Source organism: Chelonoidis abingdonii, chromosome 3 (genome assembly GCF_003597395.2).
Source record: "Chelonoidis abingdonii isolate Lonesome George chromosome 3, CheloAbing_2.0, whole genome shotgun sequence".
Classification (NCBI taxonomy): Eukaryota; Metazoa; Chordata; order Testudines; family Testudinidae; genus Chelonoidis; species Chelonoidis abingdonii.
The window spans coordinates 199,572,153-199,644,020 of record NC_133771.1 but is presented as its reverse complement, the minus strand read 5'-3'; the positions used below and the strand labels follow the sequence as shown (position 1 = coordinate 199,644,020).

The window sequence follows — 71,868 nt, the reverse complement described above, 5'->3', positions numbered from 1 at the left end:
ATAGAAAAAGTCTGTGTCAGAGCAGAGAAGAGAACCCAAGTCAGAAGTCCTAACCTTGTACTTTATTGACAAGATCATATCTTGTGTAGATTCAACGTCATCTGCTTTTATTTAATTGAGATGTAGGGAAACAGTATTGCCAAACCCAAAAGTTTAAAAAGTCATAAATCAGACCCCAAATGCCCAGGATTGGTCCCAAAATTATGATTTTTAGTGAAGAGTTTAAATTGTCATTGAATTTTTAAATTCCCCCAATCAACGTGTGTAAGGATGTGACAATTACAGTCTTGTTAACTCTTGCAAATCTATAACAAGGTGATTTTGGCCCCCAACTGCAGAAGTTCTTGTAAGAGGACCCTGCTGAGATCAAGACTCCATTGTGCTAGTCACTGTACAAACCATAGTAAGAGACAGTCCAGGTCCTGAAGAGCTTCTAATCTAGAGCAAAGCACAGTGGTGAATTTGTGATGTGGGAGCTAGAACTGGAACTCACTAACCTCATCTCATGGATGTTTGATAGCTTCCATATTAGATAGGAACCATTTGTAATCCCTGCTAAGCTGAACAGGATAAACACTGATTGTCAGAATCAGAGCCTGCAACAGAACCAGTCTTCAGGAACCAAACCAGTGCAGCTGGCCTGTAGTAGGCTGAATTGACCACACTGCCTGATTGGCTGGAAGAGGCACCAGACTGGCTCTTAAGCCCAGCAGCAGGTCAGTAGCTGTTCAAAGCATTTGCTGCTGCCTTGTGCCAGGTAACCTGGTTTGGACTCTTGGCTCTGATTATGACCCTGGGCATTGACACTTGATCCAGTCACTAGACATGACTGCCCATGTCTCAATCACTGACATTGATAGGGTGACCAGATGTCCCGATTTTATCAGGACTGTCCTGATATTTACTTGTTTGTCCTGCATCCCAACTGAACATCGGTTGAGATGTGAATTGTTCTGATATTTTGCCCTTGTGGCCCTCCCGCCCTGGCCCCGCCCTGACACCACCCCATCCCTTCCCCATTGGATCCCTCGCCAAATCCCGTCCTTGCCCCGCCCCCAGCCCTGCCTCCTCACTGCCCCATGGAATCCCTCCCAAATCCCTGCCCTGGCCCCGCCTCTTCCCCAAGCACGCTGAATTCTTCCTCCTCCTCACTCCTCCCTCCCAGGCTTGCGCTAATCAGCTGTATGGCGGCGCAAGTGCTGGAGGGAGAGGGGAGAAGTAGGACCTGGCAGCCAGCTCAGGGGAGGTGGAGGTGCAGCAAAGGCGAGCTGGTGCAGGGGGTGGGGTGTGGAGCTGCCGATGGATGCTCAGCCGGTGGCTGCTATGCTCTGCCAGCTCTTGGGTTTTCTGTTTTTTTTTTTGCTCCGCCAGCACCCTGCCCCCCTGCCTGCGTCCTGCTATTTCATGTCTCTCATCTGTTCACCCTAGACACTGATGTCCTGTAGGTGAAAGTCTCTATAGCTCTTTAGCAAAATCCTGAGGCATTTAGTCCTGTAAATAGTAAGAACAAGTCTTGTCTTCTGGAAAGAAAAGTTTATTAAATCAAGTTTGATCTTTCTGGAACTTAAGTTTTCTCCTCTGGAAACAGGGCAAAATCTCCTGCCCATTGCTCTCAAACATGCTTTCAGTCTGCGACCACCTGGTTTTAGAGGTACAGCTCCCATTCAAAATACGAACAGTAACAATGCAAAGATAAGGCATATATTAACACAATACTCAAATTCACTTCTGTAACCCCTTTGGGGTTTAGAGAGCATGGGCCCCTTAAATCTTTTTCTTAGGGGGAGGAGGAGAGTGAGAAAAAAGGAGGGAAGCTCAAGGGGGTGGCTCTGGAGCTGGGAGGGAGAGAGAGGCGGCAGCCCGCAAGCCCTTGCAAAGGAAGTCCTGCCTGAGGCCTGAGAAGGACAGGGCCGATCGGGGCCACCCAGACAGGAGCCCAGAGGAGCCCTGTGCCAGGAAGGAATTGCCTGAGGACAGGCTGGAGCTGGACCCAGTATCACGGCTGCCCAGAGCTGCATGGGGCTGTGAGTACTGGGGCTTGTGACTCTGCACTGAGAACAAGAAGGGAGGCTGTAACTAGTTAAGTGGGGAGGTGGTCGCTCTGTGTGGCTTTGCAGAGAGTGCCAGAAGAGGGCACCAGAGGGGTTTGTTCGGGGAAAGTTCATTGGCACCGAAGATGACCAGGAGCACCCAAGACTCACCACTGGACTGGAACTTTGCTCAGGACTCCCGAACTCTGTGTGCAGACCCATTGCTAGATGTCTGTCCTTCCAGACTGTGCTACCACGGGGCCCGTGGGGTCTTGGTTTGGTTGCAGCCCTGTTCTACTGCTCCCCCTACATTTCCCCTTGTTGTATCTCTCCTCTCATCCCTCTGTAAATAAATATTTCCCTTTCTTCTATCCATTGTACTTTTCCTGTGTGTGTGTGTGTGTTCACTCTGGGGGGGTTGGAACAAGTGCCCCTGGTGTAAAAGGGATTTCTCCTGCTGCATTCCTGTGCGCTGTCTCTTGGCCAGAGCTGCCTGCAGAGCAGACTCCATCTTGGCCACGAGGGTGCTAAAGTTACACTTCTAAATATGATGTTTTGCAATATAGTATTTTCCAACAACTACTCCAGAGTCCTTCCACTAGCTTTCATCCATGCATGTTTCCCCCCCGCTTCTTAGCAGGGTTTGAACTTACACTAGCAGATCCAGAGCCTAGACCTCTTCCAGCTCAGCTATAGGAATAACTAGGAGGGAAGGGGAAAGCATGGTGTTTTTTATCTCTGTGGACCAACTCAAACAAGGAAACACAACACACACAGTGCCAATTATTTTACACAAGTGACATGTTAGATACACTTGTTTTAGATGTATGCATTACACAAGAATTTGTCAGGTAGCAATGGAATGCTGGACATCAGAATTCTTGGTTTTTCTTTCTGGCTCTGGGAGCAAACAGTGGTCTAGGCATAGTCACATATAACAACACGGCTGCTTGGGTCATCAAGCACGTCTGGATGTATAAACATGAACTGCTGCAACTTGAGCAAAGAAATAAGATCTCAGTATCAAAGCAGAATTGGAAATTTCTATGTGCTCTCACTGCTAGAAGGTGACAGAGCCCACACTGTGTTAGCAAGCTCTCACTTATCCATGAAATGGGTGAACGATAGTAACCTCACCTAAAATAGCAGGATGAAGTCTTGTTTAATAATAAGATTTGTGAAGGGAACAGAAATATTAATAGCAGTCAATAGAAAAGCTGGGCTTAGAAGTCATTGAAGTTTAACATATTTCCTTCCACAAGAGATACCCTTGTCCCTCTTCTTTTCTGAAATCATGTGATAGCTGGAAGCCCTACAGCAGAGACTAAAATCATGAGAGTTGGTAGCCCTGGAGAAAGCATTCTGTTAACAAGTTTGTTGATGTGTGAGTTCTGCATAGGGAGCTCTTTCAGTAATTCATTGGTCCTCAAAATGTCCTGCAGGCTGCTTGTGAGCCATGGAGCACTCAGTGATGGTCTGGGGAGAGCTGGCTGGTCACATTGTACTGGCTTCTCCTTTCTGGCTGTTGAGTTGAATTAAAAGAAACTTACAAGGACATCAAACACTTTCTTAATTGCTTTCATGGAAAAGTAATATTACTGTAGCTGCCACAGAGATTTTATGTGATTGTGTGTGGGAGGAGAAGTAGCCCCACAATCCTGAATCAGATAGGTGTTCTGTTCTCTCTATTATTACATGCTCTGCATCCACACTATGAAAAAGTTTGAATAACTCTGGAATAATGTAGAGGGTTCCTATTGGCTTGAGATTTCTCTTCTTCTATTATCGCCACCTAGTGGTGGACCAGAATAAAATCTGATTTTTGTTTCATTGTTTTGAATTGTTCCTTAGCATACTTCCGGTGAAACCTGGATATAACCAAAAGCATGTTCAGAGCTTTCACTTTTTGTTTTTGGAGTACAGATAGCAGCAGGGGCTAGAAAATGGTTGGTGGGGGGTGTAGAAGAGCACTGCTTCTAAAGTTTGTGTAGGAAGTTTTGCTGCTAGAAAAAGTAGTTTTAAACTGGAGCTAGTGAGAACTGAAACAGTGAAAATACAGGGAAAAATGGTCATTGGAGGTGGAAATTAATATTTCATCTCAGAGAATGGTTGCAAATTATTGACCTTCTCCTAAAGTTTTGGAGGAAAGCTAGTTGTTTGGGAATTGTTACAGTCTACAGATGATAAATGTACGATGCAAGTTCCTCCACAAGGAAGTGCTCAGACACCTTTGCAATAATCATTTTATATAAAGCAGCGTGACACTCTTCTCAGGACATCCAGAACGATAAGCCACTATTACTGCTCTACATCAGCAAGAATGAGATTTGCTGGGGCTTAAACTGTGTGTCAGCTGCCTGGCATACCAGTCTGTTCACCACAGCAGCAAATGCTGCCTGTCTTATCTTTGCCTTTCAGATAAGAATCATTGACGGAGACATCCACAGTGTTAAGTCCCTCTCACTGGACACTCACAGAAATTGTTAAGTTTGCTGCCCCCATGTTCTATTTTGTCATCTGAAGCCTCTCTCTAACTTTAATATACAGAATAGAAAGCGTTTTGTAAAACTACGATTATTCACAAAGAACAGAGATTTCAGTGATACTAAGCAAGAAAAAGCAAGAAAAAGAGAGGGGTATGGCTACAAACTACCTGTGACTTGGGTGGCCCAAAGCTTATCTTCCCTCAGTTTGTGGATCACTAGCAGTGCCTCCGTGCAGCCTGGACTTAGGTGCCTATCTCCAAGAAAGGGGGAGGGCTTAGCGCTCATCCATGCGGTTGGCGACTCCCTTTGGCTAGTTTAGGCTGGCCTTGTGGATTGCAGTCTGAGGCCTGGTCTACACTACGCGTTTAAATCGATTTAAACAGCATTAAATCGATTTAACGCTGTACCCGTCCACACTACAACGCTCTTTATATCTATAGAAAGCACTTTATATCGATTTTGTATTCCCCCAGACGAGAGAGTAGTGCTAAAATCGATATAAACATATCGATTTAGGGTAGTGTGATGAAATCGCGTTATGCCTCCCGGCGATCCCACAGGCACCACTGACCGCTGACAGCAGCGAATGGATGCAGCGCAGGTAAAAGAAAAGCCCACTAACTTTTGAATTACATTTCCTGTTTGCCCGCGTGGAGCTTTGATCAGCACGGGTGGCGTGCAGTCCCAAAGATCCAAAAAGAGCTTCAGCATGGACCGTACCGGAGATACTGGATCTGATCGCTTTATGGGGAGACAAATCTGTTGATCAGAGCTGCCTTACAGAAGATCGAAAGCCAAAGCGTTCTTGAAAAAAATCTCCAGTCGCTACACAGTGTGCATGACAAGTGTACGGAAAAGCTCAAAGAATCAAATGGACGCTTCATGGAGGAAGGAGTGAGGTACTGAGACTCCAGCTATCCCATATCACAGCAGTCTCTGAAAAGATTTGCATTCTTGCTGAGCTCCCAATGTCTGTAGTTCAAACAACAGTGTCTGGGTGGTTTGGGGAATAGCTCATCAGTTTCTTTCCCCCACCACCACCACGTGAAAGAAAAGGGGAAAGGAATCTTCTTACTTTCTTTCAATAGTCACCCTTATTGTGTACTGAATGCTGCTGGTAGACGCCGATGCTGCAGCAAGTTGAAGAGCCAGTATCCGCTCCTCTCCCTCCCCAGTGGTAGACAGTACAATATGACGTGATATCCATCGTTCGCCATCAGCCCATGAGTGCTCCTGGCTGGGCTAGGTGAGGCTGGCCGGGGGCGCCTGCGGTAAAAATGGAATGACTCCCAGTATTCCAGTAGATGGCTACAGAACGGCTTGGTAACCTGCTTCTCATAGCAACTGGGGGTGAGCTGTCAACAAGTCCCCCTGCCCTTTCTTGTGTAAAGAAAGATTCTGTACTGCCTGACTGTTCATAGCAGCAGCATGCTGTCTCCTCTCCCCCGCACCGCTTATTGTCCTGCCGGACTGCATAGCCCGCGGAGGCTGCCTCCCACATTTTATCTCTACTACACAGTCTCTGGTTTTCTATTCTCATTCTTTAAACTTCATACACAAATGAGGGCGGACACTGCCACGCGTAGCCCAGGGAAGGTTGAGGGAGGAGGGAAGCGAACGGTGGGTTTTGCAGGAGTACCCCCTGTGAATACTGACATGGAGCAGCTTCTCTGTGATACCTACTGGTCCTTAGTACACTTTGCCCCTTATTCTAGGCAGGACTGACTCTATGTTTTAGAAACCTAAAGGAGGGATTGACTTCAGGGAGCACCCAATTTGCTTTTGCGCCCCCGGCCGATCTTCAGCCAGGGGCACTCATGATACGCAGGGGACAGTACAGAGAGGGGGAGAGATAACCATCTCTCATTGCCAGTTTACTCCGGCAGTTATGGTTACAGAACGACGTACCATCTCGTCTATCATGCAAAAGCAAAATGGATGCTGCTGTTAGGCTGGAGTATCACCTCATGTCCGCGGCATCCAGACACATACTAAGGTGCGTGAAGAGAAGAGCTGAACGGGCTTCCATGGTTGCCGTCTATGGCTCTGCCAGGGACAATCCAAGGGAAAAACGCCCGAAGGATTGTCAGCTGTGTTTTCCTGGAGAAGAGAATGACTGACGACATTTTACCCAGAACCACCTGCGACAATGATTCAACCCAGAATTCCAAGGGGCGGGAGGATGCGGGAACTATGGATAGCTACAAATAGCTACCACAATGCAATGCTTCAAAATTCGACGCTTAGCCTCGGACCATGGACGCACAACGCCGAATTACTGTGCCTAGTGTGGCTGCGTGAAATCGAATTTATAATATCAGTTTTATGAAACCGATTTTAGCTAATTCGACATTATCGCGTAGTGTAGACGTGGCCTAAGGTACCTATCGCATCTCATTCATTGTACAGGAGTCCAAGCATCTAAATCAGGCTTTGTGGATCATAGTGTTGTGCCTGTGATTTTCTAAGGTGCCTAAAAGTTAGGTGCTGTGATGCTCAAGAGTCCCTTCATGGATCTCACCCTTGATCAGACAGATGTTAGCACAATGTTCCTTTCACCCAGGACTTTTAAGCTGTTTCTTGTCTCAGAAATTCTCCAGGGAAGTTAGTTCTTAGTGGGAGTAGAGGTAGTAGCAATTGTATTAATGTACCAAGCACCACTAGTGAGATCAGCCTTGTACAAAACACAGGACGTTCCTGCCCCAAAGAGCTTACATGCTGAGGGACACAAACCAGATCAAAAATCTGTTCTGCCTTAGAATTCTTCCAGTTCTTTTGTCTGGTTGGTGGTTGGCAGCATTTCTTACTTAGGTGTTTGTTAATAGCTTTGTGGAAGAAATGAATGTCAAGAATGGATTTGAATGAAGAGTAGATTGGGTAGTATAGAACAGAGATGCCCTGAATCTTACTTGTAGTGGCCTGTGTGTTTTCTCTGTCTTACTTTATACCACAGATCCACAGGTCCAATACCCTGGAACAGCTCTGGAACAGTCTCTGGGGGGACCCCTTCAGTGTGCCAGACCCTCCTCTTAGGGTCTAATTCTTTTACTAGGGTCAGTCACTTGGCTTCACTGCCTCCTTGGACTGAACCTTGGAGCCTTCAGCACCCCTGCATAAGACTGTGAGCTCCCTTCAGTGAGTTGTTCTGAGCTGGACATCTAAGAGAGACTCGCACAGCCAAATGGAGCAATCCACTCCCACCTTCAGCAGCTGCAGTGACTCTCAACCAGCATTGTGAAAACAGCAGCGTTTATTAGATGTCTGCTCACCTGCCTGGCAGCATCAGTGAGCCCTGCTTAATCGATTTCAGAGTGAGCAAGGCCTCTTTGCAGCCAGCCAGCACCACTGAGGTCTTTGAGACAATTCAAGCTGCAGTGCAGATCAAACAATGATACATATTGTTGAGGAGTGCCTGCTAGTCTAATTCTCCAAGAGCTCCACTTGGCTTATAAAAATGCTATTGCTTGCCTCAGTGAATAAACAAATGCTAAATAAATAAATTAGATGTCTGGAACACAGCATAGAAAGTTCTTGGGTAGCCTGGAGGGGGAAAAAAATGTTACAGCGTGGTCCATTCTGGTTGCCTAGAGTCCCAGCCAACCTGTATCCCCCCCTTGGCTCCTGCTCTGTTCCTCTGTCCTTTTTGTTCAAGTTCCCCGGGCAGTTCCACCTCACCCCTCCTCTGTCCTTTATTGTCCAGCTGGTCAAACTCGTCTGGCTTCCTGTGGAGGGGATGGGCCCTCCACAGTCATGAGTTGCTAGGTAGTAAATGTCACTGGATTTTCCTTTGTCCTCACAGACCCTCCATTGACCTGAGCCCCCAAACCCAAGACAACTGGGTGCCATTCACACCTTTCTCATAGCCTACCTTAGAGTAAAGAGGCTTTGCCCGCCATCTAGTTAAACATGAAGCATATAGAGGAAACTGAGGCACACACAGTATTCATATAAAATATTACAGAAAATTTCCACTCTGACACACTTTGCCTTTGTATATTGATTTGAACTCTGACTTTCTCTTTTCTGGTCAACTGCTTCTGCAGCTGCCTTCCTGTAGCAACAGGATCGGAGACCTCCTGGACTACAACTGGGAGGACTGGGTGGATCTCCTGGTACTCAGCTAGTGCATAGGGCTCTGCAGTCCTGGTGTTCCTGGGGCGTACTCCAGGAGTAGAATTACAGCCCAAATCTTAGGCCATTCTTGAGTGGGCCCTGCGGGAGTGTGCTCCCTCTCCACCCCATACCCCTGGCCCTCTGGACCTCGCCATCAGGACCCTGCCCTGCAAGCCCCCACAGCTACCCCCTCTGCATCATTCAGGCTGGATGCGTGACTTGCAACCAGTTTGTTTATGAGCCACACCTAGGAAACAGCTGTACATGCTCATGCTCCATACTCTTCACTTCCTCATCCTCATGACCCACCCCGACACCAAGTGGTGGGACCTCTGGAGGGTGAGGAGCTTCAGTGGGCCAGTCTATATTCCAGCCTGGTCCTGCAGCCTGCTGGGGATATTAGTTGGTGGCTCCTTCATGGAGCCGTGAGCATGGGTGTGTACTTCACCACCCTCCCTGACACATGCCCCTTTTGTGGCGTGAGAGAGATCCTGGAGCACATTTACACTGAGTGCACCAGGCCACAGCCCCTTTTCCAGCTCGTCCAGAACTTTCTCCTTAGATTCTGGCTTCACTTTTCTGCTCTGCTCCTGATCTACACTCACCCCATCTGTGTCCCCATAAAGTTGTGAGACCTCCTTGTCAACCTTCTCCTGGTGCTGGCCCAGGGGGCCGTCCATCATACCAGGAGGACGATGCTGGGTGGGGAGATACTCTGCAACTGTGGGGCCTATTTCCGCTCTTCCCTGAGGTCACACATCCGGGCAGAGTTCCTCTAGGGTGTGTCCACTGGTTCTCTAGATGACTTCAAGGAGCAGTGGATGCTCTCCAGGGTTCTGTGCTCAGTGTCCCCCTGTGGCTCCCTGCTTTTGACCTTATGACCTCACTCCTGTCCCTGTTTTTCATTAGTTGTTCTCCATACTCGTTTGGGCTCTGGAACCCGTGCTCTGGTGGGCAGAGCCAGGTGGGGCTCCTGCCGGAATCAGAGGAGTGGAACAGGAAGTGTAAAAGGCAGAGCCTCCAGCTCAGTTGGGTTGGAGCCAGAGAAGGAGTCAGGTGCCTCTGCCTTGCTGCTGGGCCCTGGACCAGGGACCCAATGTGCCAATCCCTTCCCCTGGAGGAGGATCTCAGGAGAGGAGAGCTGCTGAGGTTGTCATTGGCTGAATACCCCAAGAAACTGTCAGGGCAGCTGCTAGACGAATACCCCGAGGAGCTGCTGGGGCTGCTGAGTACCCCAAGGAGACTAAGGACCCACGAGCAACAGAGCCCTACAAACAGGTGGGTGTAGGAAGTAGCCCAGGGGAACCAGACATAAATCAGGTTGTGTTGTTGAAACCAGAGTTAGTGGGGATTATCCCCTTTGATCCAGTGGTAGGACCACTCGCCACTGGTAGGGCCCTGGACAGGGACCCAATGGAGTAGGGTGGGCCCGGGTCCCCCTGCTACTGACCCCACTCTTGGGGGCAGCCTTAGTCCAGATGGCCTGTCTGTGTTTGCTGTCTGCCCCAGCCAGAGAAGCTGGGATATAGACTGCTACTGCTCTGCCCTGCCCAGAACACTGGAGCCTGACTATGTTTGCTGTCTTCTTCAGCCAGTTGACCTGCCCCACCCCAATGGGCCAAGGCCCTAGACTTACCATGCTAATCCCCTGTCAATTAGCTATCAGTCATTAGGTGGCGCAGTTAGGCATAGTGGCTTCCCTCTGAGGCTGACAGAGAGGAACCACTGCAAGTCACTACACTTCCCCAGTGGAAGCCCTGGTGAGTATTTCCCCTTTCACTGCATGGCCCCTACACTAATGAGTTTCCTTTCTTCTAAAAGAACAGATTTCCCTAGAGGCCATTTTCCTTTTTCAATAGGAACAAGGAACAAGTGGTTTATCCCCACTTACACCTGGCCTTTTTATAGGGAGTATCCAGGATCCCTCCACCTCCATCCGTTTTCTGAGAAGTAGAATTTCCAGGATCACCACACCAGCCCTAGTTATTGCTTGTTACACTACAAAGTGTTGATTGGAGAGTCCCAAAATTATTGAAATTGCCCATTAGGTGAATTCCCTTCAACATCTTTTGGTTGACGAGATTAATGCATTTTCACCTGCAATACAAGGGAGCAACTGTGACTTCTCAGGAGACCTTAAATTTCATCCCATGTTCTCCCTATTGAGAGATCGGATTATGCATTCAGAACCTGTTACTTGTTCAATTAACCCCTAAAGAAACTGGATTGTCACCCCGTGGCTCTTTTGGGCTGAGGGATCTCCAGTCACCTCATTCCCTAGGAGTTGACACATCTGTTGCTTTTGAAACCTTTTGTTTTATTACTTTTTTCCTTTTTCCTTTTTCTGCTGCTTACTCAGAGGAGCAGGAAGCAAAGTGGATGGTATGTAAATTAGACCTAGAACAAATCAATGTATATTAAAAACTTCATGCTAGACGCTAGCAATGGTCTCATAAATTGCTACTATGTAGAAAGTCATAGGGATCTCCTGTGCTTTGGCGGACTCTGTGCTCTTGCTGGTGAACCCATAATAAAAAAGTCTCTGTATTGATTTATTTTATATATATTTCTATTTTAAAAAGACACATCAATTGCTGAAGCATCTGGGCACATCTGCAACTATCTGAGAGTGACCAGTGCCACATGCTTCAAAGGGAGTGAACAGAACCACGCAATTTGGAGTGATCTGTTCCCTGTTGGCCAGTCCCCGCTTCTGGCAGCTGGAATCTTAGGGACACCTGGAGCATGGGGTTAGATCCCTGATCATCTGGGCTAATAGCCATTGATGGAATAATCTTCCATGAATTTATCTAATTCTTTTTTGAATCAAATTATACTTTTGGCCTTCACCACACCTCCTGGCAATGAATTCTACAAGCTGTGCATTGTGTGAAGAAATACTTCCTTTCATTTATTTAAAACCTTCTGCTATTAATTTCATGGGGTGATCCCTAGTTCTTATGTTTATGTGACGGGGTAAATAACACAACTTCTCTATTTACTTTCTCCACACCATTCATGGCTTTATAGACCTCTATTACATTACCCCTTAATCATGTTTTTTCCCAAGGTGACCCATCCTAGTCTTTTTAACATCTTGTGTAGTGAGGGGGTGTGGTCTCCCTCCAAGACTGATGGGGAAGAACTCCTGCCCAGCCCTTGGCGGGCGGATCCAGGACACCCATACCCGCCGCACCAGAAGCAGAGGGGTGGGACAGGAAGTATAAAAGGCAGGCCCTGCAGCTCAATTGGGCTGGAGCTGCTGGAGGAGACAGATGCCTCCTGCCCACTGCTGGGGATTGAACCTGATGGAGACCTCTACAGTGCTGAGGACCCGAAGGAGCTGCCAGAGTTGCCTGCTGTCAGGGATGCCAAGGAGTTGCTGGGAATCTTGCTCGCCGTGCACCTCGGGGAAACGGAGGACAACCATGAGACATAGGTACACCATGAGGGGAGCGTAGGAAGTAGCTTAGGGACATCAGACTATAGTTCGGTTGTATGGTTACCTGAATCCAGATCAGTGTGTTTTGGCTCGATCCCTGCTGACCCAGTGGTGAAACCATCTAACACTGTGAAGTCCCTGAGCTGGGACCTGGTGGAGCAGGGTGGGCCCGGGTCTCCCTACCACCTGCTGCCAACACCACCCATGGGATGGCAGCCTCCCCACCTTAAGCCAAGAGGCCTGCATTTGTCTGTCATTCGCCAAAGCTAGGATGACAGACCATTTGGTGCTCCACCCTGCCCAAGAGCCTGAGCCCCTAGACCCATGATGTTCTGCCCTGCCTATAGCCAGGCCCCGGACTACCTGCTGCTTGGCCCTGCATAGAAGGCCATGGCCTTAGAGACAGCTAATCTCCTGATAATCCTTGCCTAGAAAGGGACCCGAGAGCGAGAGAGCATGGCCTCCCTCCAAGATTAATAGGAAGGAATGACCACAAATTCCTACATTCCTTGTATGGAAGCTGGTCCGTACTCCTAATCATTTTCATTGCCCTTCTCTGATCTCCGTCCATTTCTAACATATCTTTTTTGAGATGTGGTGACCAGAACTCCATGCAATATGCAAGATGTGTGCGTACCATAGATTTATATAGTGGCATTTTTATGATATTTTCTTGTTTTATTATCTATCACTTTCCTAGTGGTTTGTAACATTTTGTTAGCTTTATTGACTGATGTTGCACATTGAGCAGAGGTTTTCAGATAACTATCCAGGATGACACCAAGATTTTTCTTAAGTGGTAACATTTAATTTTAACCCCATCATTTTATAGGTATAAATGAGATTTTTTTGCAATATGCATTATTTTGCACTTATCAACATTGAATTTCATCTGCCATTTTGTTACCCAGTCACCCAGTTTTATGAGTTCCCTTTATAACTCTTCACAGTAAGCTTTGGACTTAACTATCTTGAGTAACTTATTGTCTGCAAACTCTGCCACCCTGCTTTCCCCTATAGCCGCTCTTTGCTGAGCCATGAAGCATGAGGTGCTCTGCTGACTGGGAGGTAGGTTTCTCTCCTGCAGCTTGCAGTCGGGTTATTATGGGCTCAGGGAGGTGCAGGTGGACTCTACTTCTAGCGATAGCAGGGAGATGAAGGTTACTGAAGCAAGGCGGGAGTAAGCCTTGCGGTTGGAGTGTGTGTCTGAGGGAGGGGATCGGGAGGCATATTCTTGGGTATCTCAAACTGCCAAGGCCTGAATGTGGGATGGCGTGCGTGACAAAGACTCAGAATGAGGGGCACATACAATAATATTCTTGCAGGAGGGATATTATTCATGCAGAATAAATTATTCATGCATGCTGTGGGATTCATCTCTTTAGCATCAGTAACTCTTTCTATAACCCCAGTTTCACGGTCCTTCATATCTGAGGTAAATGATTTTCAGCATTAGAAGGGGCCCCAAGTTTGAGTGAGGTGTAGAAGACCTTGGGTCTAAAAGAGAAGGGTGTCTCTCAAAATGAAAAGACATTTAACAGGCGTGATCTCAGTGCAGAATGCTGATCTTTTGTGGCCTAAGGGTTAATTCTCTACCATAAGCAGCAGTTTTCTCTACAGAGACTACATTAATTTTCTTCTTTCCAGATCAGAAATAGAGGCAGGCATACAGAGAGAGAGAGAGTGTGTGTGTGTGTGTGTGGCTGCCTGGTGGCTATTTATCCTTTGCAAAATGAATTGGTGGTTTTGTGATGAAGACTAGGGATATGTCTACATTACAATTAAAAACCCATACCAGCTGACTCAGGCTCAGAGGTGAGGGGATGAGCTAAGGGGCTGTTTAATTGTGGTGTAGACATTCAGGCTTGGGCTACAGGTAGAGGGGTCCCAAAAATGGGGGTTCCAGTTTTAAACAGACCTTTAGCCTGAGTCTGCTAGCATGGGCCAGCTGGGGGTGTCTAATTATAATGTAGACATACCTATACAGGACTCTAGAAACTGGACAGAAACCTCCAAAACACTCTGCCCTTGAGTTGGGGTGCTCTGCTCTTTCAGGCCCCCTAAGCCTGCTGCACCCCACCCTACTGGTGTCCCTATGACCAGACCCTGATGAGTGACCTGAGACTTCTGACGTTAATTCACAGTCAGGCTTCAGAGGTATCTCCTGCTGGTACTCCCATCTGGGAACTGAACTTATTTAAATTCCACATTTAAAGAGGAGTGGATAAGTCCTTGCAGATGAAGAGGGAAGGGATGGTGCTGTCTGGCTGCCAGTGTAGGGAGTGTTGGGAGATTTAGTTGCTGCCCTGTTTGGGTGGCATTTTGGCTTTTAAGTGGAAGCTGCATGGAAGGAACACAGATCTTTGAGAAGCTGTTCTTGCTGGTGCATGCTGGGCAGTCTCTTGCAACAGAGACACTGTCCGAAAGTAGATCTAATACTTAGATCTAGGTATCAGTGATTTCAGCTCTGTAGTGTGTAAGAAAACTCTAAATTGAGTCTAAACTAGCTCTTTTATAATACCATGGAGAGAGGAAGGGTTAAATGGTGTCTAGGACCCTTAAACAGCAACAGGCCCAGCTCATACAAGTACCTGTCCCCACCCTCTCTACTCATTGGGCTTTGGAACCCATGTCCCCTGCCTAGCAAGTGCCATTCAGTTGAGGGTAAGTCCCTCCATCGGGGTATGCCAGGTACAGTTCTGCTGCCTTCAGATTCACACAACAAGGATAACAACCCTTTATTACTCCTGTCTCAATAACAAGGAGACTGGGGATCCAACACCAGCCACAAGTGATCATTTGGGCAAGCAATCATATCATGCTGAACACTTAAGCAGGTTGGGTGTGTCCATGCAAATGAGATCAGCTCCTGAAGTCCTTTTCCACAGCTCACCACTAGATGTCAGGGGACTGCTGATTCAGACTCTGGTTACACATATTTTCTAGACTTTTAATTATTTTTGTTGCTCTTTTGTGGATTTTCTCCAGTTTGTCCACATCTTTCCCAAAGTATGGTAGCTGGAGTTGGATACAATACTCCGTCTGATGCCTTATCTGTGCAGAGTAGAGTGGGAGAATTACTTCTCATGTCTTCCTTACAACACTCATAATATATCCCAGAATGATGTTTGCTTTTTTTGCAACAGTTGTACATTTCTTTCTCATGGTTAGTTTGTGACCCACTATAACCCTCAGTTCCTTTTCTACAGTACTTCCTAGGTAGTCATTTCCCATTTTGTAGTTGTGCAGCTGATTATTTCTTTATAAGTGTAGTACTTGGCATTTGTCCGTATTGAATTTCATCTTATTTATTTCAGACCCATTTCTCCAGTTTAAGATAATCTTGGATTCAAATTCTGTCCTCTAAAACACTTGCAACCCCTCCCAGCTTGCTATTGTCCACAAACTTTGTAAGTGTACTCTCTGTCATTATATGAATAATTTATGAAGCTATTGAATAGACCTGGACCCACAACAGACCCTTGTAGGACCCCACTTGGTATGCCCTTCCAGCTTGGCCGTGAACCATTGATAACTACTCTGCCTACAGTTTTCCAACCAGTTGTGCACCCATCTAGCAGTAGATTCGCCTAGGCTATATTTCCCTAATTTGTTTACGAGAAGGTCATGTGAGACAGTATCAAAAGCATTTATAAAGTCAAGATATATCACATCTACTGCTTTCCCCTATCCACAAGCCTTGTTACCCTGTCAGAGAAGGATATTAGATTGGTTTGATATGATTATTATTAATCGTTATTCATAATTATCATTAATTATTGTCTGATTTCTCTCAGTTTCCCACGACTGTGAAAATGTAAACTGATAAATATAAAAAAATGCTTAAAAATAAACAACATGATCTGTTGAATATATATATAAAAATTGAATTCTACTGAGCCTCCTTAGAATTTGGCCAAATTTTGTTGGATTCTCATAGGGACAGCAAAACACACATCTGTGACACCAAGGCCACCTCCTCCCAGATTTCATGTCCCTGCTCCAAAGCATTGGGGCAGTGGATTATGTCAAAGAAAAGGTTACCAGAATTTTTTAACATGGCTAAAACAATATATTTCCTCCTATCCATATTATTGGAAATGACTCAACTAGTTTGGCCGACGTTTTCATAAAAGCCTAAACAAACTCAGCCTGAGGCAGACAGCCACTATGGGAAATTTCAACCCAAATGGTTAAAATTTAGCAAGCTATAAATAACTGAAAACAGGCTCTTGTAATGGGATAACATCATACAGGTGATGCTGCCAGCTCCACCCATAAATATAATATTGTTACATAGGTTTTTGCCAGAGGGCAAGTTTTAGGAGAGGCTTGTGGGATCTGTTTGATTGGGGGTGTTGCTTATATATTTTAAAATTAGGGTTGTCAATTCATTGCAGTTAACTCAGGTGATTAACAAAATTAATCGTGATTGATTGCAGTTTTCATTGCACTTTAATTGTAGAATACCAATTGCAAGTTGTTATAAATATTTTGGATGTTTTTCTATTTTCTATATTTTCAAATATACTGATTTCAATTGCAACACAGAATACAAAGTGTACAGTGCTCACTTTACATTATTATTATTTTTCATTACAAATATTTGCACTGTAAAAAAGATGAACAAAAGAAATAGTATTTTTCAATTCATCTCATACAAGTATTGTAGTGCAATGTCTTTATTGTGACAGTGCGACTTACAAACATAGGGTTTTTTGTTACATAACTGCACTCAAAAACAAAACAGTGTAAAACTTTAGAATCTACAAGTCCACTCATTCCTACCTCTTGTTCAGCTAATCCCTAAGAGAAACAAGTTTGTTTATATGTATGGGAAATAATGCTGCCGGCTTATTTCCGATGTAGCTCCCAAAAACTGAAAACGTGACACTTTTGTGGTCTGTGTTGCCAGCTATTTATGTGCCAGATATGCTAAACATTTGTATGCCCCTTCATGCTTCGGCCACCATTCCAGAGGACATGCTTCCTCGCTGATGATGCTCGTTAAAAAAAAAAGTGTAATTAAATTTGAGACTGAACTCCTTGGGAGAATTGAATGTCTCCTGTTCTGTAGTTTTACCCGCATTCTGCCATACATTTCATGTTTCGGCAGTCTTGGATGATGACCCAGCAGATATTGTTCAATTTAGAACGCTGTCACTGCAGATATGATAAAATGCAAAGACAGTACCAATGTGAGATTTCTAAAGTTAGCCACAGCACTCAACGCAAGGTTTAAGAATTTGAAGTGCCTTCAAAAAGTTGAGAGGGACAAGGTGTGGAACATGCTGTCAGAAGTTTTAAAAGAGCAACACTCTGATGCAGAAACTACAGAACCCGAACCACCAAAAAAGAAAATCAGTCTTCTGTTGGTGGCATCTGACTCAGATGATAAAAATAAACATGCGTCAGTCTGCACTGCTTTGGATCATTATAGAGCAGAACCTATCATCCTCAAGGAAGTGTATTCTCTAGAATGGTGATTGAAGCAAATGCTATTTCTTTTGTTTATCTTTTTTACAGAGAGCACATTTGTAATAAAAATAATAGAAAGTGAGCACTGTACACATATTTTGTGTTGTAATTGAAATCAATATATTTGAAAATGTAGAAAACATCCAATAATATTTAAATAAATGGTATTCTATTATTGTTTAACAGCCTCAATGGTAGGTACTGGTAGCACTCTGAAAATTTGGCCCTTATAGTTTTCAAAGTCCTCTACCTACCAAGGTGCAGAGTCTGGACTGAATTCACTCAATTAATGGAATTATCCACTTAGCTTATTAATGGAACAGCACGTACATCCTCCATATAAGCAGGTATAAATGGTCATAGCACCACTGACTTCAAGTTAAAACTTTGAAGTCTATGGAGCTATGACAATTTATACTAGCTAAGGATCTATCCCTGTGAGTAGCCCCATTGACTTCAAGTTCAGCAAGTCATTTCAAACCGACCTAATTTCCTTCTTTGACAGGGTTACTGGCCTAGAATTTGCGGGGAAGTAGACATGATATTACTTGATTTTAGTAAGGCTATTGACATAGTTCCCCATAAAGCAACCAGGGAGATGTGGTCTGGATGAAATGATAGAAGGGTTAGAAAACCTCACTTTGAGGAAAGGTTAAAACAACTGGGCAGATTTTAATCTTGAGAAAAGAAGACTGAGGGTGATAAGTTGTTCTTCATGTCCACTGAAGATAGAAAAAGAAGTAATCAGCTTAATCTGCAGCAAAGGAGATTTAGGTTAAATATTAAGAAAACCTTTCTAACTATAAGAAGAAGGAGGAGGAGGAGGAGGAGGAGGATGGGCAATCACTCATTACTGAGTATGGGTCCTCAGGTGGCTAATAAGGCCAATCCTTGAACCAAAAGTTCTATTCTAATGAGTGCAGATGTTTTCAGGCTCAGCAGGAGGCTGTTGACCATGACTGGAGACCATCTTTCCTTCCTCCTGCACCTCTTGTCCTCTTCAGCTTGTCAGCAAGCAAGTTCAAAATGCTGGGGACCAGCATGTAGGACTTCACTCGATTTTAAGCGATCCTGGGCAAGTGTCTCCCAAGAATCAATGTCAATATTACTTTTTTTTTACGTTGTCCTTCAGCAAGTCCTTATAACGCTTCCGTTGTCCACCCACATTACTGTAAAGATAGTTATACTGAAATAGGTTACCAAGGGAGATTGTGGAATCCCTATCATTGGAGACTTTTAAGAACAGATTAAACAAACACCTGTAAAGGAAGATGTAGGCCCAGTCTCAGTGTGGGAGGAAGGAATAGATGACCTCTTGAGGTCCCTTTTAGCCCTACATTTCTATGATTCTATGTGCATAAGTGTCCACAAGATCAGGGCCTAGATATGACTCTAAAAACTGTCATGCTCATTAAAATTCTCAGTGGGAGACATGAGCATTTACAGCACTAACATTCTTCCCTAATTACAATTTTACAGAGATCCTAGAAGATCAAAATCACTTAGCTTTGAATTGCATACCGTAGCAGCATTTCAACGTACTCAACAACAAGTCACTCAAATGCAATTAACAAAATGCAACAAGCCTCTTCATGTATGTAAAATTTTGAGCCACTTGTGCACAGATAACGTTTTAGTTACAATAAGGATATAGCGATGCCTCATTTATATTCATGATATTGTCTTTCAGGGAAGCAGTCTTTGTTAGAAAGATGTCTTTCTGCCATTCTGTGGGGTTCTGGAATCTCTCAGCTTCCCTTTGCATCCTGTCGTTTTAAAGATGTATGACTATACGTACCTCAGCTGGTGTAAATAAGATTAGTTGCTTTCAAGTCAAAGAAATCAGGATAATTTATACTAGCTGGGGGGTGGAGACTATACTGCTGTTGCCTCTTCTTCTGATATCTGTGTTGGTCCTTTGTCGAGTGGTAAGAGAAGTCCAGGGCCCTGCATGTTGGCTTCCCACTGAAAGAAAAATCACTGACGTTTACACATATGCTCCAGTCCTGAAATGTGATGGTCAAGCAGTATGCTGGTAAATCCCTTCCTCTGGGACTTTCAGCCCAACACTAAACCTTAGCTCCACTGGAGCAACTCTGCCTCTAGAATTGACTCTAATCAGATCCCATGGCAAAGAACAAACTCTCCCATTGTGTGTATAGCTCTCTGTCTCCTGAAGCTCCTTTTACACACAGAACCATGCATGAGCCTTGCAAAACCAACACCACAGCATGTCTTCCCAAGAGTCAAAAACCTGCACCCATGAAAGATCAGGACCACATTACTAATGAACAGAACTTTGCGTTTCTGTAGTATGTTCCACCCACCAATGTCAAAGTGCTTGATAGTATGATCAGGACTAGTGATAAGTCAGTGTGTTATCTGGGGTTATCTGAGCCCAAAGCTATGGTAACTATTTTCCAGGTGGTGTCAGGAAATAAATCAGTGTGGGGACACAGCACCTCCATCTGATAAATGATTGGTATACACAAGAGTGCTTCCACCCAAAAGTCCTTGTTTTAATTGAGTACAAAGCATACACGTAAATTAGCAATAGTCTTAGAGCACCCCAAAAATAGTTACCCAAAGTTTGAGGAGGTATTGAGTGATTCAGCAGCAGGATTCTGGTGGCCAGTCTTTCTCCTAGCTGCTGGGGAGTTCTATGCCAGTCTCCTAGCTCGCAGAAAATCCAAACTTCTTCAAAGTACACTCTCTAACTAATCTTTTCCTAGGTAACTTAAAACAAAGCATAACTGAAAGTAACTGCTAAGAGGCTGGGATTTCCCTAGCAACAGTAAAGAACTCATAATTTCTACTTATCAGCAAAGCAGCTTCCAGCAAGACAATTACAAAACATAGGTACTCAGACCAGAGTCAGCTTTCCACTCCCCGCCCTTCTCATGAATCTGTGCTTGTTAGTAACATGCTTCAGCTGTTTTTTTTCTGTCTGCCTAAGCCAAGGCCAGATTTTTCCTGATTCTGTGGTATCCTTGCTTCCCGTCTATGGTGACTAAGTGCACAAGATGGCTGTGGGTTATGTCACATAAGTAACAGTCAGCATAAGTAACAGTCAGCTTGGATTTGTCAAGAACAAATCATGTCAAACCAATCTAATAGCTGTCTTTGAGAGGGAAACAAGCCTTATGGATAGGGGCCAGGGGAAGCAGTAGATGTGGTCTATCTTGACTTTAGTAAGGCTTTTGATACTGTCTCACCTGACCTTCTCATAAACAAACTAGGGAAATACAACCCAGGTGAACCTACTATAAGGTGGGTGCATAACTGGTTGGAAAACTGTTCCTAGAGAGTAGTTATCAGTGGTTCACAGTCAAGCTGGAAGGACATATCGAGTGAGATCCCATAGGGATCAGGTCTGGATTTGGTTCTGTTCAATATCTTCATCAATTATTTAGATGATGGCATAGAGAGAACACTTATAAGGTTTGCTGATGATATAAAGCTAGGACTGGTTGCAAGTGCTTTAGAGAATAGGATAAATGTTCTGGACAAACCAGAGAAATGGTCTGAAGTAAATCGGATGAAATTCAATAAGGACAAATACTAAGTACTCCATTTAGGAAGGAACAATCAATTGCACACATACAAAATGGGAAATGACTGCCTAGGAAGGAGTACAGCAGTCAGGGGGGCGGGGGTCATAGCGGATCACAAGCTAAATATGAGTGAACAGTGTAACACTTGCAAAAAGAGCAAATATTCTGGGATGTATTAACAGGGGTGTTGTAAGCAAGACTCAAGAAGTATTTATTCCACTCTACTCTGTGCTGACTAGGCCTCAACTGGAGTATTGTGTTCAGTTCTGGGGGGCCACATTTCAGGAAATATGTGGACAAATTGGAGAAAGTCCAGAGAGGAGCAATAAAAATGATTAAAGGTCTAAAAAGCACGACCTATGGGGGAAGATTTAAAAAATCCTTTATCAGAGTTGTCTTGGATGCACTAAATTCATAACCTCAGAGAGGAAGCTGCAGAATTTGTGCATCTACTTCACTAGGAGCAATTTTTCCCCTTGTTAGGTTTTGAGTCATTTTGTAAAGCCAAAGTCAGTGCAGCTGTGTTGATTTACACCAGCTGAGGCTCTGCATCTATTCTGTGTCGACATGAAGGGGTGGCAGGCTCTTCATTTCTACATTCATAAACTAGTCTGCCGTTAGACAGGGATAGGGCAAGGCCATTGGGCCAAATTTCCCCACAGTTAAATGGCAAGCAGCAGAGAGGGAGACAGAGTACAGTGAATCTTATCGGCACCTTCCCAGTCAGAGCCAACCCACTCACCCCTGCCTGTCCAGAGAAGGTCTGTGAGAGGTACTGCAGTCCAAGGGCCTCAGTGCCTTCAGTGCTCCAGAAGCAGATGGGGAGAACATGAGTACCATAGAGGGCTGTTGAAGGGACCAGGAGATTCATTTGCATGAGCTCTCCACTCCTTAATGCAGCTGATATCACCCATTGGCCAAGTGTGAGTGGAGCCCTTTCCCTGACCCCTTGGTGCATTGGACGGTAGCTGAGTATGCTCAGGAGTGGTCAGTGCTGTGTTGAGCCAGAATATATTATGGTAAAGGGCTACTTTGCTGCCATGCACCCAGGATTCTGCCCTGGGAGCACTTCCAGTTATCTAAGGGCAATCTACTCCATGGTAAACTGGAGCTAAAGTTTCTGACCAGTCCCTGGATTCGTTGCCACTAGGGGTGGTAGGTTGTGAATTCCATATCAGCTATTTAAATTTAAGGGGTTTATTGCATGCATTTTAATTCTGCCAGTACAACAGCGTCTTACATTTATTTTGTGCTGCTCTCACACTTCCAATTTTCAGTACATTGCAGATTTTTTGGTACTGACAGAATTACACCATATGAATAGTTTGGGGTGGAGTGGGGTTAAGATGGAGGTTTTAGTTGCATAGGAAGGGGACAGCTGAGGCTTTTGCCACATGGAAGTTAAAGATTATGTGGGGCATGTTAGCTGGAGACTTCTTTTTTAAATGCTGACAGGGATATTGCCATCTAAAATGTAAGTTTCATGGTTAAGCCATTGAGATGAATAGGGCAGTTAGTAGGTCTCAATGCGGTGGGTTGAGGCCCTCTGAAAACTCAGGAAGACACTGAATTGGTGATTTTTAGGTGTTTTTCACAACCCAAAGGACTAAAGATTTTTTAAAAAAATAATGAAAACTTTGATTTTGGGGCACAGTTTTGTGGCATTGGGCGGGCAGATTCTGTGTTAAATTTCATTGCTGCAGACCTATGGAGCACATGAGGTCTTGCCTAAGGGTAGAGGTACAGATTAGTAGCACAATATAGCTCAGTATTCAGACTGTATATTTCTGAGAAGTTGTCTTACAACTATAAATTACCTAACAGAACTTCACTGGAAGAAAGTTTTTTTCATAGAATAGAATAATAGAATATCAGGGTTGGAAGGGACCTCAGGAGGTCAACTAGTCCAACCCCCTGCTCAAAGCAGGACCAATCCCCAACTAAATCATCCCAGCCAGGGCTTCGTCAAGCCAGGCCTTAAAAACCTCTAAGGAAGGAGATTCCACCACCTCCCTAGGTAACCCATTCCAGTGCTTCACCATCCTCCTAGTGAAAAAGTTTTTCCTAATATCCAGCCTAACCCATTACACCTATGAACTTGAGACGGATTACTCCTTGTGCTGTCATCTGCTACACTGAGAACAGTCCCTAGATCCATCCTCTTGGAACCTCCCTTCAGGTAGTGAACAACATGTCTATCAAATCCTTTCATTCTTCTCTTCGCAGACTAAACATTCCCAGACCCGTATCAGCTCTCCTCACAAGTCATGTACCCACCCCTGAATCATTTTTGTTCCTCACGCTGCGAGCTCTCTCACTAATTTATCCAACATACCCTCTTGTTGTGGACCCAAAACGGACCGAGTATCCAGATGACGGCCCACTAAACCTGCCGAAATAGAGGGATATGATGACATCACCTCTGATCGCCTGAAAACTGCCTACTTATACAGCCATCGCCATTAGCCTTCTTACTGCCAACGGCAACACTGTTCTCATATCCGTATGTAGTCACTAGTATCCCCTAGGTCCTTTCTGCAGACTGCTCGCTGGACGCACCCAGTCCTATATCGTAACGTGCATGGATCTTTCCGATCCTATAGTGCAGACTCTGCACTTGTCCTTGTATACCACTCATCAGTTCTTTGGCCCGTCCTCTAATTTTCTAGTCGTCGTAACCTATCCCTACCCTCCGACGACCTACCGACCCTCCCAGTTTAATGTCTCATCAACTTTGCTAAGGTGCAGTCACATCATCCGCTAGATCGATTAATTGAGGTATTAGACAAACCAGCTCAGGACCAACCTTAGAGCACCTACCGCTTGATAATCCTGGCTGCACAACTATACATGAACATTGATACTTACCGTTGGAGCCGATGATCTAGCCAGCTTTCTATCCCCTTATAGTCCAAACATCCAGCCATATTTTTTTAAATTGCCAGCAAGAATAACGGGGCGAGAGCTGTGTTCAAACTTTGGCTAAAGTCCAAGGAATAATGTCCACTGCTTCCTCCTCCACAGAGCAAGTTATCTCATTCATAAAGACAATTATGTTAGTCAGCATGACTTGGCCTTGGTGAAATCCATGTGACTGTCAGGATCACTGTCCCATCTTCTAAGTGCAATCAGAACTATGATTCCTTGAGGACTTGCCCTAGATTCTTTTCCGGATTAGAGATGAGCCTGACTGCCTGTAGTATCAGTCCTACCCTTTTAAGATAGGCAAACACATAGCCTCTTTCCAGTCCATCTGGGACCTCCGCGATCGCCAAATGAGTATTATCCAAAGATAATGGCAGCTCTGCAATCACACCCTAAATCCTTTGAGCCTCGCATGCATGCAGTCTGCGACCATGGACTTGTGCCTGTCCAAGAACATTTCTGAATGGTCCTGAATCACTTCTTTCCCACAGAGGGCTGGTCACTCTCCTCCCCATGCTGTGCTGCCCAGTGCAGTAGTCGGAAGCTGATTCTGTTCATGAAGACAGAGGCAAAAAAATCATTGAGTACATTAGCTTTTTCCACATCCTCTGTCACTAGGGCCACTACTCATCTCAGTAACGCCACGACTCCTTGACTTTCTTCTGTTGTGCTAACAGACCTGAAGAAACCTCTCTTGTTACTCTTAACATCTCTTGCTAGCTGCAACTCCAAGTGTGATTTGCCTTCTGATTTCACTCCGGCATGCCTGAGCAATATTTTATACTTCTCCCTGGTCATTTGTCCAATCTTCCACTTCTTGTAAGCTTCTTTTTGGGTTTAAGATCAGCAAGGATTTCACATGTAGCCAAGCTGGTCGCCTGCACTTATTACTATTCTTCCTACATCGGGATGGTTCCGTCTGCAACCCAATAAGGATCTTTAAAATAGCAGCTCCCTGGACTCCTTTCCCCCTCATTATATCTCTCAGGATCCTGCCCATCAGTTCCCTGAGGGAGTCAAAGTCTGCTTTTCTGAAGTCCAGGGTCTGTATTTTGCTGTCTTCCTTTCTCTCCCGTGTCCAGGATCATCTCCATACGGCTCACTGCCACCATTCCATCACTTTGCTCCTCTAAATTCTTCACGTGTGTGAGCAGTAGGTCAGGAAGAGCTCTGCCCCTAGTGGTTCCTCCAGCACTTGTGCCAGAAATTGTCCCCTGCACTTTCCAAACCTCCTGTATTGTCTGTGCACCACTGTATTGCTCTCAGCAGATACAGGGTGATTAAGTCTCCAATGAGAACCAAAGCCTGTGATCTAGTAACTTCTGTTAGTTGCCGGAAGAAAGCCCAATCCACCTCATCCCCCTGCTCTGGTGGTCTATAGCAACACTCCCACCACGCATCACCCTTGGTGCTCACACTTCTAAACTTAATCCAGAGACTCTCAGTTTTCTGCAGTTTCATACTGGAGCTCTGAGCAGTCATACTGCTCTCTTACAACAAAGCAACTTCCCTACTTTCTTGCCCTGCCTGTCCTCCTGAACAGCTTATATCCATCATGACAGAATCCAGTTATGTGCGTTATTCTACCAATCTCTGTTATTCCAATCACATCATAATCCTTGACTGTGCCAGGACTTCCAGTCTCCTGCTTGTTTCTCAGGCTTCTTGCATTTGTGTATAGCCACTTAAGATAACTCGCTGATCATCCTGCTTTCTCAATATGAGGCAGGAGTCCTCCCTTCTTGCGCTATCCTGCTCGTGCTTCCTCCTGGCATCCCACTTCCCCACTTACCTCAGGGCTTTGGTCTTCTTCCCCAGGTGAACCTAGTTTAAAGCCCTCCTAACTAGGTTAGCCAGCCTGCTTGTGAAGATGCTCTTCCCTCTCTTCATTAGGTGGAGCCCGTCTCTGCCTAGCACTCCTTCTTCTTGGAACATCATCCCATGGTCAAAGAATCCAAAGCCTTCTCTCCTACATGTTTTCCATATCCCTTTTTGATTTGTTCTTAATTTAGGCTTGCCCAAATTATTTGTGTAACAGTCTGTACCCCTATGTTCATCCTTTTTACAGGACTATGATCAATTTTGTACAAAGTATGCCTTGTAAGGTATCATTTAAAAACTCATAATTTGCTGATCATTATTGTCCTGGTGAACTATGTGTTGCAACATTGTATATAAAGTCATAAGATTCTACTGTATGATAGAGCTGGGGGTTCCCACCCACACATATTTTCAGTCTCTTGAACCTCAGCTGGAGATGATTCTCAAAGAAAAGAAAGACCTATAAGAAAGAAGAGCAGATGCCCCAATTGATTCCTCATTTTCTCTCTACCCATGGCATCAACAACACTTGACGAACAAAGGAAGCAACATTGGACTGGGGGAGGGATCCTGACTGAGAGACATTCAGCCAGTAAAACTTCTAAAACGTGGTGAAAGAGACTTTTTCTTTGAACTCAATTAACTTGTTAAGTTAGGCATTAGTTGTATCTTTTATTTTCTTGTAATCAGTTCTGACTTTCATGCCTCGTTACTTGTAGTCACTTAAAATCTATCTTTTGTAGTTAAAAAGCTTGTTTTACTGTTTTATCTAAACCAGTGTGTTTGGATTGAAGTATTTGGGAAACTCCATTTGGGATAACAGGATTTGTTCATATCATTTTCTATTAATAAAATGACAGACTTTATATGAGCTTGTATACTCCAGGAGAGAGCTCGGCACTACAAGACATACATTTCTGGGGGAAAGTATAGGACTGCGAATTTCCTGATGTTGCTTTGCAGTGTAATTCATCAGTGGTTGGCTATAGCACTCATGCTCTGTAACTGGGAATAACTGATATGTTGGAGGCTGTGTGTGAGCTCTCATGAGTGGTAGCTCTCATAGCGAATCAGTGTAAAAAGTACCCCAAGTTGGAGAACTGAGGGGACAAAGCTGTTCATCAGTACAGACTGTACCTTGGGTAATGTCACAACGTGGCAGTGACAAATTCTGTCTTCTGTTTATGAACTTCATATAGAATCTGTATCTGTACATACTACTAAGACAATCCTAGCTGCCTGGGTTCTAGCATTTAGGGTCAGAATTTCTTAGTAGTGACTAGTGATTTTTGGCACTCAACTTGAGACACTTTAAAGGGGCCTGATTTTCAGAACGTGTTAAAACCAACCCTCTAAGTCAGGCCCTTTACAAAGATGTTTCAGGGTGGGTGCCTAAAATCACTAGTCACTTTTGAAAATCTTGGCCTTCATTTTCCTATACTCAACTTTAAAGTCAAAAGTAAGAGAAGCCAGTTAGAGGGCACATGCTCAGAAAAAATATAGATTGTGTCCAAGTCCTTTATTAAAAAGGTCAAAAGTTGTGATTACAATTTACAGACATGACTTAAAAATTATTCACAAAGGTTACAGGAACAACTAATATACCAGAGAGAGAACTTAACCCAGCAGAGACTGAAGATGGGACAGTATAGTAATTTACTTGCTTTATTTATTGAAAGAAGAAATCTGAATCTACGTTCCCCTTTGCCTCTCAGCTGTAAACATTGGGAATTACATGTTTAGCACCTTAAGTCATGATCCTGCAACACTCATGCACAAGTGTGCACTGATGCACTTTACTTACAACTTAACTGTCCTTTTGCTGTCACATGTGTGAGCATTTGCAGGATCTGGGCCCTTCTTCAGAGATGAGTATTTCTGGCTGATATGAAAGTCTGAAGGTTTTAGTACAGTACAGTGATCACACCTCAAAAAATTCATTTCTCTTGAAAGAGTCTACTGATTTGAGCAATATTCCTAGTCTTAAAAAATTGAGACTACCACTGGAACTGATAATCTCGATGAACTCGGAGAATATTAGGTGTGACCATTATATTTTGTTAGAGCAGTGTACATGCTCTAAAGATATGTATCGGCAACATCAATAGATGTGCAATTATGCCTTTAAGACCACAGATTTATTGCTTTTCGGTATGTTTTGTTATGCTAATGGTTTTCATAGTATCACTTGGTTTTTAAAAAAATCACTTCAGAAACTAGGGAACATAGCAAAACAGTGACATTTCACCAAATTTCACAAAAGAGGAAAGCCAGTCACAGCATATTTTACGACATTAACAGAAGACGGAGACTCAGTATGTCCAAGTCTCCCAATATGAAAACGCAACTTCAACAGTGCAGTAGCCCATGTCCAAACATCCAGAACTTTCACTTCTGCTGTCTACCATGACAGGACATAGACAAACTGCACCATGGAGCATGTGTTAAAGACAACACAAATATAAATACAGAAATCATCACTAATATGAAGTTGGATCTGAATTTTACTAATGCAAGGTATTTCACCAAGGGTATTACATCTGGTGATACTGTTTAGTGGGTATTATCCACATCTTGTTGGCACCACAGTGTTTACTTTACCAAGGTGCCTGCAGAGAAGAATACTGCAGATGCCATTATAAGTTTAAGTACTGTGAGTAGCAAGTGTCAAGGTTTAATGGCACCCACTGTATGTATAATGTTGCATGTTATTTGTACTGTGTGGGACAAAGCAACTGTATAGTATGCCTTTGTTAAGGCTTTGTGCTGGTTTAAAGGTAGATTTTTTAAAAAAAAAGATTGTCCAGCAGTGTCCACTTTGCTCATCTTCAGTGGAACATCTCTTTGTTGATCCACATAAGACTGCGTGTCTCATTGGGTTTGCATTCATACTCGATGCTACCAAAGGCGTTTCCCCATTGGCAATGATTTCGTTTGTGGTAGTCATAGAATTTGACTTGCCAGACTGTCTCAAAAGTGCCGATGTCACTAAACTGCGAAGGACAGGGAATAAAGTTGTTAGTAAGCAGCTCAAATTTTTCTCCTCCTCCTCAATGCAGTGTGCCCTTCAACTAAACAGCACATGTGAAACATTGATGTAAGGGTTATTCCCAAAGTAGCAAAATCAAAGATCTTTCAAGGTTGCCATAGTATCCTTCATGCAATCTTTAGTGTCTAAGCATAATTAGTAGTACATACAAGGCCTGATTCTCCCCTGCCCTGCCCCTCTGCCACTCATTTATACTTGTGTAAGGTGAGCGAAAATGATACCATTCTGACCAGGTACCATTTTATACCCACTTTCTATAAGTGCAAGTAACTGCTGGGGGCAAGGCAGTGGAGAATCAGACTCATAATGCTTTAAATGAGGATCCTGCAACACCTGGTGAGGTGATGAAAGCAGGTGATTATGCCAAACACATATTGTGTGAAATATACATCGCCAACATATGAAAGATGGTTTTCCAGCATTGTGCAATGTACTGTGCTAACCATGAGATCTGAAGTTAGTGGGTTACCTGTGTACTTTGATCTGTAAACAGAATTAACTGTAATGAACTTTCTCTTTTTTGCTTTGCCTGCAGTCTTGAGTGTTACCTTATTTTTTCATTTGCAGTGCCATTTAATCTGTAGTTTAATGCAAGTTATTACTATGCGAGCTGTTACTATGCTATCTGTAGACTTCCCTTGGCTTCTATTCCACATTTTTATACCAAACAAGAGTGAGAGAGGCTCCCACTTACATTTTGCTATAATCACTACTCATTGTAATGTGCTGTTGAATCAAAATTTAGGGACAAATGACAGAAGCTAAGAGATAGCAAAGTATATTCTAGTGGTTGCTTAGGAGATAGCAAAATATGAGTGATTGGGTAAGTTCTATTACAATGAAAGAGAATTAAGATTTCAAGTTGTATTGGACTTGGCGTTTGTCTATGAACAAACATTACTTTAAATATGTTATTTAGAAATGAATGGGGCTACAGTAATAACAATTTGGAATTCCAACAGTATGAAATATCTCATGTTTCCCCCTCAACCTATTGCAAGACACCAGTATAACAGCAGAATACGCTTGAATGAGAGGTACAAGGATAGGTTGTCATTTTACTTGCACTTGTATAAATGTGGGAGTTACTCCACTGACTTCAACTGAGGTCCTGCAGATTTTCACCAGCACAAATTACCTTGGAGGTTGTCTTTGAAATGTGGGTATGAGGGTTTGTACATGCCAGCTCTAGGCTCAACAGCACATTATATTGGTGTATGTTCTATTTGCAGGAGACTAACCATTGAAGTCAGTACTACTGCAATGGAATAAGTATTACTATGTTTTTATTGTTCCTTTAAAAATATTCCTATTGCTCATTTTAATAATGACTCTTCTCCATGTGACTGTTTTCATTGCAATCATACATTCAGGAGCTGACCTTTGATCATCCACATACTGTATTCACCACTGGAAAGTCATCATGTAAATCCCTTTTCAGAATGATTCTTTCAGCCAGCCTGAAGAAGCAGAAGCATCAGTGTCTACTCCTGACCGATTACAGCTTATTTCCCAGTTGGGCAGTTATTTTGCTTCTGTCTGCTGTGCAGTTAGTAAGCTGCCACTGCCTAACCTAAGGGACACATTTATTATCTCACCCACCCTGTCGCTGTGGAAGGGACATCTTTTCAGAAGAACTCTGCACCTAGCAATGCCCATTGATAATTAGAATTTAGTCATGACCATAATGGGAGCTACTGGGTCCTGAGTTCTTTTAACAATCGGACTTCAGTCATGGGTGTCGCCTTCATATCTGCACTGTTACAGGAAGTCACAGAAAACAATTCCTGAGAATCTGAAGTTACTGTAGAAGTTCTCCCACACTCTCCCAGTGGCTGTGTTCATTCTCAAGGAACGGACATAGTTTCAGCTACCCAGCCTGGGGGCCACTTGTAACCCAAAGCAGTAGAGGCTGAGAGTGCTGTATAAGCACCGAGCTTAGCCCTGAGGAAAAGGACTGCCACCTGCTGCTCAAGGAACCCCACTTACCAACCCAGGAATGGCATTGCTCGTGGAGGGAAGTGTCAGCCATCCTCATCTGAGAGGACAGTTAATCTGACGTAAGGCCTTGTGCAATGCACTAAAGGAGTTTGCATGTGCATTTGGGGGAGCAGAGAATGGTGGTGTGGGTGTCTGTGAACTTCCTTGGAGAAAAAAAGTCAGTTGTAATACTGTTGATAGGATTAGATGGGCTAGGCCAAGAAATAAGTGATGGGGGTATCGACTTCATAGCAACTGTATGGAAAAGATGGACTGGAGAAATGTACATGGAAAAGAAGCCTTCCCCCACAACCCAGACTACAGAGCTACCCTGAATAGTCCCTATGATATTAATGCAGCCCCACTGTGGGATTCCTGGGGAAGGATAGGATGATCTGTGGATGTTTTGGCCATGCTGTGCCCCAATCCAATCCCTGAGCACAGGCAGCACCATCTAGGTGGCTAAGCAATCTCTACATGGTTCCCCTAAAGTCCCACCATCCTGCACAAGAACTACACCAGTTCCACCACCTAGGGACTCTCCAGGACTGCATGGTTAATAGTGGTAGCTAAAAGAAACTTAGAATCAGAAGGTCCTTTCCCTCTCTTGCAGGTATGTGCCATAGTTCTTTATGCAATCACCCATCTATGTGTTACAGGGCTCAGTAGTTAGTTATTCCCTCAATCCCTCTGAAGTTGGGCACAATGAGTTTTTTTAATGGACTATTTGTTATGGGGGGGTTGTTGTAAGCTGACCAGCTCCCTGTCAATATTGGATTACGTAGCTCCTCTCCCCATGGTGCCTGAGCACTGTCTAGACCATGGTCCCTGCACTCTGAAACCCTTAGTCACCTTCTGGGTGAATTGAGGACTTGCCCTTCCATACAGGCCGGTCCCATGCATCTTGGAATGCAATGGTAAAGGAACAGAGAGCTATCCCTGAGCATCCAGGAGAGGATACCAGATTCTCTTTTGAAGCCACTTGCTGCCATTACCACCTCCTATTAGAACCATTGCTGCCTGAGCACACAGAGTGCTGGGCCTCCAGCATGAGCATCCTCAGCCCCTCCCAGGTGTGTGTTAACAAATGACCTCCCATAGACCTTTCCCATGGTGAGGGCATAAGCAGAGCACCCTACAGATCAAAACCTCTGCTCCTCAATGCAACAAGGAGGGGGCTTCTGGGGCACTGGAGTCAACAACTCCCCAGGGTTACTGTCATTATCAAATGGTGCATGAAGACCTCAGAATCATTGCCTTAGTGCTCTGGTGTGGTGGGGTGGCTGCTCCACCCCCATGTGAGAGGGAGCTACAGTAGGCCAGAGTGGCTGCATAGGTTGGCAGCCAATAAGGAAAGGGTTTACTGGGAGCCAATCACGGCCAAGATTGGAGACAGCCAATCAGGGCTCAGCTTGGACCTATATAAAGGCTGCCCAGGAGGGCAGCAGGCAGTCTCTCCCAGACTTTCAGAGAGGTAGTCTGTCTCTTGAGTGAGGAGACCAGCACCTGGGACAGCACGGTCTGGGCAGGCTTGGGGGGAAGCAGAAGGGAACTCCACCCTGCTACCTGCCAGGCTACAGGCCCTGAGGGAAAGGCCTAACCGGTGCAAAGGGAAAGCAGCCCAGGGAGAGAGGCGCACAAGGGGAGAGAAAGAGGGCAGGAAAGCTGCCACCAAAGGGTTCCTGGGTCGGGACCCAGTGTAGAGGGTAGGCCTGGGTCCCCCTCCTTGTTGCATGAACAGCCAGCAGATGTGGTGATCGTGGGCTGCACCAGACACCTGACACAAGGGATTAGACTTTGGGGTGTGGTTGACCACAGTGGCTGGGGAGTAGAGACAGATTGCTGTTAACACACACACACAGCCCGCCCCAGAAGAGGGTGAGGATGGACTAGGGAGCACTGCCGGAGGGCAGTGGCCTGAAGAGGATGCTGCGGAGAGGGGAGCAACATGGGTCCATATGCCAATCGAAGGTGAGATGATGGACAGGACACCACCAGCAGTGGGCACCCTGCTAAGGACTGAGCTAATTCCCAGAGCAACCAGCGGGAGGCGCCATGGTGGTGAATCCCAACCCTGTCAAATCTGGCTTCCAGTTCACTTCCTCATTGCTCTGCCAATGAGAGCTTCCCTAATGGACACCCTGCTACAAATATAGCTCCATGGTAAAATAGCTCACAGGTTTGTAGGCACGAGGCATAATCGAGTATTCAAGAACCAGAACAACACCTACATAAATAAATGCCTTCCTAGGATCCTGAAAATGCAGAAATAAGATTGCTGCTACAAAGGCCTAACTAAACCAAATCCTATTAAATTTTGGGTTGCATTTTGCAATTTTGGGTTGCATTAACAGAGGCAGAGCATGCAAGTCATGGGAGGTGATAGTACCTCTCTACTCTGCACTGATTAGGCCTCATGTGGAGTACGGTGCCAATTTTGGTCACCACTGTATAGAAAGGATGTAGAGAAACTGGAAAGGATGCAGAGGCAAGCAACAAAGATGATGAAAGGGATGGAATGCAAGTCATATGAGCAAAGGCTGGAGGAACTGGATATGTTTAAAAAAGAGGCGATTAAGGGGGGATGTGAGAATGGTCTTTAAATATGTGAAAGGCTGCTGTAAAAAAAGATGGAGAAAAGTTGTTCTCTCTTGCCACAGTTGGCAGGACAAGAGGCAATGGGTTCAAATTACAGCACAGCAGATTTAGACTAAATCTCAGGAACAACTTCCGAACAGCAGGACAATGGAACAGACAGCCTAGGGAAGTTTTGGAAGCTCCTTCACTGGAGGTTTTCAAAAAGAGGCAGGGTAGCCATCTGTCTTGGATGGTTTAGATATAACAAATCCTTGGCAGAGGGTTAGACTAGATGATCCTTGCGGTCCTTTCTAATCCTATGGTTCTATGATTCTATGCCAGCGACCAACAATTAAACAAGAGTTTACGAAGTCACATAACTGAAATTCGCTATATTGTGCTCAAGAAATAACTTCTTGTTACCTGTTCTGAAAAAGGTTATCTTGGCTGATAAATTACTAGGAATTTTCTGGCTTTTACCCATTCTAATGCTATTTTAAGACTAGCTTATGACTTGAGGCCCAGTCCTGCTCTCTTTATTCAAGCAAAACTGACTGCTTTCAATTAAAGTTTAGCTTGCAGTAAGGAGTCTAGGATTAATCCCTTACAAGGTATCTTCCTTTCCTAGTGTGCATCAGAACACAACTTGTCTGCTGTAGAATTGGACGAGCAGGATAACCATGCACACAGGGATAAAAAAGGGTGGGGGGTCGGAGGGTGGGAAAGGAATTAAAGCTGTATACAAGAAAGCCAATTTCTAAAACCTAGACATTTAAATTGGGCTCCATATACTGCTTAAACAGGCAAATGGACACAAGCTAGTTTTCAGATTGGACTGTCTAAAGTTAAGTGCCTAAATACAGATTTAAGTACCCACATTTGAAAGACAGCTCTTAAGACCAAATCCTGAGAGGTGTTGAATAGCTGCTTACCAATTTCAAATCCCATTGACTTCACAGTACCTCAGTATTTGATTCTAAAGCTGCTGTTTGAACAAATATTGTTGTTGCTTCATTTCAGTACCAAAAAAATCAACCTTCAGAAGCCTGGGCCTCCTATGGATTTATGTTAAAATATGTCCAAAGGAAAAATAAACTACTTGTAAGTCTTAAAAATTTAAATGGGAATCTACTTAATTTAGTACAGTGCTCTGGTAAGTGATTTCTTTGAGTGGGTACCTACATACCACAAATGGAAAGATTTTACTCTTTAGATGACTACATATAACAAATGAGTGTCTATATATAAATTCCTCTAACCAGATTTTCAAGGTAATCACAAATCAATATTTAAACCCCTTTTGAAAACATTTCAATCATTATTGACATGAGTTGATGGGGTGGAACCCTTGTGGATAGGGATTGCCGTAGTAATAAGTGCAACAGAAGATGTAGCCTGAGCACACATCAGGATAGCAAGGGCAAAGCTGCAGCTAGAAGTACAGAGAAGAGCAGAAATTTAACTCTCTGGGCCAGATCCTCAGCTGGTGTCCATGGAGCTATGGCAATTTATTCCAACTAAGGTTCTGCCCTCCATCTTTTAAGAAGTAGACAGTGAACACCAAGATGGCTGCACAACACAAACATCTAGAAACCATATACAACTTTTTCTGAAGAGACCTGTGGAAATCTACTGCTTCTCTGATCTTCCTACATTAAACTGACAATATACCTGCTCCCATCTTCATTATTTCACATTTAATTAACTCATAGGGGCTCAGTCTTCTCATCCATCTGAGCAAGTAGTTGGACATTTTACAGTCCTTTGCAGTTTTCCTTTTCAAACAAAGAAACTCAAAAAAGTCATGTGAAAGGTTTAATAAGCACTCAGCCAGGTTCTTTAGGAGGAAAAATGTATGGATTTTTATTTACTGCACAAGCACTCCATTGATTCTGAGTTAGCTCAGGCTTCAGGAAACATCTAGTTCACACTGGGTGTGGGAAGAGGCTTAACAAAATCATTAGCATGCTCACTCCCATATTCATTAATGGTAGTAGTAACTCGATATCCTTAAGGAATAAAGTTGGCTTCTGATTTGCAATAGATTTAGCTTGGCAATAGCTTAATAGTCTATCAACTTTGAAGCGCGCTGCTTTACCCCAAATGCAGAAGTGTCAGGATGCCTCAGTGGGACTTTTTTCCTATGCACAATAAAATATTACAGCTAGGAAGCAATGTTGTTGGAGACCTATTGGTTGAATTCTGCTTTGCTGCTTACAACACATGTACCCTTTGCAGCCAGAGAAAGGTGTACTTTGAAAGATTCAGAAGTGATCTATTCAGACCATTCCAAAGCCATATATATGGTCTCCTGCCCCAAATTCTTCATCTGGAAATTGTTGGTCAGGTGAAAGACCACTTTGGGAATGGTGCCTAGCTAGGGAAGGAAGTTATGGAGCATTGTCAGATCCCCATAGATGCATGAAGAAGGATATTTAGCAATTAGGCTGGTCAGACCTCAAGGTTTCCCAAAATCTTTAAATGACATCTCTTCGTCCCTTTCCCTTAATTTCTTAGCAAATTTCAGTCTGGAGCAAAAAAACCTGAGAGACGAAGCCTGAGATGGAAGTGTCTATACCACATTCCGTAACCTGCCATTTGGACTACTGGGACTATAAAATGTAAGTATGTGATCACAGCAAACTCTTCATATATGGTCTTTAGAAGTTTAACATGACTGTATTTGGTCTTGAAGGTCTTACAACATGCATAATAGCACTCCTTCCCCTAGCCTTTTTATGTCACTGTACCTGGATAATATTGGTGGGGCTGGTAACACCACCTATTATCAAGGTTGCCCAACACTTTCCATTGTTAGACCCTGTGTTTAATTGCTCACAACTTTGCCAAACTTTAACAATTGTTTTATAGGGGTGGCAAAATATTTAAAAGTCTGTATTTTATATACTAGTAAGATATTACCTGAAATGTAAAGCCTCTCAAGGAATACGTTATTTTGTCTCAATTTGTTTACATCTAGGCATCCAGTCCCACAGCCTTTAGCTATGCAAAATGTAAGGGCAGCAGGATTGAGCCCAGAATAGCAAAATAAAGCCCCCATCCTGCAGTCTCATAAAATTAAGCATGTGCTTATATTTTTTTGTAGTTCCATTGGCTTCAGAGGGAGAAAGGCCATAAAATTAAGTCAGTGCATAAATGTTTTCAGCACTGGCACCTAAGAACCTAAGCGCAAGGCAAGAACCCCATTGACCTCAGTAGGTGGAGGGCTGGGTCCTCTCTGTGGATGTGAGAATTACTTAGAAGAAGAAAATTGATTTTCCGTAAAAACAAATGAGTATTTGTTATACCAGTGTCCACATAGAACATAGAGGGAAGGTGTGGCATGCTATTTGAAACATGGTTTGTTAAGTTAGGGGGGACTTTGTCTAACTCAGGAGCAGCTCAGTGAATTGAGCAATGCAGGGGGTCAGGTAAAGTCATCCCTCTGCAGTACTTCTCAGTGAGACTTGCAGGTTCAATGTCACCGGGGTTGCTGTGGCTAAAGTAAGTGATTTCAGTGCGTGGTTCTGCTATGGCCTCTTTCACGCTTTGCAAGGATATTATATGCAACATCTTAAAATCTACACTTTAAAATAAACAATGACTGAGATTTAGAACAATGAATCCTTTCTATGTTTTCCCATTTACCAGCTGCCAGAATCTCACCCTCCCCAGATCTCATTCAGTTCTTGACTCCCTTATCTCCCTTGCCTCTGTATGTACTATAGTGTCCAGCATGTGCTGTCCATGCTCAGAGAGATGGTACCTGTATGTTGACCTGAAGGGGCTGTCTTTGCCCACTTTTGGTGTGAGGCACTCCTTCTGTATCGTAGATTCCCGTGTAACAGACAACCTGGGGATCTCTTGATTTCTCTTCCAGGAGGATGTTCACTCCTCCTATACCCATAGTCCTGAAATAGACAGGCCTGAAGCAGTTTGAAACAACCCTTGTCCCCAAAACAATTACAAACACAAACCCTGGACACTTGCTTTTATCACCCAAGCTGATGAAATCAACATGAAGGTGGAGTGCCCAGACATTGCACACATACAGTCTGGGGGGAGTGGGGTCACTCATGGGGTTTGCACAGATTATATTCCATGCAGGAAAGCACAGAAACACTTGTACCCTGCTGTCTCTGCAGAGGCCTGTTTTATGGTATTCTCAATAATAAGAATAAAAAGATTGTGCTGCTGACTCATTTTGGCTGATGGTGCCTGATTTGGCAGGCTGAGTATTAACCTGGAGAAGAGACATTGAGTATAATTCAAAGGTGAAGGTTTGACTTATTACAGCTGGGTGTTAGCCATTTGAATGGGCTTTTCAGTGTGAGGATCGCTTTTCTTACATAGCCCTTCTTGTCCAGCCAGAGGCAGAACACATCCCCTAGTCCCCAACACACATCCCTTCTTTCTTTCCATCCCTCCCCCATTGGTGAGCCAAAAGATTGCAGAGCAAGTAGAACCGCTTCTCCTTCCAGATCAAACACTTGGAAAAACCCATGAGGGAGAACTGGAGCAAGCCTGGGAGGCTTCTTAATTGGGCTGATCTCCAGGAAGCTGCTCCGTGGGGGGTGGAGAGGGAATTCTCTTTCCCTATCTAAGGAAGGAAAATGTATTTCTTTGGAAAGAAAACACACACACACACCCTTTGCAGAGATCCACTGTAATTACACACACACACACAGCCTTTGCAGCAATCCACTGTAATGACACACACACAGCCTTTGCAGCGATCCAGTGTGATTACACACACACACACACACACACACACACACACACACACACACTTTGCAGAGATCCACTGTAATTACAAAGGGAGGATGCTGAGGTAGCAGCCGGGGACAGAAGTGCCCCACCCAGAGACAGGGCCCTCCAAGTAAGGGATGTGTGTGGGGAGGAACAATGGAAATCCTGCGCTGTCAGCTTGCCAGGAAAAAATATTAGTTTCTAAAAATAGCCCGTGGGCAGGGGAAGGAGGCCGGGAGCAGCGACAGACCCGCAGTGCGGTGCACTTACGTGGCATGCACGACCCCCGGCTTCAGCACAACCTCGACCGTGTACTTGGCCCCTGTCAGGAATTTGATGGTCCTGTTCTGGTCGAACCGCTGCCCGTCCACCTTGAAATACACCGGCCCGTCGTTCGGCTGGATTCTCAGGGAGACGCTGATTTTCACCAGCTTGGGGATCTCGCCCATGGTGTCCCAGCGGGGGCTGCGCGGCTGCCCGGGACTGGAGCGAGGGATGGAGGAAGAGGAGAAAGCAGGAGGAAGAGGAGGGGCCGCGTCAGACCCGAGCCAGTCCAGCCCTTCCCAAAAGCAGCTGATGAATTTTTCTAATGGGGGTGGCTGGGAGCATCTGCACTGAGGCTCCCCCCCGCCCTTCCGTTCTCCCAGCCGGATCCCATTTGCAGCTGGTCACATTTCAGCCCGTTTCCAGGGAATTAAGCCAGCCCTGATTGCACCCGCCGTAATCCACTTTTACTGCGGGAGGGGCCCGGCCGTCCTTGCCCAGCAAGCAGCAGCCGGCGCGGCAGGAGATCGGGAACGGTACGGAAGGAGAGTGAAACCAGAGCCGAACTGGGGAAGCAAATGGAAGGGCTCCGCGCAAGGATTGTTATTCCCTAAAGGCAGAGCGGGCCCCCTCCAAACGGCAAAGCGTGCGAGAAGATGATGGTTTTTGCATTACATCTACACACACAGTCTGAGTTTGCTCAGTTTCCCTAGTGCTGGAAAGGACTCCAGAGATGATCCATGCACCATATTAATGACACCCACGTATCTCCAGCTTCCCTGGAGGGCGGTGATTAACCCTGGGAAAACAATCTAGTCCAGACACAACAATACCGGGTCACACACGAAAAAGAGAATGGACAGGGGTGGGGCAGGGATTACAGGGACTGGATTAATTCAGAGGCGGTCTTTTTACCCTTGAAAATCGGGCGGGAGCCCTTTTCAAGTGAGGGGAGATAGTTTAATTGATGAGACTTTTAAATCTACTTCCACTGCTACATCATTAACTGGGTGTTAAGTCTAGTAGAAACGGCGCTTCCTGACTAATTCCTACTCTGGTGCAGTGACTGAGCATTGGCTACCTTGTCTTATGAATCTCTCATTAGGAGAGGAAAGATTCCCGAGTAGGACTGCAGTGCTTCTGAGCTTACTGCCCCGGCTCACCCCCTTACAGTTAGATTTCTCATTCACTTGGATGCTGGGGGATCTAGCTGTGTCCAGTCAATAGGTAAGGAGTCCGCAGGCAGAAAAGAGAATTCGAATTGTATAATAATAGTTTGGGGCCTGAAAGTGTTTACAGGCCTGTCTCATCTTCTGCTGGGGTTAGGTTCCACTGTCAGCATGTAAAGTGACAATCCGTATAGTCAAAATTACATTGAGTATAATGGGGGGCGGAATCGCTCAGACTTCAGGTACAGTATTGCCATTGTTATTTTTTTCTCTTTTGTTTTTGCCCACTGCACAAAGCTGAATTCGCGCATGTTAAATGTGCTGGAGATGAGACTCTCCTTTGTATACAGGTGTGTGTGTTGGGGGAGGGGACTATTTGGTCATGATTTGTGCTTGGCATAGTTACTAAACTTGGGGATCCCAAATGAGGCCTATGACTGGGGTAATCCGAGTTTCTACTTTCCAGACTGTTACTCTGTACCCAGCAAAGCAATGTCTAGCTATAGTTCAGTGCTAGCTATAGGGCAGTGGCTCTGGAGGAGGAGCTGGGACCTGCTTTCAGCACCATTGCAGCGGACAGTTACCGGCAACTGGTCTGCACCTGGGAAGACTTGGCTAATTTTACACAAATTGTGTCCATGCAGCGATTTAGACGTTTTAGCCCCTCTGGCTATGGGCCCTGAAGTCTTAGTCTTTCCTCCACTAAACCTCCCCCTGAGTGAGAAGGGATCAGAGACGTCAAGGTTGAGCCTATGAAACAGTTGTTATTTTGTCTCCTCAAACTGGAAACAAGCCAAACCGGGTCTGCAAGCAAGGCACAAGAAGGGTTTATTTGTGATGTTGGTGTTTGGATAGCCCCTTTTCCTCTCCAGCTGGATAACGGGTGTAACTTCAGGTGTTTGACAGAGCCTGCCCCTCTTTTAGAGATGTGACTTTATGTGGCGTTTGCATCACGTGTGATGCAGCGTAGGAACAATGCACTCGGTCACCCATTCAGCAATGTAGACTGGCTGCAGAAAGCCAGGCCCAGCATCCGCTGCTATCCCCATCCACATTAAGACTTCCAGACCAATTTCCTGTATGATGTGGATTCCTTTCATCTGACCTCCAGGGGAGTGGGGGGTGAGGGAAGCTCATCAGCAGGCAAGCTAAGCAGAACCGAGAACTTCCAGCAGCCACGCAATACATTGTTGCATATGCACTTTTATTGAAAGGAGAGATCTATAGAAGTGTAAGGATGATCTAAATGTCACAACTCATTCTCTCCAGTAACAAAATGCAACACTGGAAAGTTTGATGAAGGTAATAGTGTGGCATGAGGCCCAACTCCTGGAATAGCCAATGATGCCTCAAGAAGGTGCATTGGTACCATGGCAATTTAGCAGGCCCAGGAGTCACTTGGCAAGGGCGTGACTGTGGTAACCACTGCTTGGTGAGGACATGGCAGGATTGTAGTAGCTAAGCCTGGGCTACAGGGGGTTTGCCGGGGGGGTGGGGATGTGGCCTATGTGTTACTTTCACACATTAGGGCACCCCACCTTTTCCCAGTCCATAGGGCTCCAGACAAAAAACACCCACTCTTACCCAATCTGTAGGGCTCGGGGTGTAACTAACCTGGTCAATTTAAGTAACCACACCCTTTCCCAATCCGTACGGCTCCTGGTGTATACTACTTCTGCAGGTCTGCAGGACCTTTTACCAGTGAAAGAGCCTTACACGGTAATATACTCCATAACCTCTATTTATTAACCATCACCAGAAACAAACTGCACACACTACACATACAGTGCTCACCACTCCCAATAAGACACATGAACTTTTCTTGATGGCCAGTCAGGATCAGGTCCATCTGGGGGACTCCAGTTTCTGCATGGTGTTATTGGCACAGTGTTGAGGTCTGGCAGCTCTGATCTTTGGGGCTGTGTCCTGGAGTTGATTCCAGTTTATATAGTGAAATTTGAGTCCCTTTTAGTTATACCTTAACCAATTATTATACTAAAATGTTACTAACCAATCCTAACACAGTGTAACAAAATTCTCTAACCAATTATATTCCACTACTCTAATTAACTTACACCTAGAAAAATTAATTATACAGCAGACAAACAATTAAAGAACCAGACAGAGACCATACAGATAAACAATAGGGAAGTGGGGACCATAATGACAAAACAATAAAGAAATGAGGATTTCACAACCACAGCTATTGATCAGTGATTTCTTCACAGACAGAATGCTGTCAAACTAAGTTTTTTAAACCATCTTAACGTCTGTTTCTTTATCTGGTGATAGTGGGTGCCATTTGATGGGTTCTCCTTCTTAACACCCTGATATTACATTGTTTTAATATAATTTAGATGGAATGTGAGGATGTGAATTCCTGCTTCTCAGCTAATGGCTGCTGCTTGGCAGCTCCTTTAATCTGACTGCAGATGAAGGGTTTAGGCTTTAGGCCTTACAATATGGCTGCAGACAAAGGCCTTATCCCATTCCTTACCTATGCCCCGCACCTCCCCAGCCCTTCCCCCATGGCGTGGGCTGTGTGTGCAGTGAACTGCTGCCAAGTCCCAGGCCCAGCTCATGCACCACTCCCTGCATTAGCCCAGCTAGCAGTGGTGATGGTGGGAACTTCAGCTCTTGGGTTCACTTGCCACATCTTCACAATAAATGAGGCTATGCTATTAAAAGCTATTCAATTATACAGTGGGTGGGGTGGAAATAACTGTTTTTTGGTTTGGGCCGCACCTGTCAAAAAAGCCACCACTGGACTTGGGTGAACTGTGAGAGAACCTTCGACTGACTGTAGTGTGGGAGGCCTCACCCCCAAGCTGTCTGATACGACCGGTGAGTAGCCATTATAAGGGAAAGCCTCCAGTGCTTTGTCTTAGCTCACATCGTTAAAGAGCTGTAGCTAGATGGGCTTCCAATAAGGCACCATATGACTCTTTCACTGAATTGGAGTACAAGGTCAAGAGAGTCTTTCTGCCTCGTACTCCAGCAACCCATCAGAGCAAGCACACCAAGCGAATCAGTCAGAAGGGCCCCTTGCTCAAAGCAGAATACAGACAGATGGAAGAAGAGATGCTTGAAGACAAGATGCATGAGTGTGTGATGGGGTGTAAAAACATCACACTGGAACTGAAGGGGTTAGGGAGTAACTCTGGGCCCAGGTGACCCCGCCCATCTGGAAGTGGAGCTTAAAAGGGAGCCAGACAGCTCACAATGGCCTATGGTAGGGCCGGGTGAAGGATCTACCCTAAGTGCTCTGGAAGATGGATGCTGCAGAAGCCTTTTCCAGGAAGCCGGCACTTGCCTGTTCAGCCCTGAGGGGCTGAAGGTTCAGTTACTCTCTTTTTTGTTACTACTTTGTCTCAAGCTGTAAGATATTGGCAGGGTCGTGAGTGGTAGGAAGAGGGAGAGAGAGGCAGCCTTAAAGCACTCCCATGTGCTAGTCATTGTTGCCTCTTACAGGGCCCTAGGCCAGAGCTTGGAGGAATCCTGGACTCCCCTACCAACAACCCTTATTATGAAAAGCATGAAAATCCTCACTTCCAGTCTCCCTCTTGGGAAGCTAGGGGAGGAAAAAAACTCTGTAAACTCTGCAACTGGGACTGGACACAGGCAGGGGCCAAAAGACAGACTGAAGTTCCCCCCAGTTGTGAGGGCGTGGGACCCAATATGATCCCTGGGACTCTGTTACTCCATGGAGGGATAAGGCTAACTGGTGACCTGACCAGAGGATTGAGTCAACACCCACCAAAAGCCAGACCACCACAGGGCATGACAATGGCCAGTGAGAGACACTAGAGGTGGGGAAAGTAGCGACATAGTGTTCTCACTACTAGGCAATGTTGCCAATGAGCACTGCCCATAACAGCTTGTGTGCCCCTTTCCACACTGTGCATGCTTCAAGAATTTAGGAAATAATTTTGTAATCCAGTACACTCCCAATTCTGCATAAAGGGCCAACTTCTTGTGCTGTTGAGGTCAGTGGCAGAATTCCCATTGACTTCAGTGGCTCCAGGACTTAGTGCCGAATTTCTTTTGGGAAGGTGTGTGTATCGATAAGTACTTTAAAATTCTGTTAACACAAGACACATAGGAATTGTCATACCAGCTCAGGTCAATAGACTCTAGTGCAATATCCTACTTCCAACAGTGGCCAGTATCAGATGCTTCAGAGAAAGATGCAAGAAACCCTGAAACTAGCAGATGTGCATAATCTGCCTCTATGAAGGTCTCCTCCTAATTGCTAATAGTTAGAGATTGCCTGAAGCAGAAGGTTTTATATCTCTTCCAATTTTTTGTTAGCATTTACTATTGTGACTCTGAATATTCTTGCATCCATATAATTGTCCAGTCTGTCAAGCAGAGGGTACTGTAGTGGGTTCAAGTGGTTCCTCCTTGTCAGCCTCAGAGGGTGGTCACTCTGCCTCACTATGCCACCTAGTGGCTGACAGCCACTTGACAAAGGATTAGCGTGGTATGTGTCAGTAAAGAATCTAGGGCCCTGGCCCCTTTGGGCAGGGCAGGGACAATTAGCAGTCTTTAGCCCAGGTCCCTGGCTGGGGCAGGTACAAACACAGTCAGGCTCTAGCTCTCTGGGCAGGCAGAGCAATATCAGTCTATAGTGGCTGGGGCTGACAGCAAACACAGTCCAGCTGGCCTAAGGTGGGTAGGCTGCCACCCCAGGGGTGAGATCAGCAGCAGGAGGTAGGGAGACCCGGGCCCACCCTACTTCACTAGCTCCCAGCTCAGGGCCCTATCAGTGGCAAGTGGCTCCACCACTGGGTTAGCAGGGCTCCTACCAAAGCACTCTGGCTGTGGTTTCAGCAACACAACCAGACTAATGTCTGGTTTCCCTGGTCTATTTCCTATCCCTACTTGTTCATAGTGTCCTGTGGCTCATGTGTCCTTGATCTCCTTGGGGTACTTGGCAGCCAGCAGTCCTGGCAGCTCCTTGGGGTACTCATCTGGTGGCAGTCTCAGTAGCTCCCCTCTCTCAGGGTTGTCCTTCAGGGGTTGGCACTGCTTGGTCCTTGGTCCAGGAGCTGGCAGAAAGGCAGAGGCATCTGACTTCTTCCTTGGCTCTGGCCCAACTGAGCTAGAGGCCCCACCTCTTATATTTCCTGTTATGCCCCTCTGCTTCCAGCATGTGGTGGTGGGGGGGGAGGGAGCGGGATGGGACTGGCCTGGCTCCACCCACCAGGGGGTAAAGAGTGATTCCTCCCTGTTAGCCATGGAGTAAGGTCATTCCACCTCACTACAGTACATTAATGGCATAGCTCATAAGTAACAGCCATGAGAATTTTTCAGCTAATTCACCTATTTTAGCACTAAAATATATCCTCCCTTCCTATTTTTAAGGATTGCCTGCTCACATTCCAGTGCAATGTAGCACCAGTAAGACAAACAGAAGATCAAACAAACTGTGTCCCTCTATGTGTCTAATTTATTTAGCAAAGTGTTCTCACTGTAGTGTTCTTGGAGAACAACAAGAAAGGGTATTGCTAAACACCTGAACAGATACAATGAAGATCTTACAGTCACATGTGACCACCATACAATACACTTCTGCATCACATAATGTCATGTACAGTTCTAGGTGTGTGTTCTGAGTTTGAGAGAAGAGATGAATGGGGCAACTCACACCTCTCAGAGCTTATCGCCACAGTCAGTTGCATTAGCAGCACTGCAGTCAACAAATGACTGTCACAGAGAGCAAGAGCTCCAACATGGGGAAGTTGTTACATGGTGAAACAATGGCATCTCACAATGGACAGTCAAACAGAGGACTATAGAGCAAGATAAAAAGGGGGAAAGGGTGGTTTATCCTAAGTATAATGTGGTAAGAGGGCACAGATAGATTCATAGACTTTAAGGTCAGAAGAGACCATTATGATCATCTAGTCTGACCTCCTGCACAATGCAGGCCACAGAATCCTACCCATCCACTTCAGTAACAAACTCCTAACCTATGTCTGAGTTATTGAAGTCTTCAGATTGTGGTTTGAAGACCTCAAGCTGCAGAGAATCCTCCCGCAAGTGACCCGTGCCCCATGCTGCAGAGGAAGGTGAAAAACCTCCAGGGCCTCTGCCAATCTGCCCTGGAGGAAAATTCCTTCCCGACCCCAAATATGGTGATCAGTTAAACCCTGAGCATGTGGGCAAGACTCATCAGCCAGCACCCAGGAAAGACTTCGCTGTAGTAACTCAGATCCCATCCCATCTAACATCCCATCTATGGATATTAAGGAAGGTCTTAGGGGGAAAAGCATTTTAAGAGTGTGGGATTTCAAAACTGCTCAGTGTTGGCCGAACTCAGCCCCCTTTTGAGTCAGTGTAAATCTCCCATTTATGTCAATGGGAGAGGTTTAGCCAACACTGAATAATCTTGGAAATGCCATTCTAACTATATGAAATGCATCTTTTTTTTCAGGTAGGGGATTAGAGTAGTATGATAACTCAGTTATTAAGATCAAATCTTCTGCTATATACCCACATCAATATTTTATAGCTCCTCAGAAAAGAGGCCCATGGAGAACACTCTTTCCTATCTCACTTGCCCATTGTAATACAATTCTCTGTTTTCAGAGCTCTCTGCATGGGATTTCATGCATTTTGAGGATTGCAGAAAGTTTTGGTTGTGGCGAGTTATACTCTTGTGCGACTAAATGTAATTGGGGTAAAAAATATACAGTAACCTATGTTAGAGAGCTAGAAAGAGCGTGACCTCAAAATGAGGTATCTAATAATGGCTGCCATCAGGAATCAGTTATAACTGTCTCTAGGACTGGTCATATCATGTTGTGGTAAATTGTGTGAAATGGACAGCATTGATTGGAATTGGTTTCCTTACTAAACGATAGGTCAGATCTATAAGTTAAGCCTGAGGGCAGTTTTTCTTGTTATTTCTGTATGAATGAGCATCTTCTATAGCTGTAGCTAGGGCTGTGATTTTTGTCCTGTCCTTTTAGGAAAAGTCATGGGGAAATATGGCAAAAGTTATGGGAATGTATTAAGAAAACATAGAATGGGCATGTTTAACAGCCAACATATTTATTTTTTCCATTTTGAATATAAAATTAGAAGTGCCAGTGATGTTAGAGCCATTTTAAGTTAGAAGTTGCCTTATCATCTTGCTAATCTGCCTATTTTATCTTGGAAAACTCCCAATCCTTTATGGAATTAAAGCTGTCAGAGTCCAGACATCCAGTTCTGCTCAGTCTACTGATTGTTCTTCATCTGTAGATCAGAGTTTCATTTTGCCTTTCTCAGGGCTCTCTGTGAAGTTAATGTGGCTATTACCATCCCAGCATTCACTCACAAGAATTACCCAAATGTCAAATGTTATGGCTGTTCTTGTTATAAACAAGAAAATAATATAATCCAGGACAACAATCTGGGCTGCACCCATTAATTTACAACCTGCTCCATGTATCTTAACAAAGCAAAATATCTGCAGAAACAGGGAACCTATGGTTCTTATCACCAGTCGAAGAGGCACAGTATGCATGAATACCACCCTTTTGGGCCTCTTTTAGGCATAATAGGCTAATACACATGCAAATAATGGCCAAAAGTGGCTGAGAAGTGTGTAATAGGGGAGAGAAGTCTTCCTGGTATCCCATCGGAACCCATAAACGCCTCCTGGTGAATGCTGTGTGGATGTGCTCATCAAGTTATGGGGGAGGTGTGGCGGGGCAGGACCAAAGAAGACCCATTCTATGCAGCATCAGCACACAGCAAACTCACAGGGAGATACTCATGTGACACATGGATGTGGTCCACATTAGCTCCCATGGGATCCTGCTCAGTGCCCTGATGGAGTGGGGAGTTTGGCGCAGACGCAAGCAGAAAGCCCATAGCCTTGTAGCACTTGTGCATCTTTTAATACCCCGAGATCTCTGTATTTAGACTGTGCCACACTCCCACATAGCCCTGTAAGCTTGGCTTCTCACTGACCTCATGATGCAGCAAAAACGCCAGTAGTCTCCAAACACCTGACTCCCCTGTAGCGTTGCCTTCCCCATCCAGGAGCATTTCAATATTATCACACATATAGTTTTGTATTTCTGGAGAGCCCACTACTTTTTCCAATCAATGCATCAGTCCTGTGGCATACAGCTGCAAGAAGTAAAAATAGCGATCATGCAGGGGCCCCAGAATGAAACCGCCGTATTTATACACTGTCTGCCCTGCAGCTCAAACTACTGAAAATTCCAAAGTGATAGTCAATGACTCGGCTAATACTGATAAAAATAATTTTTCTTATCTTTATTTTTTTTAAAGGATTTGGGAAAGCGTTTTGTTTTTATTTGAATCAGTGAAGGCAAAGCCAAAATCTCATGCTTTCAAAAACCAGCACTATTGAAATGCTGCAGGCAGTGTGTGCTATCCTGAGTTAGCAGCTAACACTGGGCTGGTTAATGCTGTACATTCCTTTGATGTCTTTCGCTTCTGCTTTTAGACAGTGAGGTGGCTGTTTCATTGTAGTATTATTTGTTCCTTTTATTTAACACCCAGGCAAACAATGTATTGATATTTTTTCTGTCTACACAGTAATTTGAATAAACAGCATTTGATGGGTAACTCCTCGTCAGTGCAATTTGATTTGCCTGAGTGCTGTAGGCATCTAAGAGAGCACCCCAGCTGTGTCGCTGAACGGCCTAGGTATCGCTTCATACCAATGGTACGTATAATGCGGCAGGTGCAGTGGAGGGCTGCAATGAAAGACTTAATGTTGACAGTGCTGTCGGTGCAACATCAGAGATTATATGCAGCTTTCTTGGGTATGAGGCATTAATGCTGAGAATCTAATGCTGGGTTATAGGGTCGTAGCAGAAATGTAATAGCCCATGTTGGGGTATGTACCTCATCAGGCCCTGTAGGGGTTAATGTGGGCCCAAGAGACCCATTTACATTCCTGGTGGTACCTCTGTGTGTGTGTGTGTGTGAGAGAGAGAGAGAGAGAGCAAGCACCAGACTTACCTGATCCTGACTTATGAGACCCAGCTGGGCCAGAGTAGTCTGGTTAGTATAAAGCCAGGAAGTTTTGAGCAGAAGAGGGCTCCAGGGAGGGAATCTGCCTTCACTCTTTAGGAACAGAGAGGTGGGTAGGAGGAAACCCAAGGGAAGAATAAGCTGTCGGATCCTAGCCCTGAAAGAAGGATCAACCCAGAGAAGTTATGGGGGAGAAAGGCTGGCTAGGAAGAAGTCCAGGGAAACAGCAGCAGAGACGGGGTCCTTGCCCAATGTATTTCACTCTCTGATGTAGAAGAAGGGCTGAAGAGGGGAACTGATGAGAGGGCATGGTGGACCAAGCAGCGTGGAGGTACTTGTGCACTGGGTAACGGAACAACAGAAGGAGTAACCGAAAATCCTTCAAGAGTTTCAGCAGACCCAGCAACAAAAGAAGCAGTCCTTGTTATCCTGACAGCCAGCAGTTTTGGTCTGCAAGGTGGTTGGAAGGGACACAATTTTGGGGCAAAGGTTCTAAGTAATCAGATTGGGCCGTAAGGTGGCTGAGACCAGGTGACTGAGGAACTGGGGAGATCATGCACTCTATTATGCTTGAGCAACTGCTACAAAGTCTCCCCGGAGTCGCAAGGGTTTGGGTGTGGCAACACCAACATGTTATGTTAGAGCAGTGTTTCTCAAACTGGGGTCACTGCATGTGTAGAGAAAGCCCATGGTGCGCTGGGCTGGTTTGTTTACCTGCCCTGTCCAGAGGTTCGGCCCATCGCGTCTCCCACTGGCCGCAGTTCGCCCTTGCAGGTCAATGGGAGCTGCTGGAAGTGGCTGCCAGTATGTCCCTCGGCCCGTGCCACTTTTAGCAGCTCCCATTGGCCTGGAGCAGCGAACCATGGCCAGTGGGAACCATGATTGGTCGGACCTGTGGGCGGGGCAGGTAAACAAACCAGCCTGGCTGGCCAGGGGCTTTCCTTACACAAGCGGCAACCCCAGTTTGAGAAACACTATGTTAGAAGCAGCCAAAGGCATTCCAGGCACTCCTCTTGCAGATCCTAGAGAACCAAAAGAGGCAGTGGGAGACAGTTATATCTGCAGGTGCATCTGGCAAGGCTGGAAGAGGCGCAGCAGCAATATTTGCTTGGGATTCTGCAGAAAGGAATCATCACAGGTCACAGGACAGGGTAAGAAAAGGAGGTTCAGGGACCAGGAGGCCTGAGACTCAGCCAAGAGGGTGTTATGCCTGTGGGAGGGGACACCTGAAGACAGCATGTCCCTATATGCATTGCAACACGTAGTCTTGCCTTGGGAGACAGAACAGGGGAAAATCAGCCTGTTGTCAAGACGTAGATGGGATGGTCCCTCTTTTGCTAGCAGGGAGGTGAACCACAGCCAGAGAAAGGGCAACAACCTCAGCAATGAGGAAGAATGGAGCAGATGTCCTGTGACACAAGTACAGTGGCTGCAGGAAAAGCCAAGATGGCAGCAGGTTGGGGTGGTCAGACCCTTGCCTCAACTGGTATTAATCATGACATATGGGAGCCATTTTCTTTTAGGGAATGGAAGGAATTCCTGGAAACCCAAATGCCCAGAAAGGGCAGGACCAGGGTGGGTGAGGTGTCAAGGAACAGATCAAGAAGCCAAAGAAAGGCTAGAGAAAAAAGAAATGGGACTTAGTTGATGGGAGACAAGCCAAGAACCCAAAGACCTGGGAGAAGATCCCAAGGTGGTGAGGAAAGAAAAGGATGCAAAAATAGAACCAGATTTATTGGAGAAAGAAGGCATAAGAGGATGTAAACAGAATAAGGGTTAGAGAAGCCCAGGATCTCAAGGAGGTGAGATCTCTTTCCACTCTTGCCCTATGCCTAGGGAGAAGTAAAAGCCTTAGGATGTGGGGGGACAAGGTGTAGCACATTGTAAATAAAGTACACAGCGCTGATCCTATGCAGGAGTATGCGAGGACTGTTTGTGGAGAGGAATCAGGTGAAAGAGGCCCCCCCTGTGACAGCACCCCATCCAAAAACACATGGTTTATCACATGCTCATGTGTTTGCAAGATTGGGCCCAGAAGTGGCAATAGGAATATAGTCTTCCAATTAAATCCTCCGGTGACTAGGCTGCAGCAGGTTTGCTTTTGCAGGTGCAGTAGATCACATTATGAGCTTGATTGAGCCTGTAGCTTCAACCCTATGTAGGGGAGGTGAGACACAGCTGAGCCACCTGATGAGGAGCTTTGTGACCCTGAATCATGATCGTGTGCCCGCTCCTCTGTTACTGGGTGTGGGGATGGGGAGAGCAGTGTAGGTTACTGAAGTCTTTTCAGGGTATGGATTACTTCCCCCTTGTACCAGGCTGGCTCTGCTGCTTGGCGTGTAGGGTGGGTGAGTCATGGCTGCATCTGTTCTCCACCCCCATGTTTACAGCCCTGCTTCGCCTCAAGCCCAGAGCTGCAATTCAGGCAGCCCCAATACAGCTTCCCCTTACATCCTTATCTGGCCACCTCAGGGCTGGGGACAATCTAGTTCTCCATGAATGGTGTAACTAGTCAGCCAATTTCTTCCTATGGGGAAAAATCACGGGTTTGAAGTGCTGTTGCCTATGTGGTAATGGGAGAAAAACAGACCCAAACAGCTCCTTCTGGAGCAGCAGACCTTCTGGAAAGCAACACCGGAAGAGGAAAAGAAGCATTTGTGAGTTTCTGGGGGTGAACTACAACCAATGCAGAGAAAAGAAATGGAAGGCAATTGGTCACGTCCTCCTAATATTAATTCATTTTGTCCTTTGGCATTTTAGCCGCCACTTGTGCTAAGGGTCCACTGAGGTGTGACCTCAGCTGTACCATGTACTGGTCTTCAGAGATGCTGTACCCAATGCAGGCTCTTTCAAAATTTTCTAAGAAGGCCTCAGTGTCATCACCTGCCTTGAGGTGGGAAATTCCTTGTGCGGTTGAACAACAACTGGCGAGGGTGGTAGATTGCTGCGTTCTGATGCTTAGCCTGTTCTAATGCTAGGGCTGTTGGTAGGCCTCCCTCTGTTTTTCCATCTCTCGTTGGTGGGCTGCATCTTTGGCTTCTTGTTCCTTTATGGGCTGCTCTCTTTCTCTTTCTCTTATCTCCATCGTTGCAGTTTCTTTTCGATGTCTCGCTTGTGGTCTGCGTCTTTCATTTGTTCTTCTGCCTCAAGTTTTGCTTGGAAGGCATGGTTTTTGTTTTCTTGTGTTGGGGGCCCTCTGGTGGGTATTGTCTAAACTGCTGGCTCTCTGTTGTCTCCTGGAGCCTAGCAACTCCTTTATAACTTACTAGCCTCTCCCGAACATTAAAAAGCAAAAGAAAACCCTGTTTTGTTTACAAATGTGTTCTGGTGGAGTGCTTTGCTGACCACTTAAGGCTGCTTGTTTAACAAACGAACGTCGTTACCTTTAATAGCCCTCCCTATGCACAGCTAGCAGGGAGCAAGGAAGAAAAAAAAAAATTCTCTGGCTGCAGTTTAAAAAAATAACCTTCCCTCTGCTTATAACCAGCTAGCAGAGAAGCAAAAATAATCTTACTGCTTTTGGATTTTTATCTTTCCCACTTCGCTGCCACTCATATCATAGCTTTCCTACTCAGATTTGAACCTTAGCGTTCATAACCTGAGAAGCTAGCATGAACCCTCTAAGCTTAATTACCAGCTTAGATTTGATCTCGCTGCCACCAGCCAAGATTTCCAGTGTCTTGGCTCACTCTTGTCTCCCCAAAACCTTCCCTGGGGAACCCCAAGACTCAGAGGCTCTGAGTCTTACCGCAAGGGAAATAAACCATTCCCCACCTCTCTCTCACCCAGAATTTCCTCTCTGGGCTAACCTGAGAGTTACTGATGCAACCTCTTTACATCACAATACCAAGAAGCCTGTCTCCTCTCTTCCACAAAGAGACAACCAAAGACAAGGAAACAGAAAAGATTCTATCTCTCTTTCCCCTAGCTTCTTCCCGCCCTGGACACTAGGAGAGTTAAACACAAGAGAGCAGTTTCTTCGCTCCCCCCTGTCTCCTTTCCCACCAATTTCCTGGTGGGTCAACTAGAAACAAAAAATCACAGTCTTTAAAAAGCAAAACTTTTAATAAAAGAAAGAAAGAAAGAATAAATAACAGTTCTTTGTAACCTGATGGTAAGATACAGGGTTTTCAAATATAGAAATGAATAAACAATAGAAAAGGATAAACAGCCTTATCCAAAACAATACAATTAAAGTACTTATAGCCAAATACACTAAAGACTCCACCAGCCAGATACACAGATGCAAATACAGCAAAACAATTTAAAGACCTATACTTTTGCTTCCTTTGTACTTACAGCTTGAAACTGAAGATTAGAAGCTTGAAGATAGAAAGAACCTCTCATAGCTAAGAAGCACAGACAGACAAAGACCCAAGACCAAGAAAACCCCCCACAAATTCCCTCCCTTAAGCTTTGAAAAATCTGGTTTCCTGATTGGTCCTCTTGTCAGGTGTTTGGTTCCCTTTGTTAACCCTTTACAGGTAAAAGAAACATTACCCCTTAGCTATCTCTTTATGACAGTTTTGCGTCATGAAAGTCTGAATCCCAGACCTACCGGGAGCCCTGGTTAATGTCGCAGTATCAATAACTGTGAAGGTGGCAGGGTTTCTCTGGTGATTATATCTCCCTCGAGGTATCCAAGGGCTTGCTGAGCAATTAGTAAGATGTTGAAACTGCTTGGTTTAGTGGTTACAGCAGAAAACAAATGCAGTAATCCACTGCAAAAATCTTCTGCTGTTCATTAAAAATCCTTTACACATATCAGGAAACAAATACTAAGCTCATGAGCAGCCTGCTGGGGAAGAGGAATTGCTTCTAGAAATACAGCAACATTCTGGGCTTTTAGTCCTGACTCACCCAGTCCTGAGTCCTGATCTACACTTACGTATTAGATTGCTCTAACTACATTGCTCAGGGCTATGAAAAACGTCATGCCCTGTGTGACCTACTTAGGTCCTCTTAACCCCCACTGTGGACACAGCTTCGTCAGGGGAGAATTATTGTGTCTGCCTCTTGGGGAGGTGGATTAACTACGTTGATGGAAAATCCCCTTCTGTTCATGTAGGAAGCATCTACTGGACACGGCAATGTGGCAGGAGTATAGTGTGCTGCTGTAGCCACTGCTGTGTAGATGTATCCTGAGTCAACAGGAGCAGACACTGAGAACTGAACTGCCCCTTCCTGGGAGAGAACTGGCAGGAAGGCTGTTTGTGGGGAGGAATGTGTTGGTAGATTCCCCTCTCCGAGTTCCCCATAAATGGTTCCATGGAGAAGGAGATGTTTGTCTCTCCGACTCCCAGTGCTCCAAGCTGTTGGTTCAGTCCACCAATGCCAGAACCTGCAGGAAACACAGCCATGTGGGAGGAACGAAACCCTCTGACTGCATGGCAGCTCTCGGTCCCTGCGGCTTGGCTGTAGGACTCCAAGGCAGCTGCATTGACAGTACTCCCTTGTCTGCTGCTGCTCCTATAAGCCCTTCTCCCCCCACATAAAAAGGATTCCTCTGCATAACACCAGCCCTGCACTGGTCTGTTCCCATTCAGTAGTGGCCTTCCCATTTCCCACCCTCTCAACCTGCATGAACCCTGGGCAGGGGTGTGACATCAGCCGATTAAAATATGACCATATAGATCATTGTTGCAACCACTGTTACATATTTTTGCAGGGAGGGATAGCTCAGTGGTTTGGTCATTAGCCTGCTAAACCCAGGATTGTGAGTTCAATCCTTAAAGGGACAAAAATCTATCTGGGGATTGGTCCTGCTTTGAGTAGGGGGTTGGACTAGATGATCTCCTGAGGTCCCTTCCAACCCTGATATTCTATGATTTGCAGCAAAGGTTATCAAGTGAGGTGTCTGTGAAAAGGTTATGATTATGCTATCTGTATGCATGTAACATTTTTGTATGTGACATTATAAATATTGGAATATCCACCAGCTTTATGGGGATTGTCTGCCCCATTCTTTGCAGTTCACCCTAATTGAGTGACCATAGCTATCCCCGACTGGGACACTGGTCACAGCCAGGTATGCCATGTAAGATTTCTGCAAAAATGTTATAATTTGCTAGCTATGATAGTCTTGTTTATATGTTTGTATCACCTTTGTATTATGAGTTATAGATATGTATGAATGTCTTACTTCAAACTTGTGCTATGCTTCTGGGTGACACCCCCAGACAGTTTGGTATCTGCACTGCCTACCCTGCTTGATGGCTCATTAAGGATTGTCAGCTATACAACTGATGCATTGAGAGAAGGCAGATACACCTTATGACTCAGCAAAGCATGGAGGGATATGCCCATGGACAGAACTCTAAGGCCATGGTGACACATGCAGATGTAGAGCACTTTCAGGTAAACCTGCCTTCGGGGAGTGCACTAGGGAAAGCGCTGCAGCCTGTCCACACTGACAGCTGCAAGCGCACTGGCGTGGCCACATTTGCGGCATTTGCAGAGGTATTGGGAGCGGTGGATTATGGGCAGCTATCCCAGCATTCAAGTGGCTGCAACATGCTTTTCAAATGAGGGGAGTGGGGTGGAGTGTGTTGTTTGTATGTGGGGGAAGAAAGAAAGTGGGGTTTTGGAGTGCTGAGAGTGTGTCAGCACGCTATCTTGTAAGTTCAGATCCCTCTACCCCCACTGCCTCTCAGTCACTCACTCAGTAAATGTTTGCTTTGCCTCATTGCAGATAAGCTGTCTGAAATGGAGCTCTGAAAAGGCACTTCTGCATTCCTCAGCCAATTTCACAACAAGGAGAAGAGAGGCCACTTGGCTTAAGGGAATTATGGGGCGTTTCCAGAGGTCAGTCAGAGCGCACTAACTTAACTCCCTATTTACACTGACCCTGAAGCGTCTCACCCAATATGGAACAGCCGTTAATCCTCTCGGGGAAGTGGAGTACCAGGAGCGCTCCAGCCAGGGACTCAGAGTGCTCTATGTGCCTTGCCAACGTGGACAGGGAGTAAGGTAGAGCACACTGGAGGGCTGTCATAAACAGATGGTTCAGGGTTAATGTCTCTTTTACCTGTAAAGGGTTAAGAAGCTCAGTGAACCTGGCTAACACCTGACCAGAGGACCAATAGGGGGACAAGATACTTTCAAATCTGGGTGGAGGGAAGTCTTTGTTTGTGCTGTTTGTTTGGTTCGTTGTTCCCTCTTGGGACTGAGAGGGACAAGACATACACCCAGGCTTTCCCAATCTTCTGAATCAGTCTTTCATGTTTCAAAATAGTAAGTAATAGCCAGGCAAGGCGGATTAGTCTTATGTTTGTTTTCCTAACTTGTAAATGTGTCTTTTTGCTGGAAGGATTTTTACCTCTGTTTGCTGTAACTTTCAATCTCAGGCTAGGGGGAGGGGGTTCCCTCTAGTCTATATGAATCTGAGTACCCTGTAAAGCATTTTCCATCCTGATTTTACAGAGATAATTTTTACCTTTTCTTTCTTTAATTAAAAGCTTTCTTTTTAAGAACCTGATTGATTTTTCCTTGTTTTAGAATCCAAGGGATTGAGTCTAAACTCACCAGGGATTGGTGGGGGGAAAAGGAGGGGGGATGGTTAATTCCTCTTTGTTTTAAGATCCAAGGAGTTTGGATCTGTGTAAGCCTCTCAAGGCAACCCAGGGAGGGGAGAGTCTGGGGGGAAAAGGAGGGGGATGGTTAATTTCTCCTTGTTTTAAGACCCAAGGGGTTTGGGTCTTGGGTTCCCCAGGGAAGGTTTTGGGGGAACAGAAAGTGTGCCAGACATAGACTTCTGGCTGGTGGCAGCGTACCAGATATAAGCTAGGAATTAAACTTAGAAGGGTCCATGCAGGTCCCCCACATTTGTACTCTAAAGTTCAAAGTGGGGAAAAAACCTTGACAGAGGCTTTATTGAGGTATAAAGTGCCAGCGTAGCCAAGCCCTAAGTCTTCCAAGCCATGTGCTGGGCAACTTGTGTTTGAAACAAAGAAAGCACAGGCCGCATGGCAAAAGACTATAAAAGGCAGCTGCATCTTCTCCATTTGGTCTTCAGTCCTGCTTCTTACCTCTGGAGGAACCTTGCTACAAACTGAAGCACTGAACAATGGACTGAATGACCTATCCAAGCTGTGGATGTATTCCAGAGACTTGACTTAAGCCAGCAGTTTATTCCATCACTGCTACAAGCCTGAACCAAGGACTTTGCCATTGCTGTATGTAATTGATTCCTTTAACCAATTTTAACTTTCTTTCTTTTTTTCTTTAGATTTTAGATATTAAAGGATTTGCATCAGCATGATTTTTTGGTAAGATCTAAGTTATGTATTGATCTGGGTGTATGGCTAATCCTTTGGGATCAGAAGAACCTGTTATTCGATGAGACCAGTTGTAAAGAACCACTCATCCCTGAATCCATTGTTTTTGGTGGTGATATAAGAACTGGAATGCCTGAGGAAACTGCCTTGATGTTTTCTTGTTAGCCAGTGTGGTGAAACAGAAGTTCACTTTTGTGGCTGGTTTGGTATATCTTATAAAAGAATAACCACCAGTTCTGGATTGTGATTGCCCTATTTCTCAGCAGTTCATCCTGAATTTGGCATTCTCAGCTGTGACCCACTAAGGCATGGTTACATAGTTGCCTGCTGCTGCTCCTGTAAGCCCTCTTCCCCATCATAGAAAGGGTTCCTCTGCATAACTCCAGCCCTGCCCTGGCCTGTTCCCACTCAGCAGAGGCCTTCCCATTTCCCACCCTCTCAACCTGCATGAACCATGGGCAGGGGTCAAACTGGGAAAAGACCATAATGGCGATGCTCTGCCAAGCTGTGCCCACGTGTGCTGCCAAAATGGGGCATTGTGACAGTAGACTGGGCAGATACGTGAAGCCGCCTCTCCTTTCTTACTTGCATTACGGGGTAATGAGATAGCTCACAATGTTACCATTTAAACTGGCATCTGCATGAATATTTTGCTGACGTGAATGGGGCAATCCACATCTCTCAGAGTTGTTAGCCACGTTCAGGCAGACACCGCTGCATTGGCTACACTTAGGGCACATTTCTGAAGCATTCTTTACAAGCAGAACAGCTAGTGATTTATCAGGGTTTTCTAATGAAGGCTGAGATTCTGGAGCAGCCAAGGCAGCTTGGGAAGAGACACTGGTACCCTGCACACTGGCTCAATGCAAGTCCTGATCCTGATGCCACATGTAGCCTGCTGAGATGTCCACGGAAAATGGGAGATGGTGCCAGGGAGACAGCCAGCTCCCTTACTTCCATTAGGGAAGGATGTGATCCAAGTGCAGAGGGTACGCTCTGGTCTCAAAGAAGGATTTTAGGAGTTGGTCCTCTCTCTTATAATAGGAGCATCTCTGCTTTAGTCTTCTAGGTCACTTAATTATTGATCCAGTGTAGAGAGTGATTGATTAAACACATTGCTTCAGTTTCTTTGAAGAATTAAGGCTTAGTTTGACACTATTTTTTGCTCGCCTCTTAAAAATAATGAAGGAGGCAGAACTGGAGTGGACTTTGGCTTTGGCTAGGGTTACCATATGTCCAGGTTTTCCCAGACATTTCCTCTGTTTTGATCCCTACCCTCAGCCTGGATGGATTTTTTAAATAAGAGGAAATTTCCAGGATTTTTGCAGAGCAGACATTGCAGGCTCCGTGTCCTGAATGATCCCTCTGCTGCAGCCCCAGCTGCTGGATCCTACTAAATGCTTGGATCTTCAGACATATAGTTTTTTAAATAAATCCTTCAAAAGACCACCCTTAACTAAAATACACATTTTAATTTTAATTACTATTGTAAAAAATAACTTGCTTCCAAAATCTTCCTCTCATTTCTGTCCACCCCTTTCTCCCGTTACATCACCCCACCTCCCACAAATTGAAGACAGCCCTTAAAGGAACAACACTCCTTTCCTTCCAGATAGCTGGACAAAGTTTCCTTTCTTTACTTCTGACTATCTGATGAACTAGTTTTAAGAGAACCCTCCAGCAAAATCAGTACCTAGCAAGATATAAAATCCTTTGTTATGCCTAAAATCTTTGGAAACATATTTTTTAAAGTTGGTGAATTTTCATAAACATGTCTATTGTTATGGATATCACACAAAGTAAATTAGTGTTCCCTTTTTCTAAAAGCAATGAACATTGTTATGAACACACTGAACCTCTGTGACTGATGAATTTAAAATAATGTCTTTGTTTATGTAGTAATCTGGAATGATTACTTAATGAAGGCTTAAGAGTACATTTAAAATATAAAATCATCTTAGAAGTACTTATTAAGAAAATGTAAAACAGAGAAGAGCTGCATCACATATTCCATAATATTTAATGTTGTATTCAGCAAGAGAGCTGACTCACCCTTACTACAAAGTTTTTGCAAATAAATCTCTGACAAACGTCAAGGCATATCAAAAAACCTGTGACTGATATTTTTTATTCCCAAAATTAGTGCTTTTAATTAGGTACCTTCTGCATGTGCACTCTTCACCATCTGGCACACAGTGGAAAACATGCTCCATTTTCTTTAGAAAGAAATTGAAGAAGAGTGGTTTTTTCAAATGTCATTTGCTTCATTTGGGTTCATGGATTTGGCTGGAAGGGGATGAGCAGAGTGGGGGAGGGAAGAGAGGAGGGAGAGAGTGGGGCATGGGCAGAGTGAGGCGGAGCAGGAGTGGAGTATGGGTGGGGCAACGGGCAGAAGAGGTGAGCTGGGGAGCTAGCCTCCGCAAGTGGCAGCTTCACCTACTGCCCATGACAGCAGGTAAGAGCGGGTCAGCTCCCGCACACTCAGTGCGCACTGCAGTCTCCTTAGGCAGCAGCCATATTCACAGAGCCAAATGCGCCAGCGCAGCACATTCTGTGTCAGAGAGAGAGTACGGGGATTTCTGCGGGGAACTGTGACTCTCCACCATCGTGAGGCAGGCCAGGCATCTCGGTATCCTTTGCTGGCTTGTCCCTCCTCTCCCCTGCCCCTGGGCTACAAGCCCAGGCTGCCGTTGCGCATAGGGGCACCAGTTTAATAATACTGGGTAGGGTTCCATAAATCCTAAGGACGTCCCTGCTTGGAATGTTCTGTTCCTATTGTTCTCATCCCTTTAATACAAATGGGTTAACAACATCACAATAAATAACTAATAATGCTTTACCTTTCTATGGTACCTTCCATCCAAGGGCCTCAAAGTGCTGGGATATGTATGTTAATAAAGGTGTTTAAAAACAGTCAACAGGGAGAAACATAGTTTAGAGTAGGCCCATGTATAAAAACACTAAGTATTCTGGTGGTGGTGGTGGTGAAATTATTGGGCCTACAAATTTACTCTAATTGTGAGTTTAACCATAAAAAGTAAGTAAGTCCATAAGATGTCACAATAACTTATAACAACAAATGTTAATGGGGAAAAATACAAAAGGGAGACAGAAAGACTGAATTAGTTCAAACACAAAGGCGGCCTCCTACCATTCAGGGACTATGATGATTCTGCTTGTTAAACAAGAAAAGTGTGGAACCAGAAATTAGAGAACTCAAGTTGTCAGAAACTAGGTCTCAGTGGTGGACAAAATAATGAGGGGATGGGCTATTCCACCCACCATTCCCTTCGTGGGTCCTTAAAGAAAGAGAAAAGTTGGCTTCTAGAGCGAGCTTCACCATCAAGACTACCACCTCCACTGTCTGCTGAGATCCTGTTCTGAAAAATGCCCTGACCAGACCAGGCCAGAGAGGGGGAGCCAGATGACATCACGACCTCCAGTGACTAAAACCCAAACACTGCCTGGGGTGTGAGACTTTGTCTTTTTCTTCCTGCCTTCCCCACCACCTCTTTCTCCCCTATCTTATTTCTTTCTCTTGCCTATTTCTTTCTGTTTTCCTGTTGTCTAATAAGAGTTTGGTTATCCATCCAAGACTGCACATTCTGCAACACTTCTGTAAGCCTGTGACCAAAACAAGACAGCTAAAGCAATGTCCTAAACAGCCCAATGCCAGTACGAGTTTGCCAGGTCTCGGAGTGTACCAGGCCTATGTTTCTCCAGCAACGAGGTTGCAAGTAAGGGCTTGCCTACACGTACAGCACCGCAGTGGCCCAGCTGCACCAGTGCAGCTGCTCTGCTGTAGTGCTCAGCGAAGGGCACAAAAGCTATGGGAGAGCTTTTCCCTGAGTGGGAGTAGCTATGTCAACAAGAGAAGCCTTCCCGTCAACACTTCTACACCAGGAGTTTGATCGATATCCATGCATTTTCCACACCCCAAGTGATTCACTTACACCAACGTAAGTTTGTAGTGTAGACCAAGTCTAGAAACTGCATTTTTGTTCTTTGGTGTTCTTTTCTCTCCACTTTGGTGTGTTTGTCTTGTTTTGTAGGAAATGGTATTAGACTTTAATAACAGCAACAACAGCTCCATCCCATCTCTACTAACTTCTCTTTTTCCCTCCAAAATGCTGCTGAAGACCTGGAGTGAGTGAAGGACCCCCCGCTGCTGAAGTGCACGGGGCCCTCTTAGGCTGGGCATGGGGGCCTCTTAGGCACAGGACCCAAATCAGGGGAATCAGCCTAAAGCTGGCCTTGGGCAGGGTAATGGGATGGGGGGGTAGATAAGGGGCAGGAGGTCCCGAGGGGAAGTCAGGGGTGGGGAGCAGGAGGTGGTTGGATGGGGGGGAGGTTCAGGGGGGAGGCAGTCAGGGGAAGGAGAACAGGAGGGGTTGAGCACCAGCAAGAGCAGAAGTCTGCACCTATGCCCCAAAGAGACACAGGAGACTGAATCCCCAAGCGGTCTTCTTGTAATTGTATCCCTTTGNGAGCAGGAGAGAGTTGGATAGTGGGTGGGGTCCTGTGGGGGCAGTTGGCGTGGGGGGAGGTTTTGGGAGGGGGAAGTCAGGGGTCAAGGAGCAAGGGGCTTGGATGGGTTGGTGGTTCTGAGGTGGGCAGTTAGGAGGCAGATAAGGGCAGGGCCAGGCTGTTTGGGGAGGCACAGCCTTTCCTACCTGGCCCTCCACACAGTTTTGCACCCCAATGTGGCCCTCGGGCCAAAAATTTTGCCCACCCCTGCTTTAGCCCGTGTATTCCATCTAAATGAATACAACAGTGTACAGTATATATAAATCGGCGCCTTCATTAAAGGTCAGGAAGGCTCTATTTCCTTTCTAAAGTTATTCATCTAGTCATCAGCCCAATATCTGGTATGTTGGTTTTAATCAAAGACACACACTCCTTCTGTCTCATTTGATATTTTTGTTAGGCTGAGTTTCTGGGAAGGCTTTGACCCTTTAACTCATATAAACCTGAAAGGGATCATACACCCAGTCTCAGAAGTATGCGGGCTTCTTTATTTCTCCATACTCCCTTTTTTGCCAGGCCATTCCCTTTTCTGCTTCAGGAAGGCACATCATTTCCTTCTCTTTGCTTTTATTTTGTCTTGGGCCATCTTTCTGGAAACCTGCTGCTTGCTTGGTGGTGGTGTTGCGGGGGGTTGTTTGTTCTCTATAACTAGATAGGTAAGCAAGGGACCCAGGTCACAGTTCAGTTACCATCTTTCAAGTTCCCAAAAAGAGAACACTGCCAGAGGGGGAGCTGGAGGTGGTACACTGGGGGGATGCTGGAGGGGGCATTTAGAGGGTGCTGGAAGGGTGTGTGTGTACTAGGAGGGGGCATTTGGGGGTACTGGAGGGGAGTGTATACTGGGAGGGGGTATTTGGAGGGTGCTGGAGGGGTGTGTGTGTACTGGCAGGGAACATTTGGGAGGTTCGGGGGGGTGTAGTGGGAGACGGTATTTGGGAGGTGCTGGGGAGGATGTGTGTACTGGCAGGGGGTATTTGGAGGCAGGGCCTCCCAGAGGATTCAGGAGGCCTGGAGTCTTTGGCGGTGGGGGGCCCCTGCTTTGGTGGTAATTCGTCAGCAGGGGGTCCTTCTGCTCCGGGACCCGCTGCCAAAGTGCCCTGAAGACCTGCACCAGGGGCCTCCCGCCGTCGAATTACCGCTGAAGCAGGACCCGTTGCCAAACTGCCGAGTCTTTGGCGGTAATTCGATGGCGGGGGGTCCTTCCGCCCCCCTGCTGCCGAAGACCCGGAGCGGAAGAAGTTTTGGGGGCCCAGGCCCTGCGAGAGTTTTCCGGGGCCCCCAGAGTGAGTGAAGGACCCCGCTCCAGGGGCCCCAAAAAACTCTTGTGGGGGCCTGAGGCAAATTGCCCCAATTGCCCACCACCCCAGGCGGCCCTGTTTGGAGGGTGCTGGAGGGGTGTGTGTGTACTGGGAGGGGTATTTGGGGGTGCTAGAGGTGTGTGTGTGTGTGTGTGTGTACTGGGGGTTTTTGGAGGATGCTGGAGGGGACACATGGGGTATTGAAGGGGGTGCCTGCAGCCTCACTCTGTCGATGTGGGGGACAGTGTCACTCCCTGTCACAGTGGCAGGAGCAGGCCTGGAACACAGAATCAGCCATCTATCAGTGCCTTCCTGCCTCTCCCCATCTCTGGATGCTGTTTTTGGGCTTGTCTACACTTACAGTTTTGCAGCGCTGGCCGTTACAGCTGTGGTCGTACAGCTGTGTACGGCCAGCGCTGCAGTGTGTCCACACTGACAGCGACCAGCGCTGCAGTGTGTCCACACTTGCACCAGTTGCAGCTGCTGTTGCGTGGCATTTGGCAGCATCCACAGCCACCTCGTCCAATTTGCTGCTGTGGTTTGGAAGGGGACGAGGCCAAGGTGCGGTATTCCGACATTCCTGTTCCCGACCCGTGTGCATCGCTCCATTTTCACCGTTTGGTGCATCGTTGATATCATGGCCGCGTGTAGTATTACAAGTAGAAATGGAGCCCGAGCTGCTTAATGATGTTGCTGGAGAATGTGCCAGCACCCATCCATCCTGACAGACATTTGACTCTATTCTTATGCTCCAGATGACAGTGAGAGACTCGATGTGAAATAGCTGCTGCTGACACTGCTGAACTAAAATGCTATGGCAGTAAACGACTGACTCATGCAGCGTGAATGCGCTTTGGGACCGGGACACAAATACTAGTTGGATGGGATCACATCCGTCCTGCAACGTGCGATGACCGAGCAGTGCTGCTAGATTACTAGGCTAGCGAAAGCCTTTCATGGGACTGTACATGGGTGAGCTCGCCACCAACCCTGCAGCGCAAAGAGGACACGGGCTGAGAACTGCCCTGTCAAGTGAGAAGCGGATTGTCGCTATACGTCTGGAACTCACTACCAACAGCTACGATATCCGTACACAAAACAATTTGAAGTGGGAAATCAGTCAACCGTATGAATGTGGTGAATGCAAGTATGCAGGCGTCCATTATCGTATCCTGTTCGAACCCGACTCTGAGGATGTGCAGACATTGGGATTGACTTTGCAAATGATTTCCCTAACTGGAGGAGCAATAGTGAAGGCATTATTCCTTTCTGACACCCAACTAGGCATCGCCATATAATCGGAGGGTATTTCTCAATGGTCCTCCAGGCGTTGAGGATCACATGGCATATTTCATGACTTAACAGCTGGCTGGAAAGGTGCATGATGCAGCATCTTTCGGAACAGTAGCCTGATTCAGTAACTGCACGCAGGCTTATCCCGACAGCGAAGATCCGTTGGGCGTCGCAAATGCCATGGTGTCTTGGAACCCCGCTTCCCCTGTTAATGCCTTTGAATCTAGAACACGTTTATACAGGAGCTTGACAGGAGCACGGACCGGTTACTACAGCTGACCGTAGCGAATGACGTTGAGTGTGTTTTGGGTTTGAAGGGCGTTGAAGAAAAAGTCTCATCGGGAAGCTACACGAATTTGGAAGCAGCATCAGCGATTTAACCGCGTGCTCGATATCCTCACAATATTTTGAAGCAGGTGAATCCTTCAGACGAATGGCTCAAGATTCAACCCTGGGATGATTTGCCACCCAGGCAGGGCTTCCTGAGCGGCCCAGCCAGTGCTTCAAGGATTAGGGACCTTAAGAGCATTAGCTGAAGCCACAGTATGTTGGTTGCCTTCCACTGCAGTTTATGCATGCCACGCCAGTACCTGCAGTGTTTCCATTGTTTTGCCTCAGTTCTTATTTTTTACTTGTAGTACATGTTACAGATTTCTTATATAAAGGGTAATACAAGACAAATCCTTTATTAAACGCATATAAAAGGAGGGGGGTCGGTTATTTTCTCCTTTTCTAGGGCTTCTTTGGATTCGTGGTGGTGCTGATGAACTTTTTTATTACATTTACACCTTATAACCCTTTGTTTGTTTTCAAAACTTAATTTTCTTCTTTTTCCATCAATTACTAGGTTTTGTTTCTTTCTTATACGATGGATCAGGGCTCCCTCAATGGTATAATTAGTTTATATCACTAGGTTTATGTGTGGTGTGCTAAAAACATTAGTATTTGAACACTAACATTATTAGTTCTAGGACAGATTACGACTGGACACCATTCCTCTGTTTCTGATCAGCAAAGATGTTATTTGTGCAAACACAGTACGTACACTCTCTCAATTTTTGTTTACTATGTGACTGATTTGTTAATAATACCTTATATATATGTAAATTTATTTTATTTCCATTTACTACGAGCCCTCTAATAGCCTTTTTGGTTTGGTGTTGATTGAATTTATTAGATTTTGCTTCTTTTCCAGATTGATTTCAGGCTCTATTATCCAGATCTCTGATGCTCAACACCCCACTGCAAGCTAGTGTTTTTAACTTAGAGACTCATTCCCCCTCTATCCATGTTGCTATAGGTCTTGTTTATAATCTCTTCTTTCTTTGTTACATTACCTTTTTCACTTCTTTCATGGATAAAATTCTCAAATCAATCGAGGTAGCATATATCTGTTTTTTTCCCTTACTTCAACTCTGGTTCTAAAACAGTAATACAATTCGTCTGGATACTCTCGCTTCTCTGAAACCCTGCTTCTCGGAGCTCCGGCAGCCGCTCTCTCCGCCGGATCCTGTGCAACTCCCGCGCTCCGCTTCACTTGCGGATCTCGGAATCCCTCTCCCCGCTCTCAACCGGCCGGAGCGTCTGCACCCCGCCCCCCTCTCCGGTGAGCGCGCAAACCCCGCTCTCCCAGCAGGAGTTCCGGCACCCCGCTCTCCTCCTCTCCGAGCTCTGAGCCCAGGGGCAGTCGAGTCAGCTGACCGAGGTCTGCAAGGAGCTGGGGTAAGTCTTATCCCTGGATGCCAGACAATTGCTGGTGCGTGTCCTACACTTGGGGGGTTGACACGCTTCCTTCACCAGCTTCTCGCTACACCGAAGCAGACCCAGGTGTACAGCCAGCGCTGCAAACAGGGAGTTGCAGCGCTGGCTGAGCTTTTAAGTGTAGACACCTGCTAAGTTGCAGCGCTGTAACCCCCTCACCAGCGCTGCAACTTGCAAGTGTAGACAATTAGTCAGTAAATTCAGAAACTGGCAGTACGTACCTGGGGGTTGGCAAATGCCTGTTAAATGGCTTCATTACCACTTGAATGGCTCTTTAACAGTTTCAGGGGTGTGCTAACAGGTCTGGAAGGCTGGAGGCTTTTTCATTTTTAAGTTACTAGATCGCCTCCGGAGTAAGAGTCACCAGGCTGCAGCAGCTAGCTATGGGAGTCTTCAGGAAAGGTCAGAACAGGGATAGGAAGAGCTGAGAGAGTGGACACTAAGACCCAGTGGTGCCCCAAATTTTCAGGTGCCCCACAAAGGAAGGAAACCACTATTCATCTATAACTGGCCCTGAAGGGTAAGGAATTTCTTCTATTTATTATACCCTGGAATAGGTTTGGACTGTATGACTCAACCAGAGGGCTGAGCCACAGAAGACCCACAGAGATTGCCTGACAGCCTGCGGAGAGTGCTGAGAGCAGCAGACAGTGGAAGCTCTGCGTTCAACCACCAGGGGGCACTCAAGGAGGTGAGTGCAACTCATCACAACATCATTATCACATCATGAAATTAGGGGGCCTGGCAGGGGCCTGTTTATTTGAACTTAACTGAACCTGAAAAAAAACCAGTTGTATGGACTCATAATATGATCAGTGCAGTTTTATATTAAAATATATTACAAAGATATTGTATCTGTGCAGCAAGAGAACTAGAAATTGTGCATTGGTTTGAGAAAGTTTTTTTGTAGCTTCCAAATGGCCAAATGAATCAGTGTTTTGTTTTAGAACAACAACAGACTGGGGCCTAAGGGCCAAGTTTGAATGAAGTTCCTTTGTGTCACAAACTTAATCAGATTTTTTATGAAAATCTGAGTGAAATCTGAGACAGACTGAGAGCTCTAGAGGCCAAAGCCTTTGCACTGGATGAAATTCACCTGTGTTGAGAAGGGACTTCTGTAACATGTAAGCCTTTTGCTGCCCAGAGCAGGGAAGAGCTACAGACACAGCAACCACTCATTGGCCATCTCCAGACCACAATACAATTTAAAAGCAAATGGAGCCCTGCCTCCTAGTGCTTGCAATCTAAACAGACAAAGGATGGGAAGGGAAACAAAGAATCAGGGAGCAGAACTGACCAGACCAAGCTCACAGCGCAGGAAAGTGGTGGAGCTGGGAACAGAACCGGTTAAACCACGTTGCCTCTCGGAGAAAGGGGTCTCCATGGTTGTGCTGTTTGGTACAGGGCAGAAGGCACCAGTAGGGGAGGGCCAGGGATGGGTCTCGGTTTATGCAGATTCAGTGGTGCCATCACATTATGTAAGTAGGACAAAAGGCTGCAGCTGCTAAGTCCAGTTGGAGTAGGTGTTTTGTGGGGGCTGTGCAACTACTTACCCGTACATTCAATGAGACCAGAAAGGACATTGTTATCAGTTTGAAATCTAGGTTATTTAAACTAAATAAGGTTAACGTGTTTTCAGCTGCTACATTTGCCCACAGCATGTGCGTTCAACTTCTGTGCCCGAACAATCCCTTCCCCATCTATTTTTTTCACAAGTTTTTCCTCTCCCCTGTTGCTGGTGAAAGACACACAAGCAGCAGCGGAAGCTGATCGATTGACTCAATATAGGAAATTGGGAAAGGGGCTGTACATCAAGCGCTGTCAAGGGCATGATGCAAACAACAGGAAAATGATGTTTCCTTCAAATCCAATTCATATGTAGTCATCCGAGTGGTGGTTACTTGTAACAGTGACTAAAGTTTCAGATAACGTGTGTGATTGTCTTTTTGAAACGGTGTGCCTTAAAAAACTTATATGATAACCAACCCCAATGGCAAACTATAGCACTCTTCCATCAACAATAACAACCACTTATTTTAAAAATCAGATTGCTTCTGACATCAGGAGAGGGCGCTTTCTCATTAAACTAGATAAGTTGTGCTTATAGCCAAATGTACACTTGTCTTTGTAAAACCCAATGAATCGACATTATAACAGAGCTAATAACATGGAAAGTTATTCATAAGATCCTTTTGTCCTGCATTAAACAGTGACATGGTACATTGCCTAGTTCATTGTTATAGTACAGAGTCTTATGCCCTCAAAAGGGGAATGAGCATGCAACCACATTTCAAATTCTTTGGATTTGTATTTAGAATGTTCTATTTTATAGGAATTTTCTTCTGTTTGGTAGCATTTTACTGCATTTGGACTTTTGATAGATCTGCTCTCTACAGTATTGCATAGAAAATCTATAAATAAATACACAGTTCTGCATTTCCCTATTCTAATCTCTTGACCCATAAGAGGAAATAGACTGGTTTTCATGTGATTAACAGAGAGAGGAACTTACGACAAGTGACACAGCTGTAGAAAAGGCAGCCCACAAGAGCCTTTATTGTCAAACACGTTCCAACTGCCAGCACTGTCAGTACTGAAAACCGGATTGGCTTGAGCATGGAGAGAGAACCAAAGCGGATAAGAGAAGGCTACCTCGTCAAGAAGGTAGGTGGGCAATTCTAAACAGGCAACAGGCAAGTATTAGGACTGACATCAGTTGAGCAGATGGGGAAACTTAATTTTGCTTTTTAAAAAAAAATGTTTTCTGTATTATTTTTCATGAAAATGCAAGCAAGTGATCAACTAATTCCTCAAGCAGGGCATTAATTCAGCATTACTTACTTGTAACTGTGTAGTAGCAACTGTATCTTCTCAAAAAGCGACGAAGAGTCCTGTGGCACCTTATAGACCAGGGGTCAGCAACCTTTTAGAAACGGTGTGCCGAGTTTTCATTTATTCACTCTGATTTAAGGTTTCGGGGCCAGTAATACATTTTAACATTTTTAGAGAGTCTCTTTCTATAAGTCTATAATATATAACTAAACTATTGTTGTATGTAAAGTAAATAAGGTTTTAAAAATGTTTAAGAAGCTTCTTTTAAAATTAAAATAAAATGCAGAGCCCACCTGGAAAGGTGGCCAAGACCCAGGCAGTGTGAGTGCTACTGAAAATCAGCTCGCATGCCGCCTTCAGCGCATGTGCCATAGGTTGCCTACCCCTGTTATAGACTGACGGAAGTATTGGAGTATAAGCTTTCAGCCGCGTTTGACGAAGTGGGTTTTCACCCACGAAAGCTTATGCTCCAGTACTTCTGTTAGTCTATAAGGTGCCACAGGACTCTCTGTCCCTTTTTACAGATCCACGGCTACCCCTCCAATGCTATCTCAGTCTACTATAAAGTAAGACGAACTCATTTTCTATGTATAATATGCATTTTATATGTATTAATGGAGCACTCTAAACACAGATCCAAAAAAATTTGGCTGAATGATCATGTCCAGTTTGAGGACATATGGCTCTGTACTATGATGGTGAACTTGGCAATGGACCATGTCCTTGTTTAGTGTAAGACAAAAGGATCTTATGAACAACTTTCCATGTCATTACCGCTCTTATAGTGCTGATTTTTTGGGCTTTACATTGGGTTTAACCTCAGGTACACCCTGAGGTTAAAGGTTTTGCTGGGAAAGTGGACTCCTTTGTTACAAAGAAAAAAAATGCAATGAAATGAACATACCCCACTGAGTCAAGTGAATGGGCTTCATGTGGGAAGCTTTTTGGGAAGCCAGTGAGATTGGACCCATTCCCCACCCCAGCCTGAAGGCAGGGAGTGGAGCCTAAGGCACAGCCTCAGCAGAGCAACTGGTCAGGAATAGCAGCTTCTGCACCTCTGAGCAGGGATTCTTGGCCATGGGATCCACCTCATAAGGGCATACCTCTGCTAAAGTGCCCTTGTGAGATCAGACTAGCTTAAAGCAGTTTAGTTAAGCAGCTGTGCCCCCCTGAGAAACTCTGGCTAGATGATCTCTGCTCTATGGAGCATCTCGGCTTCACAGGTCTTCAACCCAGAAAAGAACTTGGGCCTGGTGGAGCCCCTAATATGTGTGGGACCAGAGCTCTGTTCCTGCTGAACTGAGCTTCTGGGATGGTTCTTCTCCACCTCACCTTGGCTCTTTCATTTTTGTTGTAAATGTAAGAAAGTAAATATCTAAAGCAACCTTGAAGTGGCACTGTTAAAATCCTAAGAAGGCAGGGGGCCAGGTTTATTGCTGGCAAAGCCAGCCTGCCATCCCCATGGCACAAAATGTAGAGCAAGCAACCCATAATCCATACTCCAACAGAGGGCCTGGAGCTGGTCAATGCAGCACACTCAATGGGTGGGGCCAGCTGAGGAATGGATGGGAGCAGGACACCCAGGAAATGTGCTGATCCCATAGAAGTTCCAAGTAGTCTCCACCGGTGAGGAGTTTAGCTGCCCTTTCCTAGTGAAGGACAGCAGTGGTACTTCTGCTTGCCGTGTAAGAGGTGTGCATCTCTGTCTACATTTAGCTACTCTTGGGAGTACAGCAGGGCACAAATAGTGCTCCCTTGCATCTCGATGAGTAACTCAAGGCAAGAAAATCTTTCTATTGGGCCAGTTGCCAGGGTATATCACTGCTGGTCACCATACAGTAGACCCTGAGAGTTATGAAGATCTGGGGAATGGAGGTTGTTCGTAACTCTGAAATGTTCATAACTCTTGTTCTTTCAAAAGTTTACAGCTGACCATTGACTTAATACAGCTTTGAAACTTTTCTATGTAGCAGGAAAATGCTGCTTTTAACCATCTTAATTTAAATGAAATAAGCACAAAAACAGTTTCCTGACCTTGTCAAATCTTTTTTTAAAGTTTCCCTTTATTTTTTCAGTAGTTCCTGTTTAACACAGTATTGTACAGTATTGTATAATACTGTACAGTATTTCCTTTTTTAGGGTCTCTTTCGCTTGATTGCGTACTTCTGGTTCCAAGTGAGGTGTGTGGTGGATTGGTCAGTTCATAACTCTGGTGTTCGTAGGACTTGTGCTGTATCCTAAAGATAGACAGTGGGAGATCTATTGTGCATCCCACGACAGAGCACCTTCAGCCAAGGAAATCATAGCACCGGTTCACTCCTGATGTAATTTTGGGACAGCAGGCCCCCTCTGTTTCATCTCTGACTTCTATGATCCTTTTCAGTTGGGGCTTTTCAATAATGGCTTCCTAAAAAGTGAAGGCAAATATCTGTCCTCCCAAAGGTACAGGTGGGCCCTTCACATACACAGGCAAATGGAGGATGTGCTCATGCCACCCTCCATCCCTCATTCCTTGCTATCAGCTATGAATACTCTTGTGGGCCAGAGCCTCAGCTGGCATAAGCTGGGCTGGCCCCCTTGACATCAGCGCCAGTTTACACCAGCCAAGGACCTATCCCTGTATTTTTAAGTTTGATAGTGTAATGTAGAAGTTGTGCATTTCTGTGGGTTCTACCATTCCAGAGGAGAGAATAATCATTTTCTATCATTCAATGCTACGGATGTTAAAGAATAGAGAAGTTCTATTAGGAGGAAGTTGCAGGAGACTGTTACGTGAACTGTTTTTGAAGCTGCTATTCATCTTGCAGGGATATTTGGGAAACAACCATCTTAACTGTGGTCTTTGGGTAACTGAAAGAATTCTTTTAAGTTTCAAGAGACTATGGGCCAAATCCTGATTGCCTTTATCACCTGAGTAGTCACAGGCAAGAAGAATTTTGTCTTCTCTGTGTTTGCTGACTATGGACCTGAGTCTGATATTCTTACTCACACTAAATCGCTTGCTGTGCAAGTAGCCCCATTGTGTAAGAGGAGCAGATTTTGGTCTTTGCCAAACACTATGGTCATTTGCTTATAAGTAAAACTATTGGGATGGCACCACTTTGAGTGAAGATATGACAGTGGACAAAAGGCTGCTCAAAGTCATGGATCTTAACTCTGCATCCTAATTTGACTCTGATTTGTTCCCCATCCAAAAAATCAGCCAGCAGGTCAATTTGGGTCTTTACACAATCACTAAATT

General features: G+C 45.3%; 2 protein-coding genes across 3 annotated transcripts in view; one reads left to right on the top strand and one right to left on the bottom strand.

Moving 5' to 3' along the window:
- Window positions 1-27,363: 27,363 nt before the first annotated feature.
- CNRIP1 (cannabinoid receptor interacting protein 1) lies at window positions 27,364-38,695 on the bottom strand. The gene is made up of 3 exons (XM_032785276.2): window positions 38,475-38,695; window positions 37,222-37,366; window positions 27,364-28,842 (listed from the first exon to the last, which is right to left on the bottom strand). Exons 1-3 carry the CDS (start codon window positions 38,651-38,653, stop codon window positions 28,678-28,680), a joined length of 489 nt encoding a protein of 162 aa, XP_032641167.1. The 5' UTR covers window positions 38,654-38,695; the 3' UTR covers window positions 27,364-28,677.
- Window positions 38,696-68,333: 29,638 nt separating this feature from the next.
- Window positions 68,334-71,868, top strand: part of PLEK (pleckstrin) — a 26,703-nt gene continuing 23,168 nt past the window's right edge. For both annotated transcript variants that reach the window (XM_032785278.2, XM_032785277.2), the window contains exon 1: window positions 68,334-68,459. In XM_032785278.2, the coding sequence (XP_032641169.1) occupies window positions 68,412-68,459 (48 nt within the window). In that variant the 5' untranslated portion in view covers window positions 68,334-68,411. The remainder of the gene's footprint in view (window positions 68,460-71,868) is intronic.

What these genes read in the sequence shown, in the direction of transcription:
- CNRIP1 (XM_032785276.2), bottom strand. Translation starts at nt 38,653, where the DNA reads ATGGGCGAGATCCCCAAGCTGGTGAAAATCAGCGTCTCCCTGAGAATC. An exon ending in CCGGGGGTCGTGCATGCCAC is followed by an intron (nt 37,367 to 38,474) that starts GTAAGTGCACCG and finishes TGTCTATTTCAG; the next exon opens with GACTATGGGTATAGGAGGAG. An exon ending in CCCTTCAGGTCAACATACAG is followed by an intron (nt 28,843 to 37,221) that starts GTACCATCTCTC and finishes TGTCCTTCGCAG; the next exon opens with TTTAGTGACATCGGCACTTT.